The sequence below is a fragment of the Mirounga leonina genome, unplaced genomic scaffold (assembly GCF_011800145.1).
Source record: "Mirounga leonina isolate KUSES-001 unplaced genomic scaffold, KU_Mleo_1.0 Mir_154, whole genome shotgun sequence".
In the NCBI taxonomy this organism is placed as follows: Eukaryota; Metazoa; Chordata; class Mammalia; order Carnivora; family Phocidae; genus Mirounga; species Mirounga leonina.
The window spans coordinates 27,705,120-27,775,128 of NW_023270389.1; the positions used below are offsets into that span (position 1 = coordinate 27,705,120).

Consider the following 70,009-nt stretch of genomic DNA (forward strand, 5'->3'; position numbering starts at 1 on the left):
GGAAAACACCTGCTTACTCATATGACTTCGTGATGGGAGGAGAGTGCTGGCCTAGTCCTTGCTTCCTTCATATCATCAATGTCTGGCACACAGCAGATTCTTCAATGAATCATCATTTTTAATGGAGGCATAATATTCTAGACTGTAAATAGATGAGTCATACTTTAGTTACCTTATCCCAAATATTAGATGTGTTGTTTTCCCTTTTTTGAGTTACTAATGTTTATTTTTCAAAATGGAAAAAGCATTTGTCTACTTTTTTATTTTAAGAGCACTGCAGGCTTATTGTAAAAGAAAATTCAAAAACAAACAAACAAAATTCAGGCAGTACAGAAAGGCATGAAAACAAAAGGAAAAATCATACCTAATCTAACCATCCAAAGATGGCCTTTGTTATTCAAGCTGATGTACATCTTTCCAAGCTGCTTTCTATGCATGCAGACCCTATAGTTATCTCTACATTTAAAAACCAAAATTGAGACATACTGTCCATACTATTTTATAACCAAACTTCTTTTTTTTTAAAGATTTTATTCATTTATTTGACAGAGAGAGAGAGAGAGCACAAGCATGGGGAGCAGCCGAGAGAGGGGGTGAGGGAGAAGCAGGCTCCCCCGCTGAGCAGGGAACCCAATGCAGGACTTGATCCCAGGACCCTGGGACCATGACCTGAGCCAAAGGCAGATGCTTAACCGACTGAGCCAACCAGGCGCCCCTACAACCAACCTTCTTTACTTAACAGTAGAACATGAACAAAAAGAACAAAAGTCAATGTTGATAAATAGTCATATATCATTTTTCATGACTGCATAGTGTTTCATTATATGCATATGACAATTTATTTAACAAATTCCCTTTCTTTGGACATTTTGATTGTTATCAAGATGCTGTGAACCTCCTTGTAGAAACATCTTTGTAGGGCGCCTGGGTGGCTCAGTTGGTTAAGCGACTGCCTTCAGCTCAGGTCATGATCTCGGAGTCCTGGGATCAAGTCCTGCATTGGGCTCCCTGCTCAGCGGGGAGTCTGCTTCTCCCTTTGGCCCTACCCCCATCTTGTGCTCTCTCTCTCAAATAAAATAAAATCTTAAAAAAAAAAATCTTTGTACACTTATCTGATGATTTGCTTAAAATATATTCCTTGAAGTTAAATTGTTGGGTTGGAGGGTTGCACATTTTTGATGCTTTGTCCCAACTGTTCTCCAGGAGGATTGTACAACGTTGTATTTCAACATACAGCTGTAATGTATGGTAGCTCCAGTCTTGCATACCCTGACCAATAGTGCAGATTACCATAAATTTTCTCTTTGTTACCCTGGGATGAAGGGAGAAATGTTTATGTATCTATTCTCTTTGAGAGAATATTACTCAGCTTTGAAGCCAGGAACTCCCCCAGATAATTACATTGTAGGTGTTTAATAAGTACTTTAAGAATGAAGGAATGGGTGAGTGAAGACAGATGCATGGAGATAACACCACACAAGATAAGCTCTGGACTTGGGTCCAACACACACAGTGTTCCAACACACTGGGTTCGAATCCTGGTTCTGTTACCTAATGTCTGTACAATCACAGACTAGTTACTTAACTTTATTAAATCTTGGTTTACTCAATTGTGAATTGGAAATCCTAATTCCTATTTCATATGACTATTGTAAGGTTAATAAGATATCGTGCTTTAAGACAATGCTAAAGGGTGCCTGGCTGGCTCAGTCGGAAGAAATGTGACTCTTGATCTCCGGGTCATGAGTTCAAGCTCCATGTTGGGTGTAGAGATTACTAAAAACAAAATAAACAAACAAAAACAATGCTAAAAGCATTTTAAAAGGAATACTTGTGGGGCGCCTGGGTGGCTCAGTTGGTTAAGCGACTGCCTTCGGCTCAGGTCATGATCCTGGAGTCCCGGGATCGAGTCCCACATCGGGCTCCCTGCTCAGCAAGGAGTCTGCTTCTCCCTCTGACCCTCCTTTCTCTCATGCTCTCTGTCTCTCATTCTCTCTCTCTCAAATAAATAAAATCTTAAAAAAAAAATTTTTTTTTGAAAAAAAAAAAAAGGAATACTTGTGGGGCGCCTGGGTGGTTCAGTTGGTTAAGCAACTGACTGCCTTCGGCTCAGGTCATGATCCTGGAGTCCCGGGATCGAGTCCCACATCGGGCTCCCTGCTCAGCAAGGAGCCTGCTTCTCCCTCTAACCCTCCCCCCTCTCATGTACTCTCTCTCTCTCATTCTCGCTCTCTCAAATAAATAAATAAATCTTTAAAAAAAAATAAAAAAATAAAAGGAATACTTGTATACAGTAAAGTATTCAAATAGTGCTCAATAATATTCAAAAGTATTCAATACTATTCAATTTTATTTAAAACTTATAAAAAGTCTCCTTCTCATCCACACTGACTCCCATTCCTATTCCGGAAGTAACACAAGTTACCAGTTCATTTTGTGTCCTTCCAGAGATTCTTTCTCTCTCTCTCATTCTTTCTTTCTTGCCCCTGTGCACACACATGCCCACATGTGTGATAACAAATTATACACATTGCTATTATCTGCTTTTTCCAGTTAATCTGTTTTGGAGGTTGGTCCACATAAATTTATGCATTCTTTTTAATTCCATTTAATTTATGTAATCAGTACTCTATTACCAGACATTTGGACATGCTTTTGTTGTTGTTGTTGTTACATTTGGACATGCTTAAGAGAATAAGCTCCAGAATCAAATTGCTTGGGTTTGAGTACTAGTTTCAAACTGGCTGTGACACCTTGTAATGGGCCTTTGTGCTCTGCACCTTAGCTTTCTCATCAGTAAAATGGGGGATGATATAGACCCACCTCAAAAGGTGCTCGTAGGCGCCTGGGTGGCTCAGTTGGTGAAGCATCTGCCTTCGGCTCAGATCATGATCCCAGGGTCCTGGGATTGAACCCCATATCGGGCTCCCTGCCCAGCGTGGACCCTGCTTCTCCCTCTATCTCTACCCCTTCCCACTGCTCATGTGCTCTCTCTCTCTCACTGTCTCTCAAATAAATAAAATCTTTAAAAAAAAAAAAAGGTGGTCATGAAGATTTAGAGTTTGCACATGTAAAGCACTAACAACATCTGACACATAATAACCACTCAGTAAAGTGACTTATATTTTCTTTCCAGTATTTTGTTATTTTCCCAGAAAGTCTGCACTGATTATCCTTGTACCAACATGAAAGTTTATCTGGAGGATGAGTCATTAGAAATGAAATAAAGATGCTCTTGGGCCCAGAGGAAGATTCACTGGTAGGCAAAATTACATGCATGTGTGCATTTGGGGGTGGTGTCAGGAGGATTTTTATTTTTCTTAAGGCTATCGAAGAAGTCTAGAACCCCCCTCAAAGAGCCAATATGCCCAGCATATGATAGAAGGACACCTCAATGTGGATAAAGACTGAGGGGAGGGGGCGCCTGGGTGTCTCAATCCTTAAGCGTCTGCCTTTGGCTCAGATCATGATCCCAGAGTCCTGGAAGCCCCGTGTTGGGCTCCCTGCTCAGCGGGAAGCCTGCTTCTCCTTCTCACATTCCCCCTGCTTGTGTTCCCTCTCTCGCTTTGTCAAATAAATAAATAAAATCTTAAAAAAAAAAAAAAAAAGAATGAGTGGAAGTTAAGTTTCCACTCAGGATGTAGCAAGCTGAAAAGGGCGTTGCTCCCACCCTAATGATAAACAGTCAGAGAAACTACAAAATCAGAACTTTCCTTGAACCTATCAGAGAGCTGGGGGCACAGGGTAACCAAGTAACATAGAAGAGAGGCCCCTCCAGGGAGAGATGGGATGCAGGAACAGGCTGGCCTGGGGCAAAGCAAGTGGGGAGCACTCATCAGGCCATACCAGTGGGTAAGGGCTTTGCTGATATTTTTAACAAATTGCTGAAGGCTGAGTGAGGGCTGGCATGACAGAATAGAGTCCCTGGGAGCTGCACATTCACAGGTGGACTCTTCACAGACCTCCTCAGGGGCTCAGGGGCAAGAGTGGGGGCAGGCAGGAGACTGCAGAGAGCCTCCCTCAGTGGTGGGAGGAAGCCTGTTAAAGCAGCCATTCTGGGGTTGGGGAATTTTGCCTCCCAGGGGACATTTGGCTACATCTAGAGACAGTTTTGGTTGTCACAGCTCGGGGGAAGGGATGTGCTATGGGTATTTGGTAGGTAGAGGTCAGAGATGCTGCTGAATGTCTTTCAATGCCCAAGACTGGCCCCAACAACAAAGAATTATCCACCTTGCAATGTCTGATAGTGTTAGCTTTAAGTGGGGGTTACAGGTGAGGGTTACAGGTCTCCCACAGTTGAAGGAGAGGCAAGAAACTCTTCTCCATACAAGATCCTGCCATAGACACAGGCGGTTTGGTTGCCACAGGAAGGAGAGACAGGATCATTAAAAATAACCACCTTCAAGACCCAGACACACAGGGCCTGCCTAAAATGGAGACTGGACCAGAATAACAGAACCCTCCTGACCCCTCACCCCTGTGCCACTAGGCTAACAAGCCTGAAGTAACCAGCAGTAGCAGTCCACTCCTGGAGGTGGTAGGAGAGCATGGAGAGAACCCTCCTGGGCACAGGTGCACAGGGAAGGCCAAAAGCTGAGGGTGGGGCAGGAACAGTGAGAAAGCCCAACATGAAGCCCAAGGTAATGCTGGAGGAACACAAAGCCAGTGGTACACTGAAGACAAGCACCCACAGCAACAGGGAAGCTCAGGGTAAAGTAAGGTCCTGACCAGATTAGCTCAATGCCCCTAGGCAGACAGACAGACAGACACACACACCCCAAAGACCTACCAGAGGAGGCATACCCATTTCCAGCCATATGTACTATTTATCTCAATCTCTACTCTTCTACATAGATGTCCAGCATTTAAAAAAAAAATTATGAGACAGGGGTGCCTGGGTGGCTCAGTCGGTTGGGTATCCAACTCTTGATTTTGGCTCTGGTCGTGATCTCAGGGTTGTTGGATCAGGCCCCAAGTCGGGCTCCGTGCTCAGCATGGAGTCTGCTTGTCCTTTTGCCTCCCCCTGCCTGTGCTCTCTCTCTCTCTCTCTCCTTTTCAAATAAATAAATAAATAATCTTTAAAAAATAAATAAATAAAAATTATGAGACATACAAAAATATCAAAGAAAAAAAATCCCACTGCCAAGAAACAATGTAACCAGTAGAACGAGATTCATAGATGAACCAAATGTTAAAGGCTCTAGTAGAAAAGGTGGATGACATGCAGGAACAGATAGGGAATTTCATCAGAGATAGGAAAATTTTAAGAGTCAAAGAGGAACGCTAGAAATTAAAAAATGGACATGGAGATGAAGAATGGTTTCAGCGGGCTCATCAGAAGACAATACAGCTGAGGACAGAAAGAATCAATAAAAGAACGCCATAACTGCCTATGAATCTTTGGACAAAGCCTTAATCTCTCAGAGCCAAAGGTTTCTCATGAAATTGAATGGACTCGTTCTTGCCTCTGAGTGAGTGAAAGGAAGAAACATCCTGGAGACATTTTATTGGATTTTATTTTATTTATTTGAGAGAGAGAGAGAGAGAGAGAGAGCATGAGTAGGGGAAGGGGCGGAGGCAGAGGGAGAAGCAGACTACCTGCTGAGCAAGGAGCCCGACCAACCAACTGTGGGGCTAAATCCCAGGACCCCAGCATCATGACCTGGGCAAGCGCTTAACTGACTGAGCCACCCAGGCGCCCCCCGGAGACATTTTTTTTTTAAGGGCTAGAGCAACGTAAATAACAGCCCTTGAAAGCTTTTTCCAATCCCTTTGATACCTAAATTTCTTTTTTAAAAGGAGAAATGGTTTGATTTCCTTCATAGCAATATATACATAATCTAACTTTTTTCAGAAAATATAAAGTGATTTTTCATCATGCCACCCAGAGATAGCCATAACATTTTACAAAGGTGAGATCATTCTACACACGACGAATGCAAACCTACCTTTTCCCGCCACTTCATGACATATCCTGGACAAGTCTATATGTCAATAAATACAGCTCTGAAGCATCACTTTAATGGCCGCCTAGCATTTGAATAAATATCTCTCCTGGTGTTAATTTCACCAGTCCTCTTCTGATTGACACTTAGGTCGCTGTTGTCTGTCTGCAATTATAACACCACCGTAATGAGAGTCCTTGTACATATATATATCTTTGTGAATCTATCCAATTATTTTCTTTGGAAAAATTCTCAGGCATGAAATTGCTGTGTAAAGTGGTATGCATGATTTTTTAAGGACTTTTAGACAATTTATCAAACTGTTCTTCAGAAAGTGTCTCCTAATTCACACCTAGATCAACAGTTTATGGCATGCTTGAGTTTATCTTTACATCCTCAACAGCTCTAGACATCAGGGATGTTCTTATTATTCTTTTGCCAGTTTGATATGTGAAAGGTAGTATCTCCCATGGTCTTAAGCTTCTCTCATATCAAACCATGATAGAGAAGAATAAATGCTTCTGTCTGCCTTCTCCATAGAGATTCTAGTTTTCTGAACCCCAGTATTGGCCCTGCCTGGAGCATTTTATCTTGGCTAGAAATCAGCCAAGGACCCAAGCTTGTGCTATAAGGACTCTAAATCCCAGCATGCCTTGCAAACACCTGGGGTAGGCGAGGGATGGACCAAGGGATGCTGGGACTTTCCCCTCAGTGTTGCGGCCTGGGTCACTGAGACTGGTGCAGGTGTGGAGGTGAGCAGGTGAGGCTGAGTCATGCAGGACACTGGGCATGGTTTCCTGGATCAGCTCCAGAGTTGACACAAAGGTTCCAGTAACGGGCAGCTGAGCGGGGCTAATTGCTGTTGCTGTTGGCCCAGCCCAGCCCTGCATATAGCAGGAGGAGCAGGGGGAGGAGGAGGAGGGGCACAAGAATGACTATGCAACCCTCCCAAGAGATGGCCCCATGAGGATCTCAAAAACTGAAAACTCACTCTCCATCCTTCCCACAGGATCAAGAAGTCCCTGAAAAGCATCTCTAATTGAATCCATCCCCCCTCCCGGGCGGGTTTGTAGATCAGTAGAGCACTTCTCAAAGTGTGCATCTAATGGTGGGATTTCAGGTGCTCGTAAGCAGTGAGACATCGGCATTGCTCGGCGCCTCTCAAAACAGTCAGTTGTGGGGTTGAGAGAAGGTCAGGCAGCCAGGGTTCAAATCCTGATTTCTTCAACTTACTACCTCTGAAAACTTGAGCTGTTTCTTTATCTCTCTAAAGCCTCAGTTTCTCATCTGTGAAATGAGGGGCTCATCCTACCTTGCAGACTTGTTGGGAGGCTCATGTACATGACTTTGGAATTTCTTAGGCTCTAGCCCAGGCTCTCTACAATCCCTGGGTGACCTCTTCCCAGCCAGGTCCCCTGCACCCAGCATAGAGCCAGGCACTCAGCAGACACTCAGTGAATGCTCACTGAGAGAATAAATGAATATAGCACATTGAGCACTAACTTGACACATTACTTGGCACCTAGTAGGTGCCTAATAAGGGGCCAGCTGTCAACATTAATCTCAGGTTCTGTACTGGCACGCTGTGTGACTTTGAGCAAGTCACCTTCCTTCTCTGAGCCTCAGCTTCTTCACCTATAAAATGGGGCTGTTCATTTGGATCTTGTGCTCTATTCTATAAATCACTGGTAGATGATTATGGTGTAGGAACTAACTTAGGACACTGCTCTTCCTGAAAAGAGATGGGTTAAGGGAAGAAATACTATATGAAGAGCTGTTGCACAGATGAATGAGGTTATGCCAATTCTCCTTCTCCCTCAGCAAGGAGAGAGCTACCTGGATGGGCCAAGGTTGCTGGGCGGGACTGGTGTCTTTGGGCACTCTGCGTTAAGCAGCCATGCCCAGCACAGAAGGTCTGCGCTGATACTCAGTGCGCATGAGTGCCCATTATATGCCATGCACTGAACTGGACTGAAAATGTTCTTGGAGGTGAGAAAATGTGATATTTCCTAGTGAGTATCAGAGGGCTCTGATCCCCATCCCAGGCCCTTATTGTAGAAGGAGTTGGCTGGGTTTCTATACTAGTTTTTGTTTTTAAAGATTTTATTTAGGGGTGCCTGGGTGGCTAAGTCGTTAAGTATCTGCCTTCAGCTCAGGTCATGATCCCGGGATCCTGGGATCCAGCCCAGCATTGGACTCCCTGCTCAGCGGGGGGGCCTGCTTCTCCCTCTCCCACTCCCCTTGCTTGTGTTCCCTCTCTGTCTCTCTCTGCCAAATAAGTAAATAAAATCTTTTATAAATAAATAAATAAATAAATAAATAAATAAATATTTTGAGAGATAGAGAGCATGAGAGGGTGGGGGAGGGGCAGCGGCAGAAGGAGAGAGAGAATCTCAAGCAGACTCCATGCTGAGTGTCGAGCCCTCGACTCTGAGATCTTGACCTGAGCCGAAATCAAGAGTCAGATGCTTAACCTACTGAGCCACCCAGGTGCCCCGGGTTTCCATAGTTGTGAGCATGACTACTCCCCACACCTCCCTGCCCCCCGGCATTATGCATTTACTTACTGATATCCTCAACAAACCATCATTTTGCCAAGTAGAGGGAGTACAGAATGAGCTCCTAGTCTGGGAGCAGTAGGTAGGGCGCTAGGCATAGATATTTTCAACCAGGGGTTGAAGACTTCCTGCCTCTGGGGCTACATAGATTTTTTTGTGGTGGCCAGAGGGGTGAACTTGAGAATATATAGGGGACAGCATGATCTTGCTTCTGCATCTAGTGGTCCAGTGCGCGAGCTGGCTCAGTTCTGCCAGACCTGACCTTCTGATTTCTTTTTTTTTTTTTTTAAGATTTTATTTATTTACGTGAGAGAGAAAGAGCTCCTGTGCGCACATGGGGAGAGGGAGGGGCAAGCAGACTCCCTGCTGAGCAAGGAGCCTATGCGGGGCTCCACTCTAGGACTCCAGGATCATGACCTGAGCCAAAGGCAGACGCTTCACTGACTGAGCCACCCAGCGCCCCAACAAGGGCCCAAGTTTTCATTTTGCACTGGGCCCTGCAAATTATGCAACTGGTCCCAACTGGAGGGAAGGTCTGAGCCCACCTGGTGGGGGGAGAGGGCAGAAGGGATGGCAGGAAATGAATCAGAAAGGGGGTCAGTTGGGGCATCTGGGTGGCTCAGTTGGTTAAGCATCCGACTCTTGATTTCAGCTCAGGTCATGAGATTGAGCCCCAAGTTATGCTTGGCACTGGGTGTAGGGCCTGCTTAAGATTCTCTCTCCCCCTCCCCTGCGAGCTCTCTCTCTCCCTCTCTAAAGAAAAGGGGGGGGCTCAGTTGTACCTGAGGGAAGAGATGAGCAATGTAACCACAGGGCTCAGGCGGGGCGAGCCTGGGGTTTCATCCACTGGGGGGAGGTTGAGGCTGTGTGTGTGAGTGTGACTGACATGTCAGTGTGCGTGTGACTGTGATGTGTGAGTGTGATACGTGTGGCAGAGTGTGAGTGGACTGACGTGTGTGAGTGTGACTAATATATGAGTGTGACGTGTGAGTGTGACGTGTGAGGGAGCGTGTGACTGACGTGTCAGTGGGACGTGGGTACGCGCACGTATGGGAGTGGTGTGGCCGTGTAAGACCGCGGAGTGTGTGAGAATGTGTGCGGGCCGGGGGTGTGCAGGTGTGCATGAGCGTGTGTGGGCACCTGTGTGGGATCTGTGACAGTGTGTGCAGAGGGGGAGGTGGTGGCCGGGGCAGGGAGAGGCAGGGAGAGTCACCGGGCGGTTTAACAAATATTTATTGAGCACGTTGCGTGTGCCAGGTGCTGTGCAAGGTGCTGAGATGAGTGCGCGGCGGCCCCTGCCCGGAGGCCCTCACAGCCCGCGGGCGGAGAGAGAACTGGAGGGCAAGCGCGGACTGCAGTAAACCCTTCACGAAACCACAGCCTTACCCACTTCACCCGGGGGGGCAGGGAAAGGTAGCCTTCCCCAGAACTGGTGTTGGGGGGGCAGAATCCGGGCGCTCTCTCGGGGAGGCCCGGGGCCAAAGCCCGCCCCGCAGGCACACCCAAACACGGGAGGGGTGACCTCCCTCCGACCTGCCCCGCAGCATACCCACCCGCTCCCACAGAAGCAGATAAGAGGTGACCGGCAGCCAGGGGCACAACCTAAACAGCCCAGCCCCACCCAGGGAGCCGCACAGCCCTGGGCGGAGGCAGGGCCCATCTCTGGGGGGTCGGCTCAGGGGCTCCAGAGCTGGTGAGAGCTGGGGGGACCGAGAAAGGCCAGCCTTGGGCTCTGCAGCATCCTGAGGGGGAAGAGGGTGGAGAGCAGTGTTGGGGCGAAAGACAACTTGAGTAAGAAACATGTCTGTCGCTCGCCGGGGCCAGAGGAGCCCTCCCTGCCTCCCCAGCGCCAGGGCTGCCCAGGCGCCCTCCTGGGTTCCCCTCCCAGAGCTGCAGCATGGGGGTACTGCCGCCCGGGCTCCCGCAGGGGCAGGAGCCCTCGTATCTGGCCCCCCACTCACCTGGCGGGGGTGACCTTGGGCCAGCCACTAGCCTCATCAGGGACCTGGGGACGCCCAGTCTCCTCAAAGGGCTATGGTGTGGATGAAATGAGATAATGGGATGAGGAAAGCACCTCATAAACAGAAAATGGCGGGACAAAGGTCAGAGTGTAGTGCTGGGCCCAGAGCCGCCTCCCAGCCCTTCGGCAGAGGACAAAGGGGCTCAGCCCCAGGGTCCCAGCTCCCCTCCCCCACTCAGACCGACGGGTGGGCACCCAAGGCCAGTGGCTCCGTCTTAGAACTGAAGACGCTGGGGAGCAGGGCAATGTGCTTCGAGTTCCTAAGGTTCATCCCGCACTCCTGGCTGGGCAACTCCGGCGACAAGGGTCACCTCTCTTTAGGGTATGAAGACCCCCCGAGATAACATGGGCCGAAAAATCAGCGGTGCCTAGCACCTCTTCATTTCTAAGACATGAGGTCATTCTTAGGCTAAGTTGCCAAAGGCTCCCCAGCCGAGAGGTGGCCTGACCCGCACAGAGACCAGGGCTGTTCGAGGCTAACCCTTCCCCTTACTCACGTCGACTAACCTGCTTGTGCAGTCACAGGAATACTTGGTCCAAAATGGCTCCAGAAGATTCTAGCTTCCTTCATGACCCCACTAGCCTCCCCAACCAACTTCCCCACTTCCCTTTTTACTATTCCTTATTTCTCCAGAGCAAGGCCCACTTCCACACGTCTGGTTTTCTAAGCTCCCTTCCTTACCCACAGCCTTCAGTGAATAATCTGCTATTTCCAAGACAACTAAACAGCATTTTAAACTTACAAAGTGCCTTTTTAATGTGCTCTATGGAGTCTGAAGCCTCAAACTTAAGGAGCTTTCCACTGGAAGATACTCTTCATGAGGAACCATACGCACGCCTCCTCTTAGTAAAATCCTCTCCTAGAACCTGGCTGCAATATCACTGGGGAGACATAGCAACATACTTCTGGAATGTACTGAGGATTAAGTCAGAAGAGCCCTAACCCTGGGGACACCCCCAGGGTAAAAGCTACTGAGCACCAAGGTGCTGCCCTAGAGGCCTTGGCTGAGTTGCTGGCCCTATTGAACCTCACTTTCTGCATCTGTAAAATGGGAGGGATAAATCTCCCTCTCTCTTTTTGGGAGAGGATCAGGTGGGCCGAGGGGCTGTCTGACACAGTGCCTCGCGTACACGAGGCTGGCAAACGTTTATTCCTTCCCCCCTTCTTTCTTATCAAGTACTCATCTCCATTTTGTTTTCTCTCTTTGGGGCCAACACGGCTGGAGTCTGAAGGGTCTATCCCATAAGGCTCGATACGTAATTCTAGACTTCTTAGAGAGCGTTGGATCCAAACCCCAGCCTTTCAGCAAGGAAGCAGGCCCAGAGGGCTGACTTGGCCAAGGTCACCGCGCAAATGTGTCGTGGCAGCCGGGCTGGCCCAGTGTCTGGCTGGCCGAGCTCATGCCCTTGCTTGCACGGAGCCTGGGAAGCTTTCTCAGTCTCACCTTGTTTCCTTTGCTTGCCCTCCAGCACCCCCAGGGCAGCTTGTCTGTAAACCGAGCCCTCCTGCTCTCGGACACCTGTCCCTACCCTGCAGGCCTGCCTCTGCCTTCACCCCCAGCCCGGTAAAGCTCCTGCCCCGCCCCTCCTCCAACCCCACGGCCTCATCCAATCCAGAGGCCCACATTTCAGTATGCAGGTAGCTAAGACAAAGGTTAGAAAAAGCGCAGAAGACACTTTATTGGAGGTCTCTGCTTCCATTCACAGGAGAAAGGAGCCAGGAGCCCCAATCTGAGGGTCCCGGCATCTCCCCGCCCCTCACTGGCCCAGCCAAGGGCCTAGAACAGTCAGTCTGACCACGAACACGTGGAGGGAGAGGAGCGGGGAGGGGAATGTCTTAGAAAAAATAGATCTCTATGTACATCTGACGTATTTATAGCACATAAATTAGGGAGTGCTCTGACCCCTGCCTGCGGGGTCCAAGCACTGAGGTGGAGGCCGGTCCGGAAAGCAGGAGGCAGGAGGACCCCGTCTTGCCCCCTCTCTCGCAGCACCCCTGCTGCTTTTTCCTGGCCTCCTTGGCTCAGTCCAGGCATCTGGAGGCGGAAGGCATCATCTGTAGCTGCTGTCTGTGTTGGGTCTGGGAGGCACCAGGTAAGAGGAACGATGCTGGGAGCTGTGGTCAGCTGACCGGTCCCCTCAAACCCCAGGGCTCGTAATTCCAAGAGGAGGGCGGAGAGGAGAGGCCGCAAGCCCCAGATCCCAGGATGGCGGCTGAACAAGGAACCCGAACCTCAGCTTCTCTCCACGGCATGGCCCCAGCCTGCCCGAATGGTGGGGGCCTGGTGGTCCTCCCAGGAGGGGCTGCAGGCCTCAAGTCTGTGCGTTTGGTCCTGGGTCCTGTTCGGACCCTCAGTTCCGACTCCCGGCAACCTCTTCCTCCTTCCAGCCGCTGGAGTTCTTGCCGAACTTGTAGACCAGCCGCCGGCCATCCACCCGCTCCAGGATCTCCCGTTTGTAGTAGTACCTGGGTGCGGACAAGGGTGGTCAGACGGGCCCGGGTAGGGAGCAGCCCGGACTGCTGATGCCCTCCCCCCACCGCCCCCGATATCCTCACGGGGCCTGGCCCACTGGGTTCCAGCTTATCGTGAAACCACGTGATTTTAGGGCTGGAAGGGACCTTAGTGATCGTTCAGGGGGAGACTGAGGTCCAGACAAGCAATCTAATTGATTCAATAGGGGGAAAGCCAGGTCTTGGTGGAGGCCTTGGCTCAAGCTCTTTTCACCACTAAGAACTTTTCTCAGGACAAGCCTTGCAGATAATGCAAAGAAACGTTGCCAGAGAGAGTTCGCTGTGTTTGCTATGCCGACCTACTGCTTTCTCCATGTCATCCTTTAATCCCAGAAGTGGGCAGACACTATTATCCTCACTCTACAGGACTCAAACCTGTCAGGAGGGTGGTGGTCAGAGAGCCATGGGAGCGGGGACAAGCTGTCCCCGGCAGCATCTGCTCACCTCATGGCTCTGCTCAGCTTCTCGTAGGTCATGCTGCTATTCTTCTTCTTTTGGCCCCAAAGCTGGGCCACAGCCTCTGACCGCAGGAACTTGAAGACACCCTCTTGCCGGTTCTCCCACTTCATGAGGCCTTCATTGAGTTCCGGGTGGATGAGGATGTCCCGGATAAACTCCCACAGGTGGGTGCCTCTGGGGGCTGCAAGGCCAGAGGCTTCGGTCAGAGGCCAGGGTAGCCCCTCTCCTCCGAGACCGGTGGGCCCCGCCTGGCCCAGCACGCCGCCCCCGGATGGCTGCGCCGTGTCACGGCTGCTCCCTCCCGCCTCCCACACCAGAGGGGGCCTGCCTCTCACACAGCACAGATGTCTTATGCGCTCCAATACTGATCCTGTGTCTGGCTGGGATTTGAGTGACTGAGACCCACTACCGCCTGAAGGGGCCCATGGTTCGGTGGGTGCCACCGGGAAAACGCAAACACACCAACAGGTGGTGAGAGCTTGGCGAGTACAGGACCAGGGAGCTGGCCCTGGCCTGGGGGATGAGGGGACAGCTTCCTGGAAAAAACAGCCCCCTGAAGACAAGAAGCAAGCCAGGCGAGGCGCAGCGTGTGGCGGGAGGGAGGCTGCCCGCACGAAACGGAGGCAAGGAGCTGGGGGCCGTCACCCAGCGGTTCCCAGCGGCCGGCTGGCGCACACCAGGGCCTGAGGCCTGCAGCAGGGTCACGGTCCTCTGCCTGAGCCCCCTGCGGCCCCGCGGGCCCTCCCAGCACCCACCAGCTGCCCCCTCACACCACCGAGGGTGTCCCAGCAGGCAGGACAGAGCAAGTGCAGAGAGACTGGAGTGGGTGGGCCGCGAACCTGGGCTCTAGTCCCACGGGCCTTCTTCCAGGGGCCTCAGTTTCCCCTCCTCTCCAGGACCACTGACCTAGGCTCTGCAAGGAGGTGGTGACCAGTGCCACACAGCCTCGGGCCCCGTGCACAGCCAGGACGGCGGCAGGGAGGAGCGGGGTGGACAGCCGGCGAACACGGGAGAAAGCAGCCCCAGTGGCGCCACAGTGAACCTGCCGCCCGCCCCACCCCCCAGGCCTCAGAGCAAAGGGGGGGACCCCAGGAGCTCACCATGCTTGCTCTTCTTGCCCTCCAGACACTCCCGAGACTCTTTGCTCAGCTTTCGAGGCCGACCCCGTTTCCGCTTCCCGTGCTTAGGATCCCCCTTCTTATAGTCGGGAAAGCCGTCTAAGACAGGGGAGGTGCAAGGTCAGGAGGGGAAGGAAGGGGGGGCTCGAGGGGGCAGCTCCTGCAGGGAGACCCTGCAGGCGAGCAGGGATGAGGGGAAGGACCAGCCCCAAGGGCACTGCCCACTGGGACCCCCACTCACCCCTAGAGAAGAGCTTGCTGTCACTGGGATCCAGGTCCACGTCACTTGCACCGGAGTCTGAGGAGTGGGGACTCTGGGAAGTACCAGTTCCTGGGGGGGGGTGGGGGCACAGTGAGTCCATACCTTCTGCGGGGGGATCGCTGCCCAGCCCACTCCTGTTCCTCGCAGAAAGCCTGGGCTCTAGTGCAGGAACCAAGGGCTGCGGGACGTTTGGGAGAAAGGGAGGCTGTGGCCCGGACGAGGGTGCTCACCTGCGGTGGAGACATCGGAGCTGCCGGGGGAGGGGGCTCCTGGGCCGTAGCTGCTAGGGAAGTAGGGGCCGGCCTGCCGGCACTCCTCCAGCATCTCTTGGTTGAAGGGGCTCTCCTGGTCTGTGAAGAGGAGTTAGGGGTTCAGACAGGGTTCTGAGGAACAGGCAGGGACACTAGGCCACCTAGAGGTCCAACGAGCTGCTGTTTTTCTAGCTGGGGGAGACAGAAGTCTGGCGACCAAGGGTCAGCTCTAGTGCTTCAGGGAGAGGCTGAGATGGGATAGGACAAGCTGGGGGATGATTGAGAAAATGAATTCTCACCAAAGGGGCCCAGGGTCTCCTGGAAGGCCATGCTGTCCTTCTCCAGCAGCTCAATGATCCAGCTGAGTTCGTCAGGAAAGCTGGAAGCTGATTGGGAAGGGAGGAGGGGTCAGAGCCCAGGCAGGCGTCCCACTCCCCTCTTCCCTCAGGGCTTCCTTTGCGGTCTGTGCCCACTGGCCTGGGGCTGCAGGTCCTTCCCACAGCCCTGCTGGCCTCAGCTCGGGGTGTGGGCCGTTCCCTAGGCCAGCCTCCCCAGCTGAGAGGGAGGCCTCCCCCTCCAGCCCTGGGCTCCCGGGGGCACCTGCGGCCCGGACTCACTGAGGTCCCACAGCTGGGAATAGAGTTGGTCCCCCAGAGGCCCGAAGACCAGGCGCAGCTCCTCAGGGGCACAGTTGCAGAGTGTGGCCCCGTCCATGTCACACCGCGAGAAGTCGATGGAACTCGCGTCGTATTTGTTCTTCTCCACTTGGTAGCTGATCCAGTCCAGAACCTGGGCCTTTGACCAGAACTGGGGCTGCTTCCCCGACCAGCTGGCCTTCTCTACAAGGGACCGGGCACAGCATCAGGTCAGCTTGAGGCACCCGGACCCTCACCGCCCATTTCTGGCGCCCACTGGGCTTCTGTGTGCATCACCCCCCCAACCCCTCCACCCCCACGTCTCAGAGACCCTGCCGGGAGGAGGGGCAGGGGGTGGCATTCACACCTTCGCCCAGCACCTCACTTAGTCGGTCGCTGCCCCTCAACCCCAATACCTCAGCCTCTTACAAGTCCCCCCAGCCCCTAGTGCTAGAATTTGCTGGGGGGACCCTCCTCCCTGCCTGACTTCCCCATTTATCTAACAGACTCTTAGAGGAATGTCTCTCCCTCCCCCAAACACCCCATCCCACCTGCTGAGACCCACCTGTGCCCTCCAGTGGCATCTGGGGGTTACTCAGGGTCAGCACCAGGTCATCAGCCCCAAAGGTGGCAGCAGGGGGGACGGAAGTCAGAGCGGGCTCTTCTGAGCTGTACATAGTACTGAAGTAGTTGCTAAAGACGTTGCTAATCTCGCAGGTTGCAGCCATGAGGCTACCTGGGGAGAGAGAGGCCAAGGCTGGTGAGGGCCAGGGTCCTTCCCTTACCCTCTGGCTCTTCTGTTCCAGCCAAGCCTGGGGCAGGAGGAGCCCCAAGAGGGGGCGGTGAAGATCAATATCTCTTTGGACACCCTCTCCTCATGGAAGGCTCCAAGATCTCAGCGCCTGCTGCGGGCACTAGGCCTCCCATGGGCCCCCTCCTCAGCCCCCCTGGGCCCTTGGGTGGGACTGGCAGAGTTAGGGCCACTCTGTCCCTCCCAGAGACAGTGCCTCTGCGACCTTCAGGGCGCTCCCACTGCCCGACACTCCTGCTCAGGGGCCCTACAGTGCGCAGCTGCAGTGGGTGGGTATAGAAACTACACATCCCCTCGACCCCTCTCCGTTTCCCAGGGCCCAGGCGGGGCAATATGACAGGTGGGGGGGTCCTACCTGACTGGCGGAGTGTGGGTGTGGCAGGCAGGCAGGATTAAGGGACAGTAGGCAGGCGAGAAATCCAGGAGGCAAAAAGCTGCGCCAGGTAGCTCTGAGGCGTCTGGCCCGCGCTCCCCCACCCGCCCTAAATAGAGGCGTGTGGGAGCTCCTCCCTGAGCCCAGGGCTTTATAGTGCGCCCGGCGGTAACCTGAGCTGGTGGCTCATTGGACGGAGGGGATTTCCTGGCCTTTAGACTGGGCTTCTGGCCCCAGGTGATTTGCATATTTTGTGCCACTTGGCCCGGATCCTGGCAGGCGGTGCTGGGAAATCAGGCCCGGCTGGTTTAATGATTGTCAGAGTCTGTCATCCCGCACCCTCTGGGGTTGGGCACAGGGCACTGGCCTGGGCGGGTGGCAGGAGAGTCGCTGGGGTGGGCATCTGTACTTTCGGCCACCCACTGGTGTAGGAAATTCCTCAGGGGGGCCAGGCCGGGGATGGGCTGGCAGGGGGAAGAGAACAGGGTAGGACTGGGGAGAGCTGCTAGTCCCCAAACGGGTAGAGATGTGAGGGCAAGGGGGCCTCGTGGGGAGAGCAGATAGTGGGGTCGAGGGCATTTTCCGACAATGCCCAGGATTCCTGCTGGAAGGCTCTTCAGACACTAGGCAATATTCATGGGCTTGTCCAGCCTAGCCTCAGGGCCCCAGCGTCCCCCGTGTCCCCAGTAGTCTGCTCGCTGGCATCTACTTCGGTGGTAGTCTTGACACGCTTTGCCCACCCGGACCCCCTGCAAGCCGCAGTCACTTCTGGAGAGGTCCGGCTCTCCCTCAGCCCCAGCCGGAGCCCTCGGACCCTGCAGGTGCTGGAATCCGCGTGGCCGTGTTTATCCCGCGCCGTCAGGTCTCCCTTCTAGTCTCCCCGCCCTCGGCCCAGTTGACCGGTCGGTACCTGTCTGCTACCCTCTAGTGGCCGGAAGCCTGCCTCCCTGGGTCCCAGCATTCCACGAAGAAAATGGAACGCTCAGTATTTACCATTTACCAGGCACTTGTAACGTAGTCTCCACTTAAAACTCACAAAAACACTAAGGAATGTAGGGTTGTCTCCATTTTAAAGCTGAGAGCATCTTAGCTCAGAGGGGTTTTGTGACTTGCCCAGGCCACACGGAGCTGGTTACGTGGTGCGGCTGGTGCTCTCTCCCCATAGCAGGCGCCACCTGGCTTCAGGGTCCTCTGCTCAGTGGCTCGGAGGCTCGGCCAGCCCCTCACGCTCCCCATGGGCACGGTGAGTCCTTTGTGTCTGTGGTCCCATCTAAGAACGCAGAGCCCACTGGAGACCCTGAGCACTGGCAGCAGAGGATGGGGGGTGAGGAGGCAGGAGACCTGTGCTCAGGTGACTCCCCAGCTACGTGATTGTTTGTTTCCCCATGGGTAAAAACAAGGTTGTTTGGACTTAATAATCCCTAAGATCTCTTCCAGATCTAGTTTTTTATGCATTGAAGATGTAGGATCTGAGTGTCTCTTTCCGCACCTCCTTTGTTAATGCCACAACCCTGGGTGGCTCATGGCCAAGCTTAGCCTCAGTGGGCGAAATGGCTCCTCATACAGTGACGCCCCCTCCAGAGCTGCCCCCTTCTCTCTAGAGCCAGATGACTAAGAAGGCCATCTCCCGGAATCTTCTCTTTGTCCCTGAAACTGCTGCGCCCTAGGAGAGGGGCTTAGGGTCCAGGGCCCCCTCCACTGGGGTGGCAGGAGAGCCTGGGGCTCTGGCGGTAGGATTTTCCCCAGCCCTTCAGGGGGCCTCCCCCAAGGAGCCTGAGGCGGGCACACCCTCCACCCAGTCACTCACCCTGGAATGTGGGAGAACCGGCTTCTAGCCCCAGGACGGCTCACATGCTCCCCTGCCCTGGGGGACACCTGGCTGAGGCTCCAGAGGGTGGGATGAGAAGGATGTTTGCCTTCCCAGGGCTTCACAAAAGAAATGGGGCTGAGATAAGGAATCCCTATAGGCTAGCACCTTATCTCCCAAGTATTAATGCTTTCAATAATAGCCCAATAGTGGGTGATGTTATGGAGGGTAAGCGGAAAGACTTCAGTCTGAGGTCAGTGCCTTGGAGGTGAAGTGGGGAGAGGTTCTAGGATAGTGGTCAGAGGAGCTGTGGAGTAGGCGGCCTTCCCAATACCCTGCCGGGCAGGAAGAGCCCCTTGGCCCTCCCCATAAAGCTTGCCCAGACAACGGCACAGCCTCATCTTCAGGATACGGGATGGCAAAAGCACTGCCTCCCAGCCCTATAAAAGGATAGGCACATCCAGCAGGACTGTTGGGTGGCAAAGGGGTGAGCAGGGCAGGCAACACAACTCAGGATACCCATGCTGTGCACTGTGAGGATGCTCAAAGTTAGTGGGGTCAAAGAGCGGCTGTCAGAGGAAGGGCTTCTCCAGCGACCCTACTATTCTGCCATAGGTATTCGTGCAAACAAGGCAAGACAGCCATGGCTGTCAGAGCTGCTAAGCCAGCCGCCAAGTTGGGGAGCAGGCGAGGCATCTGGATAGCCCTAAAATCATCCTTGCCTATAGCATATCAACAGGGACAGCCCTGAAAGAGCTATGGAGACAGTCTGCCATCAGAATGCCAGGGCCCGGAGGAGATCCTACAGTCCTGTGCCTCCAAATCCCTCTCCTCAGACCCAGAGTTCCCTCTCTGCTGGCGAAGCTCCGGGCGCGCCAGGGGATGGAGGCCCTCACCAGCCTGCACCTGCTCACCGCCATTCCCTAACTCTTGCTAGGAGCGAGAACACATCTGTTGAAGTGGCTACTCTGCGTTCTCTTTCCCAACCCAGTGCGGGGACAGCAGGAGGCCTGAATGGATAACCTCAAAGCCAAGGACATGGCCACACATGGAGACTTGGTCAGGAGTGCCCTGTATTGAAGAAAGGCAACTTAGGGGACCCTGGGTGGCTCGGTCGGTTAAGCGTCTGCCTTCGGCTTGGGTCATGATCTCAGGGTCCTGGGATGGAGCCCCACATCAGGCTCCTTGCTCTGCGGGGAGCCCACTTCTCCCTCTGCCTCTGCCTGCTTCTCCCTCTGCTTGTGCTCTCTCTGTCAAATAAATAAATAAAATCTTAAAAAAAAAAAAAGGCAACTTAAATATATTTAAATATTGGGTTTTTCTTCGAGACCCTCCCTCAGCTGAGATTCCTGTGTTGAAACCAGGAAATCGGAACTTAGTGCCAAGTTCTGAACCGACTCTATTTCTTACCACACCATTAAAATACTTACCCAGGAAAAAAAAAACAACCATCCAGGAGCAAAAGCAGGTGAGGCCCAGGGAAGGATGGTGAGAAGGCCAGAGAAAAAACACTAAAATACACATTTTTTAAGCAATGGAACAGATGAACAGGAATGGCCCTGCAGGTAGGGAATTTAGCTGCCTTCACAGAGAACTGGAATGAGGTTTGTTCGCTACAGGCGTGCAATGGGCATACTGCCCTGTATTCTTCCATCTGCAGGTGTGAGACCCCTACCTCCTAGGCCCAGAGTTTCCTGCGGACAGGGAAGTGCTGTCAGCCTCTGGGGCAGCTCCCCCCACCCCCCACCCCCGTGACCTTCTTAGAACATCTGCCCCCACAGAGGGCACGTGTGGAAGCAGAATTTTCACAGCCACTCAGGTCATAACTCTAACTTAAATACTTTTCATTTAAAAATATTTATTAAAATAAAGATTAAACCTGAAAAAATGAATTACCAGAATGCAGCCCTTTGCATAGTACTTCAAGAATCAGAAAAGAAGAAAAGAAAAGAAAAGGGGAGGGAAAAGAGAGGGGAAGGGAGGCATAAGAAAATCTCTGATCTTCCCAGACAGCAGGGAGGAGGGAGAAGACTGCCCGCCCTCACCAAAGCCAGCAGAGAGCTGTGGAAGGTTCTCTGGTCTTAGGACTTGCTGGTCCAGAGAAGTTTCCACCAGAGCAGAGGCCCAAGAGTCACAGACACCAAGCCCAGAGACCAGATTTCCCCAAGGGTGTGTAAACTTCAGGAATTTGACTGGAGAACTGGAATTTAGGAACAGTATTCTGAAAGCCTGCAAAGTCTGAAGAGGCAGAAGCCAGGCCCAGAGCCTCTAACTGCCCTTGGGCGCCACGATCTGCTGGACGTAGTTGACTACATTGCTGTGGAGCTGGGGGGCAGTGGCCTCGAAGGTCTCCTTGGCAAGGGTCTGGGCCACCTCGCTGCCAGCCATCATTGCGTGGTACAGCGGAAGAGTGTACTTCTGCTTCCCCTGCAAGAAACACACACACACCCGTGGCCTGAGCAGCCTGCTCAGTGAGTCGGCACAGCCCCCGGTCCCGGGGCCGCTCCAACAGCAGGCCTCAGCAGGTGCCAAAGGGGATGTGGGTAGCAGCGCTAGAATAAGGAGGCTCCCAGACAGGCGTGCTCTTATTCTGGCATCTTCTTGGGGCCAAAGATCCCTGCAGGTAGATCTTCGTATTCACTCCAATCCATGCTAGCACAGGGGTGTCTACACTCATTTTTTTTTTTTTAAGTAGGCTCCCCAGCGTGGAGCCCAACACGAGGCCTGAACTCACGACCTAGATCAAAACTGAGCTGATAGCAAAGGCTGCCGCCCATAAAACTGAGGGCCGCGTGAGGCCCAACTGCAGGCAAGCACAAGAAAACCCACAAGTCAAATTCACACCCACGTGAGAAAGCTACATCACAAAGCTCCTCAACTCCAGAGGCTTGGAGAAGCCTGCAGAGGGCTCACAACACCTCCAGACAGAAGCGCAGCTCCCACCGCAAACGGATGAGGGCATCCGAGCGCTGCTTTGGACCCAGCCCCATCCTGCCCTGGGCTCTGAGGCGCTCCGCCCCTTCCCCAGCAGAGCCGCTCTCACGGGGCCCTCCCAGGTCCCGGGCTTCCCCAGGAAGCAGGAACCTATGATCTTACCCTTCACTCACCTCTCTTGTCCTTGGGCCCCTCTCCCCAAGACCAGCCCTCGAGTCCCGCTTTACCCTTCTTCCCAGTTTGGGGTTAGCTCTGACCAGCTTGGACCCTTCAGGCCTTACCTGGTGATCTGCAAAAAGCTCCCCAACCCCGGAGGCTTCTTCCCGCCATGGGAACACCTCCCCCAGCCACACTCAGGAACCAGACCACTGCGCTGGGTCCTCTCCCTTCCCCTCCCTCCTCTGCTCCACAGAAGAGCACACGGGGAGGCTCGACCCACGGGACTATGGAGAGTAGGGCGAGGCGGCCCACCGTGTGGGGGTCACCCACCTGGCTCTGCAGGAATGCCTTCACTTTCCAGAAATCCTCCTGGTGGTCATTCTTAAGGACAATCTGGCCCCATCGGAGCCGGAGCTCCGCGTTCTGGGAGTCTGAGATCTTTGGGTATGTCTCTCTGAGGGTCTCCACGTTCCCTGAAGAAAGAAAACGGGTTTTTAATGGCTGTGTCATCAGAGACACGAGTGTGTCTGCCCACAGGCCTTCCTGAAAGCCCCCAGGATGACGTCATGGAGGTTCCCAACCACCCCCTTTACACTCATCCTGCTCATCTTATTCTCTGGAAGGGCGCTGTCCGATCCTTAAGTTTACCTTCATTTCTAAGGCTCTTCCACCAAACTTCCCTTACTGTAATTACAGACTTTCTGCCATCATCCTACTTACCTTCCAGGTTAAAAGCCCAGGTATCCCCCTAAAACATGCTGCGCACCCCCCCCCCTTTTCTCCCACCACCACTAAGCTGCTGAAAGTTCTCCTGCCTTTCACGGGTTCTCTTCCCAGCACCTCCGGGTGAATGTTATTTCTGGCTGAGCAGCCACGCAGCAAGAGTGGGGGCTATTTGTGCACAAGCTCATCCTCCATTCCCTGGGGGTCACAATCACGGCCCCCAGGCACGGAGCGGTCAAGAGGACTCAAAGGAAGACTTCGATGTGAAGAGCTGAGAAGAATCACCTGCAGAACTCGAGGGCACAGCAAGCGCTAGGCTTTAGGATTCTCTTCCTAACCTGTGTGCAGGACTCACAGCAGCTGTTGACGTGTTCACCTTGAGGGGCTTGCATCCACTTGCCAACCCCTGGCAGCTGCCGAGGGGTGAGCCCTGCCCCTGATATCAAGCTCTGTACACAAGGGACCTTGATATGATGCGTTGATTTACCCCACTTTTTCTTACCGGGAGGGAGAGGGGATTTCTGGAGGATCTTATCGAGGAAATACACCAGCTGGTAGGTCTTCCAGGCAGAAATGGCCACAGCTTCAATGGCCTTCATGTCCAGCTCCTTGGCCACCCATAGCTGGGCCAGCTCTTCAGCGGGCTTCATAAGTGAGTCCCCAGGGGAGAGGTCAGGGAGGTAGGGGGGCCAGCCCGGGGTATTCAACCACCGATCAAACTCAAAACCTGTTTGGTGGAAGGAGAGGGGGCTGTCAGAATTCTCTGGCAGCTTCAAGGTCAACTTGGCTCCAGCAACACCTAGATCGCAAGCTCCTGTCTGCGTCTCTCGATCCCAAACTGCTTCTCTAATTTTAACATCACTTTCTCACAGAACTACCTGCTCCGGTCGGGTCTCACTAATACTGAGACCCAGAGATTGTTATTGTCAGACTGGATGGCCCCTTTTTCTACTGTGACAGTCGTTTTGATTAACACTGGGCTGCCAGAACCAAGTGGATGGAGGCTTTCCTAGCTTTAGTCAAGTTCACGTTCTCCTTCAGATGAGAACAGCATGGTGTTGAAGCTCCTGGGCCCGGGGGCCAGGCTGCCTGGGCTCCTATCCCAGCCCTGCCATGAACTAACTGGGAGGCCACGGGCATGTTACTTCGCCTCTCTGCGCCTCCGTTTTATCTGTAAAATGATAAAAGGCAAGAGGCCCTGCATGTGTTGGTAGTGGTGAGGATTAAATAAGCAAATACACAGTACGAGTCTAGCATGCTGCCTGGTGCGTAGTGAGCACTCAGTAATTATTAACTTTCATTAGCCAGGGAGTCTCGTGACCTTCAAGTGCAGACCTCCAAGCACAGGGTAGGTGCCCCAGGCCTGACCAGTCCCAGCTGTCAGGGGACGTGAGTTTACCAGACCAACGATGGCCTGACTCAGAGTACCCAGCAGAAGTGGGGTGTCTCCAGGGGCAGCCTCATCCACGACAGGCCACCGTCTCCTCTCTCTTAGGGCCTCCCAAGCCGAAATCAGGGCGGCCACCGGGATTTGGCTTCATTCAGAAGGCCGTATGGGGCAACTCCATGCTTGCAAGGCGGGGCGGCTGCCGGTACCGCGGGCCTGGGTCATAGCTGGGGCGGCGGCAGCTCTCTGGGCAGAGTCGGGGGTCTGGTTGTGTGTGTGTACGTGTGAGGAAAATGGGGACACAGAGGAGACACTGAGGGGAAAAAGTGGAGAAAACGAGGCCAGGAGGAGCGGAGAGAAATCATTCCTGTGGAACAAGGCCTGGGACCCTGGATGTGCGCCCCTAGGTGCCACTTACTGGAGGACTTGGATTTCGTATTTTCCCGCCCCACTTTCAGTCTTCCTGGATATAAATCAGACATAATTCTCTATCATCTCCCAGGAGCCTTAAGCCAGCTCCTCTGCTCACCTGGAATGGACTCCACATTCTTTTTCTTCAGCTCAGGGAAGTATTCCAAGTAGAATTCTAGAAAGTCCTCAGCTAAGATACTTTGGAATTTGAATTCATTAACATAGGCCTGCAGGGAGGGAGGTACTTTTCAGTCATGCTGGATCCTGTGGGGAGTACAGTCCCTCCGTGCCTCAGGTCCTCCTCCAACCCCTGTCCCTTCGGCCCCCGTCTCTACCCCTGAACTCTGGCCCGGCTGGCTTCTCGGCGCCTCCTTCTCCCATCTCTGAGTCGACTATACCTTGAGAAAATTGTCAAATTGATCCTGATCACCCACCAAGTGGGCCAGGTATGAGACAAAGCAGAAGCCTTTCTCGTAGGGAGTCTCGTTGTAGGTATCATCTGGGTCCACACCTAGCAGAGAAAGCAGACACTTGTAACCTGTCACTTTGTTGTCCTTCTCCAGCTCCAGATTCTACAAGTAATTATGGATGAGATCAGAATTCAGCTTCCTCGGATTTAGCAAGGCCAAGAAAGTTTCCAGATCCACCTTGGCCTCTCTCAAGCCACTTCAAAGTTGATCTTAAAGGGTCATTAACTACGGATCTAACAAGAAGACAAAGAACCAGCCTTCCTGGGGAATTGGCAAGTTTCCTTATTCCTGGGATTGCTTTGCTCCAGTGGGTTCCATGGACTCTTAGGACTGAGCACAGGGCTTGGTGCCTTTTCCAGCCCAACTGGTCACCACCTCCACTCAACCTCCCCTCCCAGAACAAGTGGTTGTTTCTACAAATGTTCTAGACCAAAATAAACGAATGACCAGTCTACAAGAAGTTCATTTTCATGGTCACTGGCATCAAGGAACGTGAGCTTAAATCACACACAAAGGTTTTAGATTAGTCATACATGGAACTAAAGAAAGATGTCAGAAAATAAAAACACATGACCTTGGACAAGTCATTTGACTTATTGGGCGCTCACTCACGTCCTCTGTAAAATAAGCGGTCAATCTACAAGACCACAGGTCTGACTTGATAGAAAAAGAATGGCAAAGAGCCCTGGAAAATGATAGGGGCCCGTACAAATGCAGAGCAACAGTAAAGTCACTAAGAACTGCACAAAACTGGAAAGAACTCCCATTGGGCTGGAATGGCTTCCACTGAGTCTGCCTAGAGGCCAGGGAATGGCTAAAAAGAGCTCTGGAGGGCTCCTCCTTCCCAAGGAGAGTATTCAAGGTGTGCACTGATCAACATGAAGCTCAAATAACTTGGGGTTCCAAGCTCAATGTCGGGGAGGGGGTAGTCAGACAGAGGAGCCTTCCGGACCTGGTTCGATCTTCACGCGGAGCTTGTTGAGCGGGTGTTCCTCGCCAGTGATGTCCATGTGCTGCCGAAGCAGAGCCCGGCCAGTTGCAGCTTCCAAGCAGGTGTAAGCAGAGCCTGGGGCAAAAAGAATCCTTAGGCCTCAAACCACGTCCGAGTATAATTTCCGGACAAGAAGGTGTGCTGCCTCCTTGTGGCCACAAGAACAATGACAGATAACTGAAGATTCATATTGTGACCCTCTGGGGACCCCAGGGCCAGAAGGGTCAGTGACAGAGAACCTGACTCAGCCCCCAGCTCCTTGTTGCTCTGGACTACAAATGACTCGGTTAGCTCAGGCTGTCAGTCTCGCCCAGACATGAGGATGAGGGAATCTCACACCTTTTCCTGTGACTGTTACCTTTCCTCATCAATATGCTTTTATTTTTAGACACAGTAATTTGATCTTCAATAAAAGCAGACTATTTTCATTTGACTGTTCCTGTCAGACAACAGAAACTGTCACCCAACATTTTTCCAGGTGTCTCTACATTTCCTTCTGGCTCTAAAAATGGAGGGGAAGGGGACCAGGTTTCGAACCAGCCTCCTCTGCCACTCACAAGGTGTTCAGACTCTGGGAGAGGTACTCAATCTCTCTTAGCCTCAACTTCTTCATCTGCACAGTGGGCTGACAACATGTGCTTGCAGGATTCTTAGTGGCTTAGTAAGATATTCACAAACAGGCTCTTGTTCCATATACTCTGGATGAAAGTAAATTTGCACAAACTTTCTGGGAGGCAATGGACAATATGTGCTAAAAAGTCTTTAAAATGTTTGGATCCAGAAACTACAGTTCTAGGAATTTAACTCCATTGAGATGGTCTGGGATATGTTACGAACATTTATATGTAGAAGTATTTGTCCAAATATTCTTTCATTAGAAAACTGAAAGTAACAGGGGCGCCTGGGTGGTTCAGTCAGTTAAACATCTGACTCTTGATTTGGGCTCAGGTCATGATCTCAGGGTCATGAGATGGAGCCCCCTGTTGAGCTCCACACTCAGCGTGGTGTCTGCTTGAGATTCTCTCTCCCTCTCCCTCAGCCCCTTCCCCTGCTCACACACACTCTCTAAAAAGAAAAGAAAAACTGAAAATAACCTAACAACTGGAAACTGAGTATGTTAAGAAACGTCCATACAATGCAGCTATAGAAGAAAATTTAATGACTTGGGAAAATGTTTAACTTTATGAAGGCAGTTGGAAGGTCTGATGATTCACCCACACACAGGAAAATGTCTGAAAGGATATACATCAATTATCTCTGAACAGTGAGATTATGGATCAATCTATTGTGCGTGCTTTCCCATATAGATCAAAATAGATTTTGATGAGAGAAATAATAAAAATAATACATGTTATGTATTTTTTCTTTTAGGATTTTTTTTTATTTATTTATTCATTTGAGACACAGAGAGAGAGAGAGAGCATGAGCAGGGGGAGAAGCAGACTCCCCGCTGAGCAGGGAGCCCGAAGTAGGGCTAGATCCCAGGCCCTGGGATCATGACCTGAGCCGAAGGCAGATGCTTAACGACTGAGCCACCCAGGCACCCCATACATGTTATATTTTTAAAGCACCTGATATGTAGCAGGTTTTCAATAATGAGACAATGTTGAGAAAGTTATTTTAAAAGCACACCTGGGCTCAATGTGGGGTTCTGCCCCCACCTGCCAAGTGGCTTAGACACATTTCTTATACTTTTTGAGTCACAGTGAGCTCATATATAAAATGGAAATCATATCTGTTTCATAGAGCTATTGTGAAATTGTTAAATGACGTATTTTTAATAAAGTGCCTGTACCAAGCTGGTAGGTAGGTGTTCAATAGGAGGTAATGATTATAATGATCTTATGATTCATTTGTAAGATTAACTAGCTATGTGGGTGAATGACCCTGGGCAACTCTCCCCGAGGGGTTGCCTGGCTGTTGGGAGAACAGAGCTTTGAGTGTGGTTTCAGCTTAGCTGTGGGGTCCTTTCACTGTCGGGCCCCATTGGTTCACTCAGCCAACATGCAGTTTCTGAGACCCCCTCTCCCCACCGTGCCTACTGCCATGTGACACAATGGGGCTCATCCACTTAGAAGGGACTTTTGTCTAGAGCCGGCCCTTGCTGGCCTCTCGCCGGAGCTTTCTGCACCACTGCCCCTCCCTTCATGCCCGCTTGTGTCCCGAAACCCCGAAGGAGATCACACTGGCCTCGCAGGTGAAAGAATGGGGTGTGGGGTCCCTAGGAGAGCTGGCTTACCGAAGAGGACCGTGGAGATCCTCCTCTGCGCATACATGGTGAAACCTTCATTGAGCCAGAATTCACCCCAGTTGGCATTAGTGACCAGGTTCCCGAACCAACTGTGGGAGATCTCGTGGATGATGACGTCGGCCAAAGAGCGGTCCCCTGCCAGCAGGCAGGGGGTGACAAAGGTCAGACAAGGGTTCTCCATTCCTCCAAACGGAAAGGATGGTGGCATGAAGAGCAGGTCATACCTGCCGAGAAAGCAGGAGGTCACAGACAGGTCTTGGCTCCCCAGGGCAGAGACCCTGCCTCACTTCCCCAGGCGGGACCCTCAGCCTAGACAGATGCAGCCACTGAAGAGGCAGCACGCAACCCCAAGCCCAGTGCTGAAATGACACTCAGATTCCTCCGTCCCCAAGTCGCTGGGAGCTCCCTTTCCCCAGGTTTTGCCCTCTTGGAGGCGGCTCTCTGAAACCTGCTCCCTGTTCTCCTTCCAAGCAGGGTATGGTCCTATCATCAGCTCTGTCACAGTCAGCTTGCTGATGGCTCGCTTGGGGTCACACAGATCTAACAGAGCCTTTGATCTGAGGTGGCTAAAGTCTGGAGATGTCAAAGGAAAAAATGGGAGTGTGTGGCTGCTGCTAGTCACCAGGAAAGGTAAGTCACAAAGGTCCCCAAGATCCCCTGACAGTGTTTCCCCATCTCCACACTCAGCAGCCGGAAGGCCCATTTTTACTACTTCAATAACCCTCTCTCTCCGGGTCCCTCCTCAGCACAGTGAAGTAGGCCTGGCTTCTCCCTTCCTCTTTCTCTTCCTCCTCTCCTTTACTTCCGGGATTGGGGACCTTGGCTCTAGGAGAGAGAGGAGAAGCAGCACCAGAAGGAAGAGAGGGGGAAACCAGGGACTCAGTTTAGCTAAAGACATTAGAGTCAATGTGATACCACACCTTCCCCAAACGTAGGGTCCAAAAAGTTTCTCTCCTGTAGCCAGAAATTCTTCTATCACCCCGTTGTACTCCTCCTTGGCAGCCTCGATCAGGCAGGGCTCAGCCCACACCCGGCTCCTAAAGACAAGAGCACAGAAAAAAGCAGGCTGGTGTTTGGAGACCCATCGTGGAGGCCCGATCTCAAAAGCACCTGGAGAAACCTGGCAGTCTCATATCTGAGCCGAATGCATGCGACAGTGTGGCCAGCCACAGAGACAGGAGGTGCAAGGTCAGATCGCCTACATGGGTCCAAGACTGCTCGCTACACCTGATAAATAAGACCCCAACACAGCGTCCTGGAGGAGCTGCCCCCGTGTGCAACAGGCTCGAACTCACAGTGCCATCATGTTCCGTCTCCAGCACTGAAGGGGACCTTACAGTCACTGACCTCCCTGAGCCTCAGTGCGTCTATCTGTAAAGTGAGCGGGGAAGATGAAAGAAGACAGCACGTAAGATAGCAAAGTGGATGGGCTCCAGGTCAGGAGGAGGGAAGGTTTCCCTTCTGTCCCTGTGGAAGCTCAGGAACTGCTCTAGCAGAAGGAGAAGGAGCAGGGGCTTCCCCAGGAGCAGAAGCAAGGGCCTAGGAGAGGAAACTGTACATGCAGGTGAGGAACCACCGAGAGTCTGGGATACTGGAGCACTTACCATCAGATCAGGGCTGGGGGAGGGGACGGGAAGAGCGGGTAAAGAGGCCCTCGAGGCTCCAGTCACAAAGGGCCCGATATGCCACGTGACACAGCTGGACCTTCAGAGCCATGAGAGCATTTTAAACCAATAAGTGGTGGGCGCCTGGGTGGTTAAGCGGTCTGCCTTTGGCTCAGGTCATGATCCCAGGGTCCTGGGATCGAGTCCCATCTCGGGCTCCCTGCTCAGCGGGGAGTCTGCTTCTCCCTCTCCCTGTGCCCCTCCACCCTGCTCATATTCTCTCTCAAATAAATAATAAAATCTTAAAAAAAATAAACCAATAAGTGGTATTAATCAGATTGAATCCTGAGAGATCACTCTAGCTGCAGTATCCAGAAGATACCTTTAAATTACAAAAGCGAGTGCGTATCCCCAAGAAAAGCATGGAGGAAAGGCGAATGGGTCCAAAACAGAGTCCTGGGCAACACCAGCACACAGTGGGGCTAGGCAGAGAAGAGTCCACAAAGGAGACCAGAAAGGAAGAGCCAGGAGGTCCTGGAACCAGGACGGAATTGCGTCATGGAAGCCAGAGGAGGGTCAAGAGGCAGAAGAAAAGTGCAGAACACCAAGACAAGGACTGAGGAGGAGCCAATGTGCTACATATGCTGAGGCCAGTGGCCTCTCTTACTATAGGAGTTTCTGTGGCACGATGGGGAGAGGTGCTGGATTCCCATGGGTCCAAGCAGTACGTGGGTGGTGGGCGAGCAGAAACGCTACTCTTCTAAGAAACTCGGCTAAGTAGGGAAGCACAAGGTAGTGTGCTAAGAGGGAACATGGAGTCAATGAGTTTGTTTTTTGCTTTTTTCAAGCTACAAGAAACAGGAACATGGTTAGGGTTGGAAGGAAAGAGCCAGTTGGGGGGAAGGCTGCACATTTGAAAAGTGAGGGCTAAACAATGAGGCAAAGCCCCACTGGATTTGGGGAGGGACTGAACCAACAACAATGGCTCAAATGCAGAGATGTGGCTTTAAACAGAAGGATGGACACCTCTTCAGAGTCCGGAGGGAAAATGGGAAGGACGAAAGCCTATGAAGATGACTTTTTACGTGGAAAACAGGAAGCTGACATAACCATATCTGACAAATTAAATATTCTCAATAAAGTAGGAGACAAGATCATCTGCTTGGAGGGAGGATCTGGTGTTTGAATAGGAAATTTGAAGACAAGAGTCATCCTTTAAGGAGAGTGAGCTAGGAAGATAAATAGAAGGACTGGTGAGCAATAATTGAAAGCATCTATCTGTAGTTGAAGACGACATTTGTTCTATTTTTCTTGAAAACCACATAAATGTCAACTTTTTAAAAAGATTTTATTTATCTGAGAGAGAGAGAGAGAAAGAGCATGAGAGGGGTGAAGGGCAGAGGGAGTAGCAGGCTCCCCGATGAGCAGGGAGCCCAAAGCAGGGCTCGATCTCAGGACCCTGGGAGCATGACCTGAGCCAAAGGCAGACGCTTAACCAACTACGCCACCAGGCATCCCTATTTCAACTTTCAATTCCAGCTTTTCACCAAGAAACCAGAAATGGATAGTACAGTCAGTATGCACAGCTGTATTCTCCTCTCAGACACCCAGGTACAGAAGTAGAGAAAGGGGACAGCAGGACCCGGCGCTGGAAGTTAGAGCAGCAGGAAAGCACGCAAGGCGGCCTGCTGTGTCGGGAAGAGAGGATCAACCCCACACCTGGGCCACAGAGAAAAGATGGGCCTGGCCACAAGAGGCTGGCTGCCCAGGAGGAAACGCACAGTTTGCAGGAAGAAAGGCCTCGGTTAGCTTAAGAAGCAGATATAGCACGAGTGAGGTCACCAGGGGGCTGGCAGGTTAGGGGCATGGGGTCAGAGAATGAATGAGGCAAAGGTGTTTAAAATTTCTGCTACAGCACAGCTCATGCGAATGCCCACAGCTAGGCCCTAGATTGTAGAGTGTGTGCCCCTGAGTGTGGGGGGCTGGATCAGGTGGAGAGGGTCCCTGAGTAGAGGAGGTTGAGGAACCCTGAAGCCACCCTCATCCCTGGCATGGGGACAGGTAATCCAGATGGAGAAAAGAGTCACCAAAAATGATTTGACAGAGCTGAGAAAAGACCATGACATAGGCGTCAAAGTCTTCAAGGAATTGCTTTGTGATCAGCTTGGATATCACAACTAGCAAAGTCCTTCAACCCAGGATACTTCAGCTTGCTACAACGAGAAGATGAAGGCCAGGCTAGACAGGGGGCATCCGAGATACCTCCTCCAGTACAGAGATTTCTGTCTAAAGAAACTGGAATGTTCTCGGTCAGGCTGGATTTTTATTGCCAGTAGTCTAGCTCAGCAAGCACTGGCTCTGCACAGAAATGCCTGGATTGGAATTCCAGTTCTGCCAACGATGTGACTTTGCACAAGTAATCCCACCAGAAGCCTCAGTTAGCTTTATCCACAACAGGGAGACAACAGTAACCCCCTCAGTGAGGTTACGTAAGGATTAGAAGAGATTATATATAAAACATGACTAGGACATACCCACTATCTCTTCTGCCCAGGATTTTCCTCCTGTGGTAACAGGGACTGGGACTGGGGGCAAAGTTTGCCAGAAGGCCCTCTCAACTAACATACCTTCACAAGACCCTAAGATGTTCCCCCGCAAGGCAAGGACCTGGCTCAGCTGGTTAAGCATCTGCCTTCAGCTCAGGTCATGATCCTGGGGTCCTGCGATCGAGTCCTGCATCAGGCTCCCTGCTCGATGGGAAGCCTGCTTCTCTCTCTGCCCCTCCCCCGGCTCGTGATCTCTCTCTCAAATAAATAGTCTTTAAAAAAATAAATAGGGGTGCCTGGGTGGCTCAGTCGTTAAGCGTCTGCCTTCGGCTCAGGTCATGATCCCGGGATCCTGGGATCGAGCCCCGCATGGGGCTCCCTGCTCCGCGGGAAGCCTGCTTCTCCCTCTCCTGCTCCCCCTGCTTGTGTTCCCTCTCTCGCTGTGTCTCTCAGTCGAATAAATAAATAAAATCTTTAAAAAAATAAAAATAAAAATAAATAAATAAAAAATAAAATAGGGGCGCCTGGGTGGCTCAGTTGGTTAAGCAACTGCCTTCGGCTCAGGTCATGATCCTGGAGTCCCGGGATCGAGTCCCGCATCGGGCTCCCTGCTCGGCAGGGAGTCTGCTTCTCCCTCTGACCCTCCTCCCTCTCATGCTCTCTGTCTCTCATTCTCTCTCTCACAAATAAATAAAATCTTAAAAAAAATAAATAAAATAAATAAATAAATAAATAAATAAATAAATAGTTCATACTCTTACTAACAGAACCTTAATTAGTAAGACTCAATTCTCTAAAATAACATTCCTTTACTTATTTACTTTCCGGTCAACTGCAACGCTGACGCTCCTTTGGTTACGTACGACCCACTCTGTCAGAAAGACTGCCCTTCGTGGCAGGAGAGCACCTGGTCTTTCAAAGCTGGTACTGTGTTCAGTGTGTGTGCTGGAAGCGGATGCCAATGGCCTCCCATCTCTCCTTCTCTCTGAAGCCCAGGAACTAAGATTCATGATCTTAGCAGTGCTACTGAGCCCGGCTATGAGGTCCGATGCTGTAACCAATGCGGTCAAGGTCACCGCCGCCTCCAGGACCTGAGAGAAGGGCTGTAGCAGCAGAGCCGGGAAAAGCGCCACAGCTCACTGTCCAGCCTTTGATCATTTTACCGCAGGCTTATGCTGTACTGGCAGATAATACGAGAGCCAGGAAAAACCGACACTCCTGGTCAAGTTTCTTTTAGCAGGAAACCTTACAAAATCCTTATTCATCTCCGTTAAACCCATCTAGTTTCACAGCGGTATCTCTGCCACCATGGGTTCAGGTGTATGTATCTGGAGCAGACAAAGAAGGATCTCCCACTTTCCTCTCTGCAGAGGGGAACAATGAGATCAAAGTTGTATATTTCCGGGAATTACGTGCTGGAGAAAATGGGGAGATTTGGTACAAAGATTAAAAAGCAAATATAACAGCTAGAAGGGAATTCAGAACTAAAAGATAGTGATAAAGATGAGTCTTCTAAAACTTCTGCCAACCGCACTCCACAAGGTGGCCCAGGACAGCAGCTACTGCTGTTAGCAGGACTGATGACCTCATTTCAGACAGCAGGATGAGAAGCAGAGGGGGAGCGGGGCGGGGAGAGCCCTTCCTCCCGCTGTACTCACGCCACACGCTTCGCTTCCGGGCCGCAGAGAGGCTGTCCATTGAGAGCAGATGCAAGACTGTCCCAAGAACCATCCCAGCTGGGCCACTGAGCAGAGGCCTCCTTGCCTCAAGGTCAGTCCAACCTTGCCTGTGGGGGTCTTTGTCTCCTACCTGGGTCCAACTTCAGCCGAAACCAGATCTCCGATGGCCAAAGCTATCAGATAGGCGGGGATGGGATGACACATCTGGAAGAAGAACTTATTTGGACCTCTCTTCTCCCAGGTGTTAGCACTCATCACAGCTGTGAAGCCATCTGGGACCTGACAAGAGAGAAAGCTTAGGAGATTTTACCCAGAGTCTCCTTTTGATTCGCACTAAGAACAGCGTGGTGGGTAACCTACATGGTGACAGCCATGACCGGGAGCCTGTCTTGGAGAACACAAAGGTTTCAAGAAACTAAACTTGTGCTAAGCTGATGGAATTTAGCACAAATAAAATTTCTGTACATGGAGGAATTTTGCAGAGGTACCAATTGACGGATGTAACAATTTACCAGTTGAAATGTGACTAGATAGATCTGAAATCTTCAATCCCAAGGGCAGGTCTTAACCTTAATCCTCTTACCTCAATAAGTGCTGAATATTTGCATTTCACTGCAGGAGTGTCGAAGCAAGGGAAGAAGGCCCGGTTCAGGACAGCCTGACCCTGGGTATAGACAAAAGGCTTCTTCTTTCCTGCTGTCTGCTCAGGAGCCAACCAGCAAACCTAAGAGAATAGAAGAACATTTCCAAACTGACACCCCCTACATGAGCTCAGTCCAGCCAGAGAAAAGGAGTTGGCTGGCAGGGGAGAATTTTAGGTAATCCTTACAATCCTGCCAGCAGTTTGGTCCTGACTGGGAAGTTCTCTCCTACTGTGTATTTAATCCACCCTGGAATCCATGCCAAGGTATTGACGTCCACCTCACATGGTAGAAACTCCACAAAGGGTCTATTCCCCGCTGTATCCCACTAGGTATCTCAAGAATTCCAGACATGGCCTCTGACCCTGGCATCCTGTCTTCCTCCTGAGTCCTGCACACTGTAGTAGTTTCTCATTAAAAAACAAACAAAAACCAATTGAGAGGCAGCTGTATTTGAACTTGGTGTAAAAGGCACAGAAAAGCAGAAGGAAGTGGGAGAAGTCTGTGATTAATATGTGTTCTCCATTCCTGAAACTTACCCTTTCAGAATAAATGTATTTTACATTATAGGTACTGGCTATATATAATTTTTTAAATTTCTTTTTTAAAGATTTTATTCTTAAGTAATCTCTACTGCCAACGTGGGGCTCAAACTTACAACCCCAAGATCAAGAGTTGCATGCTCTACCTCACTTACAACATAGATATAACTGTGAGGGGGAGGAGGGTATGTCAGCACCAAGTGCCACTTAGAATTTATAAAAGAATTAGATAACTCTGGCAAGGTTTCATAGCGGAAACAAAACTTTCTGGTTTAAAGGTGAGTAGGACTGAGATGGCTGGAAAGGAAAGAAGACATTTTCAAAGAGGTAGATAGCAGCGTGAAGAAAGGCATGGCGATCTCTGGGAATTGGAGGTAGGTTTCAGATACAGAGGTGGGAGGCATGCCTCGGCAGGTGGACTGAAAGGCTTTGAACACGGGTATTTGAGACACACTTTTAAGAGGCATAAAGATGGCACATGGAGATGTTGGCTTTTTCTTTGCTTGAGTTTCTTTTGTGTGTGTGTGAAAATTTTAATAAGCCTCCTTCCAAAGAGTATAGTACAGATGGAAAGGAGGAGAAAGAAATACCACAGTGGAAAAACCAGCACTACTTCGGCCAGATGAGTGAGGTCAACTTCAAACAGTCACAAATCATGCTGATACTGTGTATTCGCAATATGATGTGAAGACAGAACTTTGCCTTTGTGACATTCCACTGAATTTTGTTGTGAACCTAAAACTGCTGTAAAAAATAAACTTTTAAAAAATTTTTTAATAACCCCCAGTCTGATCATGCAAAAAACAGACAAATTCCAATAGAGAGGCATCCTACAATATTATCAGACCAATACTCCTCAAAACTGTCAAGGTTGGGGTGCCTGGGTGGCTCAGTCGGTTAAGCCACTGCCTTCGGCTCAGGTCATGATCCCAGGGTTCTGGGATCAAGTCCCCGCATCGGGCTCCTTGCTCAGCGGGGAGCCTGCTTCTCCCTCTCCCTCTGCCTGCTACTCTGCCTGCTTGTGCGCTCTCTCTCTCTCTGTGTGTCAAATAAATAAATAAAATCCTTAAAAAAAAAAAAGAAAAACTGTCAAGGTCATCAAAAACAAGTAAAGTCTGAGAAACTGTCATAGCCAAGGGGAGCCTAAGGATACATGAAAGCTAAATATACTGTGGTATTCCGGATGGGACCTTGGAACAGAAAAAGATATTAAGTAAAGCCTATGAAAAGCCTATGAAAATCTGAAAAAACTATGAACTTTAGGGGCACCTGGGTGGCTCAGTCGATTAAGTGTCTGCCTTCGGCTCAGGCCATGACCCCGGCGTCCTGGGATCAAGCCCCGCATCAGGCTCTCTGCTCAGTGGGGAGCCTGCTTCTCCCTCTGCTGCAGCTCTCTCTTTTTCTCTGTCAAATAAATAAATAAAATCCTTAAAAAAAAAAAACTATGAATTTTAGTTAATAATACTGTATCAATATTGGTTCATTGTTAACAGATGTATCATACTTGCAAAATGCTAATAGAGCAATCTGTATGTGGAAGGGTATATGGAAACTCTGTACTATCTACTCACTTTTCTTGTTAATCTAAATTTTCAATCCTTTGGTGGGGGAGGGGCAGAGGGAGAGGGTGATAAAGAATCTCAAGCAGGCTCCACGCCCAGCACGGAGCCCAATTCGGGGCAGGGCTCAATCTTACAACTCTGAGATCACGACCTAAGCTGAAATCAAGAGTCAACCGACTAAGCCACCCAGCACCCCTAAACTGTCTTTAATCCTATTACTGAAAGAAATTTAATGAGTTAACAATAAGACTAACACACAGTATTCACTAGGTACCAGGCACTATACTAGACACTTCCGTAAAGACAACTCATTTAACTTTTGTCAAGCACATAGACTAGTACCTGGCACATTTTAATAAATACTGGTCATCCCTCCACCATACCTTAATTCCTTTTTTTGTTTATAATGACATAGAGGAGAAAATGAAGGAGCCTGGTAGTACAAGTATTTCTGCTCTATAAGAAAGAGTCTTAAGTCAGGGTGAGGCTGTTACCTACGGTGATTAAGGTGAGAATCCTCACTTGGGATGGTGGCAATGAGAAGAAGGAATAAATACAGGTGACTTTAATGTTGACCTTCACAGTGCAAAGTGTGGGTGTCTGCTCTTAGTCTCTAATGAAAGCTGTTTAGTATTGGCGTTTAATTTGAGGTGCCATTTTCAGTAGGCAATTTCAGAGAGGGCTTAATTTTTCCAGGTATCCTGTTTAATTCCTAGTTCCTGCCCCAAACCAGAAGCTAGCATGTAACAGGGCACAAACACATTTACAGTGTTTGAGGGCACTGGGTTTTTTCCTTTGCCTTAGAGGTTTGGACTTTCCATTTTTTAAACAAGTTCTATCACAGGTTCATTTATTCCCTGAATAAAGATGGAAACAGAACTGTCTTTTGGGCCAGCTCTAAGAGTGAAAGGAACTGCTAGCTAGATAAGTGAACTTTGATTGCAGGCAAGCAGCCTACGGGTGAAACGTATAACCCACCCTACCTGAGAAATGGCTAGCAATCACAGCCTCAGGACTCTTTATGGAGGAGTTCCAAACTCCTATAAATGTAAGCCACATAACCATCCATCCTTTTATTTCCAATATTTGTCCCCCACCCCAAAATGTAATATTTAAGAGTTAATCAATATTTAAGAGTCAATCAAGAGTAGTAACAGGGCCAACTTATTACAAAGCCTAGAACACCCTGATTCTAGTTCTCATTTTTACTCAAATTCTTCCATTAAACAAATCTGGGACTTCGCGGAAGAAAGCCAAAATAACTCTCTGGGGTTCAGGGTTATTCCAGCCTGTGGCACCGCAAGAGCACACGGACAAAGGGCTGAGTCAGCACCCAGGGCAAATTAACCGGCAGCGTCCAGGGCTGCCGTAAAGGGAAAACTAAGTAGCTCCTTATCAGGGACCTAGGGCCCCAAAGCCCAGCGAAACGTTAAATTCGATTTACAAATAGCCGGTTATCCCGAAAGCCGCACAGGACAGGGCTTCCTCGGCAGGCAGAAATGGCAACCAGACAGGGCGCTGTGCGAGAAGGAAAGAACGTGGAGATGCCACCAGAACCGCTGGGCGGGGAGAGGCAGGAAGGGTGGAAAGGACGAAGGGTGCACAGCTCGGAGGCTGGCCGGAAGCCACAAGAGGGAAAGCGGGGCAGCCGGGGAGGAAGAGAGGGCGCTGAGGGTGGGAGGGCGAGAGGCGTGCACCGGGAGGCTCCGGGCCCCTCCGGGCCCCTCCGGGCCAAGGCGGAAGCATCTTCTCTCTCTTTGAGGGTGGGGATGAGTGCAGGTCCGGGCACCAGCTCCGAGGTAGGAAGGGCGGGCAGGAAGCGGCCGGGAGAGGCCGCGGCGGGGCTGGGCCCCGGAGTCGAACTCACCCCGGGTCCCTCCCCGACGCGGTAGGTGAGCAGAAGCCGGAAGCGCTCGCCGGCCGGGCAGGGCTGCGGGAGGGCCACGCACAGGGCCTGGCCGTAGTGCGAGAAGGGCTGCGTGTGGAAGGGCACGGGCTCCGAGGGCGGCTCCTCCAGGCCGGGCCGCGGCCGCCGCAGCGCCGCCGCCGTCACCTCGAGGCACGGGTGCGAGTCGAGCCGCAGCTCGGTGGCGCCCTCGGGCACCAGGCAACGCAGCTCCAGGACTGCCGTGCCGCTCAAACCCCGGCTCCCGGGGCCCGGCCCCGGAGGCCCGAACTCGACCCGCAGATCCAGGTGCAAGTGCAGCATCTGGAAAGCCCGGAAACTGGAGGCCGAGGCCACGTCGACGGCCTGCGCTGAGTGCAGCGGCCGCGGAGGCGCGCTCGGAGACCCGTCGCTCGCCATCGTCCCGCAGAGCCGTTGAGGAACTGCGGGAAAAGCCCCCCGGCTCCGCCGACTGCTGCGGGGAAGCCACGCCCCAAGCGCGCCGGGCCGCCGCAGGCCCCGCCACGCCCGCCACGCCCCCAGAGCGGCCTGGGCTGGGTCACGCCCCTCTCCAAAAACCTGAGACCTAACCACACACCTCTCCCTTGCCCTCCGAGTGCCCGCTCTTCCAGCTTTATTCGAAATACCTCAGGACCTTGGACAAAAAGGTACGGTGGGATAATTTGGTCCACATTTGTCCGAACTCATCCTACTGCGATGTTACAGTAGTCCGAGTGTGCACCTTTCTCTGCTGACGTTTCGTATCCCAATCTCCCAGGAAGGTAGTGGGATGTAGATTGAGCCCTAAATTGGAAGAGTCGGAGTTCGAGATCTCACACTCTGCGCTGGACCAATCATTAGGACTGTGTGTGTCACCTTGGGCAAATCACCCTCAACAAAGGTGAATCTCTTCAAACCCCTTTCTGCACCTGTAAGATAGTAGTATCATCTCAGGAGTTGTGAGAACTCAATCGGGCAGTTTGTCTAAATACCCTTGGTAAACAGTACAGAATTCCACACCAGATCAAGGTTCATCCATCCCCACGGGTTCCAAGCACACTTATCTTTCCGTTCTTCTGCCAAGGAATAGTCAACACCATACAGTGTAACGCTTGGCTATCCATCATGTGCGTTTTATTTCCCATAAAGCCTATTGAGCTAGGGACACCTCTACTTTATACTTTCTTTTCTGTATGAATAGGGTTGCAATAGTCCTTCTGTGAATAAGGAGCCAGTCAATGATATTTTCACTGATCAGGTGGGAAATGAGATTTTTATTTATTTTTTTATTTTATTTTTTAAAGATTTTATTTATTTATTTGACAGAGACACAGCGAGAGAGGGAACACAAGCAGGGGGAGTGGGAGAGGGAGAAGCAGGCTTCCTGCCAAGCAGGGAGCCTGATGCGGGGCTCGATCCCAGGACCCCTTGATCATGACCTGAGCCAAAGGCAGACTATTAACCGACTGAGCCACCCAGGTGCCCCGGGAAATGAGATTTTTAAAAGAATGTAGGAAGTTTTTCATAAAAGGAAATAGTATCTTATCATGTGTCACCTTTTACAGTGTTAAAATTTTATTTTATGAAATGCTTACAGTTTCGTTTTGTTTTTAAGATTTTATTTATTCAGGCGCCTGGGTGGCTCAGTCATTAAGCGCCTGCCTTCGGCTCAGGTCATGATCCCAGGGTCCTGGGATCGAGTCCCACATCGGGCTCCCTCCTCGGCGGGAAGCCTGCTCTCCCTCTCCCACTCCCACTCCCGCTGCTTCGTGTTCCTGCTCTCGCTAACTCTGGCTCTGTCAAATAAATAAAATCTTAAAAAAAAAAAAAAAGATTTTATTCATTTGAGACAGAGAGCATGAGCAGGGAGAAAGGCAGAAGCAGACATCCCACCCCCACTGGGGGCCCCCATCCCAGGACCCAGAGATCATGACCCCAGCCAGAGGCAGACGTTTAACCATCTGAGCCACCTAGGCACCCTGCTTACGGTAGTTTTATTATTTTTTAAAAAGATTTTATTTATTTTGAGAGAGAAAGTGAGAGAGCACAAGAGGAGGGTAGGGTCAGAGGGAGAAGCAGACTCCCCACTGAGGGTGGGGGGAGCCCGATGTGGGACTCAATCCCGGGACTCCGGGATCATGACCTAAGCTGAAGGCAGTCACTCAACCAACTGAGCCACCCAGAGGCCCTTACGGTAGTTTTAAAAACTTCCATATAAGATCAATGTTTTAACTTGTTAGTGAAATCCAAAAACTTTGGAAAAGCACTTTTCTGTGGCACTGAGCACAGAAAAGGTAACTTAGATATTCAATACATCTGCCTCCAAATTATTCATTCTCTGATGCAATGCATTTTGTTTAAGGTTTTATTTATTTGACAGAGAAAGAGACAGCGAGAGTGGGAACACAAGCAGGGGGAGCAGGAGGAGAGGGAGAAGCAGGCTTCCCACCGAGCAGGGAGCCCGATGTGGGGCTTGATCCCAGGACCCTGGGATCATGACCTGAGCCAAAGGCAGACACTTAACCACTGAGCCACCCAGGCACCTCTGATGCAGTGCATTTTTGTTGAGCATCTACTACACACCAGCCATTAGTCTGGGTGCTAGGGATACGATTTTAACAAACCTGGCACAGTCCCTGTGGTGTTCACAGTCTAGCTCACATCTTAACTTAAAGACAAAAACAAAACAAAAAAACCAGGCCATGACAATTCCACGTGCTGTGCTATTCTCTGGGAAGAACACTATGCTATGGCAGTACAAGGGAGACACACACAGCCTGATCTTTCCAGTTAAATATAGCTGGAGTGAGAGGATCTATTGGCTGTTGGAGAAAACATTCATGGAGTAAGGTTTCTCCTTTTAGCCTTAACTTCTTCCTGGGAATATTCCCATCGTTCCCATTTCTGCTTCCCTGCATGCCTCCCAGTGTCTGGTTTACCTCTAGATGGTATTTGTAACAACTCACAGCAGATTCAGGAAGGCCTTCTACTCTGTAGAAAGACACTGCAGACACAACCCACCTCTCCCCACCAAACTGCTGTCATGATTTATTTACTTACTTTTTTAATGTTTAGAATGCAACACAGCTTGCATATTTCAAAATAATAGCTTAAAATCCTCTCAAATTGATGAAAAATGTGGTTTTATAGGTTTAAAGGTCACAACAAGGCCCCCAATCTACATACAAATGTGTTTTAGTAAAGTTGAGTAAATCCAAGACATAAAGGAGATCTTAAGAACAGCCAAAGAGGGCACCTGGGTGGCTCAGTCGTTGTCTGCCTTTGGCTCGGGTCATGATCCCAGGGTTCTGGGATCGAGTCCCGCATCGGGCTCCCTGCTCAGCAGGAGGCTCGCTTCTCCCTCTCCCATTCCCCCCTGCTTGTGTTCCCTCTCTCACTGTGTCTCTGTCAAATAAATAAATAAAATCTTAAAAAAAAGAATAGCCAAAGAAAAAAGACCAATTACTTATAAAAGAATGATGATTGGAAACTGGACCAATAGCAGGGCTCTCATTAGCAACAATGGAAGCCAGAGCTATTATCTTCAAAATACTGAGAAAAAAAATCAACTGTCAACGGAGAATTGTTGACTAAAGGAATTACTTGGAAGGAAAATGATCACACAAGGAAGGAATGAGATGCAGAATCACTGGCAAAAAAAAAAAAAGTGGGTGAATTTAAACAAACACTGTATAAAACAATAATATATCAATAGTGTTTGCATGAGGGAATCAACAAAACAAAAATATTAGCTGAAAAGAACATAAGAAGAGGAGCCGTGGCTGGAGTTAAAGCATTCCAAGCTGCTTGTATTATTGAGAGGAGAGATTTTTAAAAATTATTTATTTATTTATTTTTTAAAAGATTTTATTTATTTGACAGAGAGTTAGCGAAAGCAGGAACACAAGCAGGAGGAGTGGGAGAGAGAGAAGCAGACCCCCCGCCGAGCAGGGAGCCCGATGTGGGGCTCGATGCCAGGACCCTGGGATCATGACCTGAGCCGAAGGCAGACGCTTAATGGCTGAGCCGCCCAGGTGCCCCGAGATTTTTTTTTTTTTTAATATTTATTTATTTGACAGAGAGACACAAGCAGAGGGAGAGGGAGAAATAGGCTCCCCACTGAGCACAGAGCCTGACGTTGATGATGATGATGACAACTCGGGGCTCAATCCCAGGACCCTGGGATCATGACCTGAGCTGAAGGCAGATGCTTAACTGACTGAGCCACCCAGGCGCCCCAGGAGTCGATTTAGGGATAAATATGGGATTTTAAGTATGTGTATTAAGATTTTATTTATTTATTTATTATTTTAAATTTTTTTTGGAAACAACAAATTTTATAGGAAACTGAAAAGGACCAGTGAGAATTATGAAAAATAAAAAGAACATACACAATTGTACCTTCAAGAATTTCCATGGAACATTATGACCCATCAAATTAAGGTATCCACATTCTCTAACAAAAATGAACTGATCTGAGTAAGGGCAGCATGAAAATATTCTAATGCAGTGCTGCCCAACAGAACTTTCTGTGATGATGGAAATGTTCCATTATCTCTGTTGTTGAATACAGAAGCTATTAGCCACATGAATACTCACAATGTGGCTAATGCAATTGACGAACTGAGTTTTTAATTTATACAGCCACCTGTGGCTAGTGATTACCAACTGAACAGCACAGTTCTAATGCCTCATGGGTCAAAATCAGTGGTTTCTTCGGGGGATTTCTCTGATCACTGCTGAGGGGTGTAGATGGTTGGGGGTGGAAAGAGAGGAAGCTCTTAGCAGCTCTATTTAACTACTTAAACAAGTTCTGAAACTCTCCACAGCTTTCAGAGGCAAGGGCTGAGGAAAGGACTCTAGGGGAGACCTGAGTATGCCCTTGAACTCCTGGCTAATGCCAACGGGAGTAAAAGGCCTAGGATTTGGCTCACGCAGATGGGAAGAGGCCTATGGTGCCACTCACAGAATCTGAGGCTTGGGCCATCTGTGCATGGAAATCGTTGCTGTAGGGCTGGTGGGGAGGTAGGGGTGCTCATTTCTGGACAGGGTTTCCAGGGCTAGAAGAGGATTTAGAGGTGGAGGGAGGACCCGGGGGCCCTTTCTGGCCAGCTGCAGGCTGGACTGGCCCTTTCTTTTGGGGGATTAAGGTCTTGTTCTTGCTCTTGAACACTCTGCTGGGATCCAGCTTGTTCACGAAGCAGTTGGTCTCTTCTGCAAGTAGGTCTGTGTTGTAGGTGATGGGTTTATACATGTTGAACCACTGCTTGGCCTGTGGGCTGATGCCGTAGCTGGTGAAGGCGTACTGCCACTGCGGCAGGCCCAGGTGCGTGATGAGCAGGCGACAGTAAGCAGTGAAGGAATCGGTGAGGAAATGCCAGTATAACGCTCTGTCCAGGAACCAGATCTCGGCGTCTTGCGCTAACGCTGGTTTCCCTCTTTTGTAGACAACGCAAACCTTCCCATTCCCATTGTAAGGATCCAGCTCAAATATCACACTGCGAGAATCAAAGTGAGGCTTCTCTGGCTGGTTCTCACTGGCCTCAAGTGCATCATCCTCCAGGTCTGCCAGCGTTGGTGCATTTGGGAGTGAATACACGGAAGACTGGTTGAGTTGAGTCAGTTTTGCGATGCTGTTAATCGCCATGCTGCCCAATGGAATGGTGTGCTCATCCAGCTTCACACTCCATGTCATGTGGAAGCCACTGGTCATCAGGTAAAAATTCTTCACATCCTCAGGTAGCATGCAGTTATTTTTTTGTTCCCATGAAGAAATCATATGATGTTCAGCAGGTGGTTTCTCTATGATAGTCACCTCTGTCACACCTGGGGAAGATTCTAGGATGCGGGTGATCCCCAGGGTCAGCTTCTCCAGGTGTGGCTTGCTGCAGCCTGGGGGCAGCATCTTCTCCATGGCTCGTGTCCTGTGTATTAAGATTTTAAAGGAAACCACCTAAAGAATATAATTCGAATATAACTCACAAAGCAACAAATGGGGAAAATAGGGAATACAAAAAAATTTAAGGAAAAAATAAAAAGAGCAGGACAGGACCAGTAGCTACCCAAGTTGGGGGAGGCAGAAGCCCAAGATGGGAAAGAGCTCATAAATACCTAGAAGTAAATTACAGTGTTCTTGCTCTCAAATTGGAGGATGTACCTAATAATATAGCCTCAAAATATATAATACAAAATTAGCAATTACAAGGGAAAATGGACAAATTCGCCAACAGAAAGGCCTTATATACCTCTCTTAGTAATTAGCAGCTCAGACAAAAGTTATACAGACATAAAAGATCTGTATGGAAATGTCATGATCTGCTAATCAACACATACCAAACTCTGCACCTAACAGTTAGAGAAAATACACTGTCTTCACGCACATTTAAGACAATTACAAAAACCAACCACAGATGGGCCATGAACAAGTCTCATCAAAGAATCAATGGCATACACAGCATTCCTCTAACCACAATGCAATTAAGTTAAAACCAATGTTGGGAGACAATGGTCCATGGATAACATGCATTTCCACAAATCTTGCAAAAGGAGGCAATGACTGCTCTTTGTTCTAGACTATCTTTTAAAGATTGTAGAGCGAACTTTGCAAGATAATGACTCCCTTTGGAGACAAGGGTAAGTTTGCTTACCATAGTAGTTCTCAAATCGGGGCATTTTTGCCCACTGAAGATATTTGACAATGTCTAGAGACTTTAGTGGACACAACTGGGAGAAGAGGTACTACTGGCATGCAGTGGGCAAAGGCCAGGAATGCTACTAAACACCCTATAATGCCCAGGGCGGGTCCCCGCAACTAAGAAGTATCCAAACCCAAATGTCCACAGTGGCAACGCTGATCAACTCTGGCTTGTACATATAATGTCTTCCTGGGCGCCTGGGTGGCTCAGCTGTTAAGCGTCTGCCTTCGGCCCAGGTCATGATCCCAGTCCTGGGATCGAGCCCCGCATCGGGCTCCCTGCTCAGCGGGAAGCCCGCTTCTCCTTCTCCCACTCCCCCTGCTCGTGTTCCTGCTCTCGCTGTCTCTGTCAAATAAATAAATAAAATCTTAAAAAAAAAAAAAAAAAGATATAATGCCTTCCTTTGGAACCAAGGGAAGTCATGCATCTTTTCTATTATAATAAAGGCAATACCTCCCTTAAAGCAGGGTATGCTACTGCCCACTGTAACAGTTCCAGGTTTCCTAACCTCAGGTCCCTCTCCTATAATGCAACCCACTCCATATGCAGGCATCTACCTCAGTCCACCCATGGGACTTGGGGGCAAGGGGAAGCAGTACAAATGATGATCCTCTGGATATTGCTATTGCTGTAATAATCTGTCCTTTGTTTCTGAACTCCACAAATACGATGTTGAATGGAAAGCAAAACTGCGTAAGAACACATGCAGCATACCATTTATATTCTTTTATATATGGTTTAGTAATAGCTGCAAATATAGTAGAAATACAAAGACATCTGACTTCCACTAGGGGATGTAGGTAAGTATTTAAAAAAAAAATACATCTATTTTAGATGTAGATAAACTACAATCTACAATATTGCTAAACCAATCAGAGAACTGTAGTCCCAGGACAACCTACTGGCCAAGAATCTAAGGAGAGGTAGGCACCAGAAGGATAAGCAGAGTAGGGTCTCTTACCTGGGGTAGATGCAACAAGACACTTGTAATAGTTCAGTTAGGATGGTTAATGAGTTGGTGAAGGCCAGAGGTGGGCTAGTGAGCTACTAGAGGACCAAAGAAATTGGGAGTTTGTGCCCTCTTATAGGTTTTTCTCTGTAAACTCATAGAAGAGATCAGAAAGAGCCCCAAGAGAAGTGTTATGGTGCAGACCTGGGAGAGGGTACAACAACCAAAGTTGTACGGGCATGAATCCACTGGGATGCTTTCCCCTTAAAAAGCGTAATATTTAATCTGTAGGGGAAGGGAATGTGAAAAAGAAAATCTATGCCGGGGGGTGGGCAGGAATATTTGCTGGCTCCAGAACTACAAGGGAGAAGGAGCAGGAAAAATGAGAAGGCTACCCTCCTGAGATGCAGGGACATGACATCTGCCTAAACCTGAGGCCTAACCAGAACCAGGAACACTCTACCACCCACCTCCCAAGCTAACAAACTTCTAGAAACAAGTCAAAGTGGAGTATCGGTGGGAGAGGGACAGGAGCAGGAGGAAAAGAGCATGCAGAGACCTCCTCTTGGGTGCAATGCAGAGAGAAGTTCTAAAGCTGAAGGCAGACATTGCTTGGCAAACGAGCACCTGCTCTACACCCCAGGTAGGACTACAGAAGTTGATACCTGTGGTATCAACCAAACCAAGACCAAACCCCAACTAGATTAACTCATCCCTTACCTCCATTAAAGGCCTAGCAAGAGGAAAGGTATTTCCATTTCCAGATACAAATTTTATATACCTCAGTGTCTGCTATATCCTACACTAGGTTGGGTTTGAAAAAAAAATTGAAGTACGTGAAAACATCAGAACACACAAATGTGATCCAGATGTTGGGACAGGGAATTCAAAATAATTATGATTAATATGTTAAAGACTCTGATGGAAAAGATGAATAATATGCAAGATAAGTAATTTCTACAAAGAGATAGAAACTATTAAAAAAAAAAAATCAAGTGAGGGATGCCTGGGTGGCTCAGTTGGTTAAGCATCTGCCTTTGGCTCAGGTCATGATCCCAGGGTCCTGAGATGGAGTCCCACATTGGGCTCCCTGCTCAGCAGGGAACCTGCTTCTCTTTCTGCCTGCCACTCCCCCTGCTTGTGCTGACAGATAAATAAAATCTTTTAAAAAATCAAGTGAAAATGTCAGAAACGCAAAACACAATACCAGAGATGAGAAATGTCTTCACCTAGCTCATCAGTAGACTCAACACAGCCAAAGAAGAGAATTGGGTAAGTCAGTAGAAACTACCCAACTTAAATACAAAGGAAAAACAACAGGGGATGGGAAACAAAATAAGACATCCAAGAGCTGCTGGACAATATCAAATAATCTAACCCACCCATAATTAGAATCCCAGGAAGAGGAGCATGCAATAGGAAGAAATAATCCCAAAAATTTCCCAAAAGTAATGACTGACAGGAAACCACAGAGAAGCTCAGAGACCACCATGGATAAATGCCAGACAAATAAAGAACACCTTAGCATACCATATTTTTAAAAACACAAAGAGAAAATCTTAAAGACAGCCAGAGAATAAAAGACATACAGAGGAACAAAGATAATTAGTTAACTTCTAGTCAGAAATGATACAAACCAACATCAATGAAGTGCCTAAAGCACTAAAAGAAAAAAAAAAAACTGTTAACCCACAGAAAATATATTTTTTTAATGAAGAGGAAATAAAGACTTTTCTCAGAGAAAAACTGAGGGAATTAAGGGCTAGCAAACTTAGTCAATTAAAAAAAGCTGAAGGAAGTTCTTCAGACAGAAGGAATATGGTTATCAGACAGAAACTTGCGTTCACACAAAGAGTGCTAGAAATGGAATAAATGTAGGTAAAATAAAATTAATCTTTTTCTCATTTTAAGTTTTTTTTTATTTATTCATTCGAGATACAGAGATAGAGAGAGAATATGAGCAGGGGGAGAAGCAGAGGGAAGGGGAGAAGCAGGCCCCCTGCTGAGCAGGGAGCCCAATGTGGGGCTTGATCCCAGTACCCTGGGATCATGACCTGAGCCGAAGGCAGACGTTTAACCATCTGAGCCACCCAGGTGCCCTTCTTTTTCTCATTTTTAATTGCTCTAAAACAGAGGTTGGCAAAAAATCTTTTTCTATAAAAGGCAAATATTTTAGGCTTTGTGGGCCTTATGGTCTCTGTTGCAACCACTTAATTCTCCTTAAAGTATGAAAGCAGACATTGGCAAAACATAAAGAAATGATTGTAGGGGCGCCTGGGTGGCTCAGTTGGTTAAGCGTCTGCCTTCAGCTCAGGTCATGATCCTGGGGTCCTGGGATCGAGCCCCGCATCGGGCTCCCTGCTCAGTGGGGAGCCTGCTTCTCCCTCTCCCACTCCCCCTGCTTGTGTTCCCTCTCTCGCTGTGTCTCTCTGTCAAATAAATAAAATCTTTAAACAACAAAAAAAATGATTGTAGCTATATTCCAATAGAACTTTATGGGCATTGAAATTTGAGTTTCATGTAATTCTCACGTGTCATGAAATTTTTTTCTTTTGATTTTTTTCAACCATTAAAAAATTTAAAAACCATTCCTAATTTGCAGGCCATACAAAAAGAGGTGGCAGGGTGAATTTGGCCAATGGTTGCTTTGCTGACTTCTGCTCTGAAAGCCTACTGTCAAAGCAAAAGCAGCAGTGTGCTGTTTGTCTACAGGATGTACGAAAGTAAACTGTAGCACAACAATATCAAAAAGATGGGAAGGAGGAATTGAGAATATACTTTTGTAAAGTCCTCATCCTACATGTGAAATGATACCCTATTACTTTAAGGTGGACTCTTAATTACAGATGTATATTGTAAACCCTAGGTCAACTATGAAAAAAATTTTTTTTGGAAAAAATTTTAAATACATATAAATAGTAAGTTCATAGAAAAGATAAAATGGGATCATTAAAATGCTTGGGTAACACACAAGAGAGAGAAAAAGAAGAAAAAAGTAAACAGAAAAAATGAAAGAAAATAGTACACAAGATAGTATATTTTAATCCAACACGTCAATAATCACATTCAGTTTGAATATACCTTAGAAGAGGTTGTTAGATTGACTGACAGAGCAAGATACCAACTATATTGTTTAAAAGAAATTCACTTTAAATATAAAGATATAAATGTTATATCTTATATATTTTAACATATAAATATGTTAAAAGTGAAAGATAAAGAAAAGATAAAACTAAGCAAACACTAAGCAAAAGAAAGTGGGAGTAGCTATATTAATATCAAAGTAAACTTCAGAATAAGGAATATTATCAGCAATAAAGAGGAATTCTACATAATGATAAAGGGGTCAGTTCCCCAAAAAGTGCAATACTAAAGGTGTATTGAGCTTACAACAGAGCTTCAAAACACAAGGCAAAAACTGATAGACCTGAAAGGGGAAATAGACAAATCCACAACTACAACTGGAGATTTCAATACTCATCTCAGTAATTGATAGAACAAGTAAACAGAAAATCATTAAGGATATGTAAAATCTGAACAACACTATCAACCAACTAATTGGCATTCATAGAACAATATCAGAGTATACATCCTTTTCTAGAACACATGGAACACTCACCAAATAGACCCTAGTCTGGGCCATAAAGCAAACCTTAACATTTTAAAAAGAACAGAAATCATACAAAGTGTTTTCAAATAACAGTATTAAATTAGAAATCAGTTAACAGAAAGATAGCTGAAAAATGCCCATTTATTTGAAATTTGAAAAACACACTTTTACATAATCCATGGTTCAAAGTGGATGAATCAATGGAAATTTAAATATTCTGAACTAGGGGCACCTGGGTGGCTCAATCAGTTAAGTGTCTGACTCTTCATTTCAGCTCACGTCTTGCTCAGGGTCATGAGTTCATGCTAAAAATAGGGGCACCTGGGTGGCTCAGTTGTTAAGCGTCTGCCTTCAGCTCAGGTCATGATCCCAGGGTCCTGGGATCAAGCCCTACATCGGGCTCCCCACTCCTCGGGAAGCCTGCTTCTCCCTCTCCCACTCCCCCTGCTTGTGTTCCCTCTCTCGTTGTGTCTCTCTCTGTCAAATAAATAAAATCTTTAAAAAATAATAATAATAAAATAAAAATATTTTGAACTAAGTGAAAATATATAAAAATTTGTGGAATACACCACAGTGCTTACAGGGAAGTTTATAGCATTAAATGATTACGTTAGAAAAGAAAGTTCTCAAGTCAATCATCTAAGCTTCATTCTTAAGAAAGCAGATAAGAGTAAACTAAACTCAAAGCAAGCAGAATAATGAAGGCATAAATCAATGAAACTGAAAACAGAAAAACAATAGAGAAAATCATTGAAACCAAAGTTGTTCTTTGAAGAAAATCAATGAAATTGATAAACATCTACCTAAACTGACCAACAAAAAAGAGAAAAGATACAAACTATATCAGGAACAAAAGAAGGTATCAGTATGGATCTCCTTAACATTAAAAAAAAAAACAAAAAGAAATACTACAGACAACTCTATGTTCATAAATTTGACGACACAGATGAAATAGATCAAGTCTTCAAATGAAACAAACTACCAAGTCACCCAAGAAGGAATTTATAATCTAAAAAGTCCTGTATCTATTAAGAAATTGAATTTGTAGTTTAAAAACCTTCCACCAGGGGCGCCTAAGTGGCTCAGCAGGTTAAGCTTTGGACTCGATTTCTGCTCATGACCTCATGATCTCAGGGTCATGGGATGGAGCCTGGTATCGGGCTCTGCACTCAGCACAGAGTCTGCTGGGGATTCTTTCTCTCCTTCTAGCTCTGCCCCTCCCCCCACTCACGCGGGTCTCTCTTTCTCTCTCTGAACAGATAAATAAAATTAAAACAAAACCTCCCAACAAAGAAAACTCCAGGCCCAGATGGTTTCTATCAAATGTCTGAATTCTATCAAACATTTAAGGAAAAAAATAACACCAATTCTACACAATGTCATTCAGAAAACAGAAAAGGTAGAAACAATTCCCAACTCATTTTCAGACCCACATTACTCTAGTGCCAAAACCAGACAAAGGCATCATAAAAAAACAACAGACCAATATTCCTCATGAATATATAGATGCAAAAATCATCACCAAAACATTAGCAAATCAATCCAGAAATACATAAAAAAGGATAATACATCACAGCTTGTAAGGTTTATCTTTCACATTTGAAAAATAATCAATCTAATTTACTATAATAACAGACTAAAGAAAAGCCATGTGATCATCCCAATGGATGCAGAAAAAGCATTTGACAAAATCCATTCATGACCAAAACAGACAAGCAAACAGAAACTCTCAGCAAACCAGGAATAGAAGGGAACTTCCTTAACCTTATAAAGAGAATCTACAAAAATTCTACAGATAACATACTTAATGGTGAAGACTGAATGTTTCTCTTCCAAGATGGGGAACAAGGCAAGGATGTGCTCTCTTACTGCTACTATCCAATGCTACACTGGTGCAGTAAGGCAAAAAAAAAAAAAAAAGAGAGAGAGAGAGAGAGAGAAAAGCCACACAGATTGGAAATACAGAACTGTTTCTATTCCAGCCATGACTTTACAGAGAAAATCTCGAAGAATCTACAAAAAGGATCCTAGAACTAGTAACAGTTCACCACGTTTATAGGATACAAGGTCAATACATAAAAATCAGTTGTATTTCTATCTGCTGGTAATGAACAATGGAATTTGAAATTTTAAAAACAATACCATTTAAATAACATTCCCAAAATGAAATGGTTAGGTTTAAATCTAACAAAATATATGCACGATCTGTATGCTTACAACTACAGAACACTAATGAAACTCAATCCCAATAAACACTTCATCAGGCTTTTTTGTAGATATTAACAAGCTCACTGTAAAATTTATAGGGATAAGTAAAAAAACTAGAATAGTCAAAGCAGTTTTGAGAAAGATGAACAAAGTTGGGGGACTCACACTACCCAATTTCTAAACTTAATATAAAGTTGTAGTGTGATACCAGTGAAAGGTAGACATGTAGAAGAATGGAACAGAATAGAGAACCCAGAAACATCCACACAACTAATTTTTTTTTTTTTAGATTTTTTTTTTTTTTTTTTTTTTTTTAATTTGACAGAGAGAGAGAGAGCAGGAACACAAGCAGGGGGAGTGGGAGAGGGAGAAGGAGACTCCCTGCCGGGCAGGGAGCCCGATGTGGGACTCGATCCCAGGACCCCGGGATCATGACCTGGGCTGAAGGCAGACGCTTAACGACTGAGCCACCCAGGCGCCCCCACACAACTAATTTTTGACAAAGGTGCAAAAAATACAAATACAATGTCTGACAAAGGACTTGTATCCACAATAAAGAACCCTCAAAACCAAATAATAAGGAAAATAATAAGTGGAGATTTGAACCACTTTTCTAAAAATATATAAAGATGGCAAATAAATATATGAAAAGATGCCCAACACCATTAGTCATGAGAAAAATGCAAATTAAAACCACAAGATAGCACTATATACCTAGAATTGCTAAACTGAAAAAAACAAGAACAAAAACTGGTGCTAGCAAGTGCTGGCAAGGATGCAAAATGGCCAGAACTCTCATTATGTTCCTGGTGGAAGTACAAAATGGTAGTCAGTTTGGAAAACATTTTGGCAATTTCTTGTAAATTTAAATATATACCTACCTTATGACCCAGTAATCCTAGGTGTTTACCAAGAGAAATGAAAACACGTTCACACAAAAATCAGTAAGTGAATGTTTACAGCAGTTTTATTCATAATTGCCAAAAAATGGAAACAACCCAATGTCCTTCAGCTAGTAAATAAATGAACAATGGTACATCTGCACAATGGAATACTACTGATGATAAAAAGGAGCAAACTATTGATTCACCCATCATGGACGAATCTTCAATGCCCTTTGGTAAATGAAAGAAACCAGACCCGGGGCGCCTGGGTGGCTCAGTTGTTACGCGTCTGCCTTCGGCTCAGGTCATGATCCCAGGGTCCTGGGATCGAGCCACGCATTGGGCTCCCTGCTCGGCAGGAAGCCTGCTTCTCCCTCTCCCACTCCCTCTGCTTGTGTTCCCTCTCTCGCTGTGTCTCTGTCAAATAAATTAAAAAAAAAATCTTAAAAAAAAACAAAACCAAACCAGACCCAAGACTATATATTGTAGAATTTCCATTTATATGGAACTCTTGAAAAGAAAAACTCAGAGACAGAAAACATATCAGCAGTTGCCACAGGTTGGAGGGAATGGTTGACAACAAAAGGACAGCATGAAAAAATTTTGGGGGTGATGTAACTGTTGTGTGTCAAATTGTGGCAGTGGATACCTGTCAACATTTGTCAAAATCCACAGAACTGCACACCACAAAGCGTGAATTCTACTGAATGTAAATTTAAAACAAACAATCCACCAGCATGTGAAAGATGGAACACATACTACACAAATGAGTCTGACTGTATTACCAATGAATCACATAGCCACACTGAAGGGGGTGGGTATGAAAGAAGTGGACCTAAATAGCTTTGGAAGATGTCTTGAGTAAATACTGAACACTAAAAAGAACTGTGAACAAATATTGTACTCTAGTTGGCAAATTTGTTTCTCACAGAGGTATGGTTTAGCAATTCTGAAATCAACTTACATGGAACTAGGATTGAATAAGCAAGTTATTGTGGATAACAAGAGTCAGGTTTCTTGCTGTTAGAAACACAGAGAGATGGCTCGAATGAATTCTATGGTGCTGGACTGGAGTTGGAGAGACTTGTGGTTTTCGTTTTATGAATACAGAAATAAATACTGCATACATTTCCATACATTTATCCTCTGAAAGGGACTAACGGCAGTAACATCCAAGTAGCAACAAGCATACCTACGAACCAGAATTTTTGGTTTCTAAATACCATTGTCCAATGAAGGAAATTAGAGCTTCTTGGAAAAAAGGTTGATTCCAGGGCTTGGGCAAGGGAATAGAAGATGAACCTGGAGCGTCTTGTAGTGCTGGGAAGTAATTAAGGACTAAAAAACAAAAACAAAAAGCAACGTTGAAAGGGCCTAAGAGCCAACATGAAAGAGCTCCCAGTGGCCAAAGTTAGAACACCTGAGCAAATAAATAATAGTACTGGATTATAGCCTACAAATAAGACCCATGAATCTATACTAACATAAATAACTCAATAAATAAACAAATGAGAAAAGAGGCAGGTCTTATAGAATTCCAATTAATACATGTGGAAGGTATGAGAAAAACAAAATCACTGCCACATGGCAAAGTTATGCCATTTGCAAAACATGCCATTTGCAAAGTATGTCCCCCCCAGATATTTATTACAAAGGCAAAATGGTTAATTTTACAGTAGAGAAAGCCAGCAGATACCACCTTAATCAAGTGATCAAGGTCAACATCACCTACCCCAACAGGATGTCCTGAGAAGGGCAGATCTGTGTGTTGTCCTTTCCAATAATGCAGAACTTTGAGAAAACACTAGATAAACCTTCAAAATAACAGATTATTACTCCTCAAAAGTATCAAGGTCACAAACAAGGAAAGACTGAGATATTGTCACAAATTGGAAGAGATTAAGGAGACCTGACGACTAACAGAATTTGTGATCATGTATTAGATCCTGAAACAGAAAAAGGATATTACAGGAAAAACTCATGAGATTCAAATAAAAAGTCTATAGTTTAGTTAATATAACCTACGTGAATGTCTTAGTTTTGATAATTGTTTTATGGTTATGTAAGATGTTAACATAAAGGAAAGCTGTGTAAAAGGTATATGAAACAATTTTTGCAATTTTTCTGTAAATCTAAAATTAACTCAAATTAAAATGATCAATTAAAAATAAGGGGCACCTGGGTGGCTCAGTCATTAAGCATCTGCCTTCGGCTCAGGTCATGATCCCAGGGTCCTGGGATCGAGCCCCACATGGGGCTCCCTGCTCTGCGGAAAGCCTGCTGCTCCCTCTCCCACTCCCCCTGCTTGTGTTCCTTCTCTCACTGTGTCTCTGTCAAATAAATAAATAAAATCTTAAAAAAAAAGGGGAGGCGCCGGGGTGGCTCAATTGGTTAAGTGTCTGCCTTCAGCTCAGGTTATGATCCCAGGGTCCTGGAATAGAGCCCCACATAGGGCTTCCTGCTCAGTGGGGAGCCTTCTTCTCCTTCTCCCTTTGCCCCACCCCCCCAACCCCAGCTTGTGCTCTTATATAAAATCTTAAATACATACATACATACATGGCAATGCCAAGAATCAAATTCAGGATCACAGCTAATTCTTGTGCAGAGGTAGGTGAATGAAATCAGGGAGCTATGCTCAAGACACTTCAACTGCCTGAGGCAGTTTTCTTTCTTAGGCTATGTGGATGGTACATGGATTTTTTTTTTTTAAGATTTTATTTATTTGCGAGAGAGAGAATGAGAGACAGAGAGCATGAGAGGGAGGAGGGTCAGAGGGAGAAGCAGACTCCCTGCCGAGCAGGGAGCCTGATGTGGGACTCAATCCCGGGACTCCAGGATCATGACCTGAGCCAAAGGCAGTCGCTTAACCAACTGAGCCACCCAGGCGCCTGGTACATGCATATTTTTAAAATTATATTTATATGCCTGAAATAGCTCATAACTTCTTTGAAAAGTTTCAGACTTTTGAAATGGGTACAGACACATCTGCTTATAATTTATTCATTCACTCAACATTTAACAAGTACCTATTGTAAAATGTATTCCTGTCCTTAAGAAATCCAATTTCGGCATCTACTGAGACTCAGGCCTGCTTCTCCTGTGCCGGTCGTAAGCCAGTCTTTCTTTTTTTTTTAGACTTTTTATTTATTTATTTGACACAGAGAGAAAGACAGAGAGCACAAGCAGTGGGAGCGGCAGGCAGGCAGAGGGAGAGGGAGAAGCAGGCTCCCGCCGAACAGGGAACCCGATGCAGGGCTCGATCCCAGGATGCTGGGATCATGACCTGAGCCAAAGGCAGCCGCTTAACTGACTGAGCCACCCAGGCGCCCCAGGCCAGTCTTTCTTAACAACTACTCTAGTCTGCCACTGTAGCAAGAAAAGCAGCCACAGACAGCACAGACATGAAAGGATGTGGCTGTGTTCCAATGAGTTATTTACAAACACAGGCTACATGTAGCTTGCTGACCCATAATTAACAGATTGTAGAGAATTTAGACAGCTTTAACTAAAACTAACACACCATAGGGTGGAGCTATGACCATGCTTTCATACTTGGCAGACATTTCATATATGAAAACAAATGCACTTTCAGTAGTAGATGCAGCTGTACCCACACGTCTTACAAACTCTGACTCGGAAATGATTACATGCCAATTTCACACCAAGTGTCAGATACTCATCAAAAACAGGAGAAGCAGATGGGATCTTTAAGATGGGCATTTCAACCTTGAAACTGAGCAACTCACTCCATTATTCCACAAAAGACCTTGGGAAACCCCCCTCTCTGTCTGCTTGTTTCTCCAAGTATTTGATAATTAAAACAATTTGGTTATTTTAGCTTTTATTCTGGGCTCTACCTGAGTATACCAAAATTAATTTTAAAATATTTATTACAAACTTCAAGTCAGTATTTTAAGATGTTTATTAAAATCTAAACCACCTAGTTTTCTATTATTTGCTAAACTAGGGGAAAAAATCCTAGAAACTAGGTGGCAGGTGTACGGGTGTTTCCTGTAAAAGTCCCCGACAATCCCCTCCTACTGTGCTGTCCTGACAACAGATAGGAAAAGGAAACCTGGCTCAATCCAAGCACTTCCAGTCGCTACAGAGAAGGCACCCGAGATGGGTCTTTGAAGACTACCAGGAATGACCCAGCAAAGAGGGGGGCAGGCGGAGGAAACAACACAGAAGCTGCTGTTATAAAAGACCTGTGCCAGGAACACCACAGATGCTCTGTAGGGTTTCAAGCAGAAAAATAAATAAAGTTTGTTTTCCCCCTTTTACACCTTCTTTCTCTGGCTCCCATCTCTAGGTAAGTTTGAACCACTGCCCTCAAGCTAGGCTCTAGCATGAAAGGTAGAAAGCCTTTCCCCAAGAGCAAAGCCTCTCCTAACTGCAAGATGTAAAGAGTAAGAAGAATATCTACCAAGTAGGAGAGGCAGGAAGCCTGGGAAACATACTGGCAAGGTTTTACTCTATCCAGTGTCCTGCATATGGTGAAAATTTAAAATTCTCTTTGGGGCGCCTGGACAGCTTGGTCGGTTAAGTGTCTGATTCTTGATTTCTGCTCAGGTCATGATCTCAGGGTCATGAGATCAAGCCCCACATTGGGCTCTGTGCTGGGTGTGGAACCTGCTTAAGATTCTCCCTCTCCCTCTACCCCTCCCCGCTCTAAAAACAATTTTAAAAATTATTCAAAAAGAACTGGTTTTCCATCTTTTTCAAACTTTTCTCTTCTACTCCGCTCCTAATACCAGAAAATTCATCTGTAACCAAGGACTGCTTCAGATTTGCTGAGTTGAAGATACCAGAGTTAACCAATAAAATGGCAAAAACATACCAGCATCACATAATACACAATCTTCAAAGAATCTGAACTCATAAGAAAGGAACTCACTTCCCAAATTGATATACTATTTAAGAGAAGGAATTTACGAGATCTTGAGAACTGTATGCAATTCAACATGTTCTCAGCTTTGAATTTTCTTCCGATAGACATCTCCTTGTATTTGTGACTGAAAGTTATAGACTTAAAAACAAATCTCCAAAGACGATACACAAATGGCCAATAAGCACAGAATCATTTGTCATTAGGAGAGTGTAAATCAAACCCAGTAGATAACACTTCACACATACTAGGATGGCTATAATTTTTTTAAAAAGGAAAATAAATGTTGGCAAGGAAGGATGTGGAGAAACTGGAACCCTTGTACATTGCTGGGGGAACATAAAATGATGCAGCTGCTGTGGAAAAGTCTGGTGGTTCCTCACAAAGTTAAACATAGAACTACCACATGCCCCAGTAATCTACTCCTAGGTATATATCCTAAATAACTAACTGTAAGCAGGGACTAAGCCACGTTCGCAGCAGCATTATTCACAATCCTTAAAAGGTGGAAGCAACCCAAGTGTCCACCAATGGATGAATGGATAAATAAATGCGGTATATACATACATACAGCCATTAAAGAAATGAAATTTTGGTATATACTACAAAATAGATGGACCCTCGGGCACCTGGATGGTTCAGTCAGTTAAGCTTCTGCCTTCAGCTCAGGTCATGATCCCAGGTTCCTGGGATGGAGTCCTATGTCAGGCCCCCTGCTCTGCAGGGAGTCTGCTTCTCCCTCTACCCCTCCTCCCACTCGTTCTCTCAAATAAATCAAATCTTTAAAAGAAATAGATGGCCCTTTAAACACTATGCTAAATAAGCCAAAGGACAAACACTGCATGATTCCACTTATAAGAGGGACCTTGTAGGCATATTCAGAGACAGGAAGTAGAATTGTGGTTACCAGGGCGGGGGGGGGGGGGGGCGGGCGTGGAAAGGGCAGAATGGGAAGTTATTGTTCAATGGGTACAGAATTTATGTTGGTGATAATGAAAAAGTTTTGGATATACATAATTGTGATGATTATGCAACACTGGACTGTATTTAAATGCCAGTGAATTCTACACTTACAAATGGTTAAAATGATAAACAGTATTTTATATATATCTCACCAAACATAAAAAAGATGAAACCACAATTAGTAATTAAATGCTTACTATGTATATGGCATTGGGCCAAAAGATAACTGTGTGTTCACCAGAGCCACACAAATTTGTTCTCCATCTCGCACAGATGTAGGCAAATGGGTAAGAGCACCATGCCTTCTGTAAGGCCACATGTCATTTCCGATACAAACAGTAAAATGGCCTATTCTGAAATGCTAATCCATTTTCCAGGCCCAATCAGACCCCAAAATACAGCCTTTATGAAGATTAGCTTCAGGGGACTTGGAACACATTAAAATCAGCATACATTTTATTTTCAAGCACACAAGAAACACCAAACTTTTCCAGTGCTATTATACTGTGCATGAATTCTTCTCATATAGAATTGGAAGTTGCTTCTGGTGAGGTTGCTGATGATCAAAAATCAAGACACAGGAGGGGCACCTGGGTGGCTCAGTCAGTTGAGTATCTGACTCTTGATTTCAGCTTGGGCCATGATTTCAGGGTCCTGGGATCGAGCCCCGAGTCGGGCTCCATGCTCAGCGTGCAGTCGGCTTGGGATTCTCTCTCTCCTTCTGCCCCTTACCCATCCCCCCAGCTCTAAATAAGTAAAATCTTAAAAAAAAAAAAAAAATCAAGACACAGGAGCCTCAAAGATAAAGGAAGTTTAAGATAGGACATCTTCAAAACCAAGAAATAGCATATTTTCCTTTCAAAGTAAAGGATATTTTACCTCAGCCTTTAATTCATTAAGTATTTACTGTGAAATGATCCATGTTAACTCTCCATAATTCTTCTCATACATAATTTACTTCAAGTGAGATGAGAGCCCAACTATAAAACATGCAATTTTCAACATACTTTGCATTATTTGAAGTATTCGAGGATGCAAAGTAGAACTCTACAATTTATCTTAAAAGAAAGAGCAAGTTCCAGGGGTTTTTTATTGTTTGGCTGACAGAACACAAAACCAGGCAGAGAAGTCCCCAAGGAAATGATGGTCACGCTTCATTGTTTTTTGCCCTTTGGTCCTTCACCTTCTAAGCATTTATTATATTTTCTTTTAAAGATATTAGACATTTATTTTTATCACAAATGCAATCCAATTGTGAATAAATAAATGTATTACATTTAACATCTGCCCCCCCATGTTCCCTTAAATAGAAAAAAGAGCTAAGGTGTCTCTTTCAAAGCCTATTTGGCCATAGCTGTCCCACCTATGGTTTTAAAAACAGACTGTAACTTATCTTCTGAGATTCTTTCTTGAACTACAGCTCATTCTGTTAAAGAAATCCTGGGAAAGAAGTCCTATTGATATTGTCGATAGTCTCCAAAAGGTGAGGATGGTAACTGGGCTGAAGGCAACTGAGAAGGGTCTTCAGCAAACTGAGGACCTGCAATTAAGAAAGAAAGAATCTTAAAAACCACCTGAATATTACACAATTAACAGAACAAGACTTTGTAGAGAGTAAATCAATCAACTCAATAAAAATAACGTGCTACCTTAGAGCTGTCCTCTGAATTTCTACTGCCTAATTTTCATGAGTGCCTCCAAATTTGGTAAAACCTGACAGCCTGGCTTTCTTTATGCTCCAGAATGAACAGCTCTCAACTGTTATGCCAGGAAAGTCAGATGGATTAATTATAGCAAGAAGTGAATTCAAGTTTTTAAAGCAATTGCTGTAACAAGCTGCTATAAAGATGGGAATAATCTCACACCTCTTGACATATTTTTCAGTAGCTATTTAAAATTATTTTCACAAAGTTTAAGTACCTTAGTCATGTTTTAAGAGAAATCAGTAATCCAGTTTATACAACCAATTAAGAGAATGAGTTCTGAAATGGGAAGACATCCCCTAGCTTGCTGTAGAACAAAGTCTTATAATATTTAGTTTTCAAAGGATGGGAGGGCCTGTGAACTAAGAAAAAAATGTGTTTTTTGTTTTGTTTTGTTTTGTTTTAGATTTATTTGAGAGAGAGCACGAAAGGGAGAGGGTGTGAGTTGGGGAGGGGGGCAGAGGGAGAGGGAGACAGAAACTTAAGCAGACTCTGGGCTAAGCGTGTAGATGGACATGGGCTCGATATCACGATCCTGAAATCAAGACCTGAGCCAAAACCAAAGTCGGATGCTTAACCGAATGAGCCACCCAGGCATCCCAAAAAATATGGTTCTAAATTAAAAACAAAAAACAAAAAACTTTTATGCAAATAATCACAATTATTTTATTTTGGAAATAAAATAATTCAGGGAAACTAAAGCAGACTAAAACATTAACTGTAAAGAAGAAAGAGGCAGTGGTAAAATTCCCTGAAGCTTTCCAATGCTTCAAAATCCAATGATACATATTTTTTTCACTATAAAAGCACTACCTGTTCATTTCAGAAAACTAGAGAAGATACTGGGTAAAACAGGTAAACCAAAGATAACCATTATTACTTAGATACAATTTTACCTCATTTTTTCCATGGTTTTAAAAGCATTTTCATGTCAGTTAATTAGAAATACATGATTAACTATTCAAAGATTTCCCCCAACACAGCTTTTCAGAAACAGATCTCCTGTCTCAAATAAAATGCACTTCTTTTAAAGATTTCCTCTGAGGAAAAAAGGTTAAAGCAAAGTAACCTAGACTAATTTCTGTAAGACAATGTAACTTGGGGCTCCTGGCTGGCTCAGTCAGTAGAGCATAAGACTCTTGATCTTGGGGTCATGAGTTTGAGCCCCCAGGCAAAGAACCCACTGAAAGAAAGGAAAAAAAAAAAAAAAGAAAGAAATGAAAAGAAAGAAGGAAAGAAGGAACGAAAATGTAACTGATGTTTTTGTTGTTTCTGAATTTCTGAAAAAATAAAACTTTTCTGATGTTTTATGTGAAGCCTTTCACACTAAAGTGATAAAAACTAAAAAGCAAAGTTACAATGTGCCTATCATAACAGATTATTAACTCCAGAGTAATGATTAAAAAGCAGGAACAGAGGGATGCCTGGGTGGCTCAGATGGTTAAACATCTGCCTTCGGCTCAGGTCATGATCCCAGGGTCCTGGGATCGAGCCCCGCCTCAGGCTCTGTGCTCAGCGGGGAGCCTGCTTCTCCCTCTCCCTCTGCCTGCCTGTCTGCCTACTTGTGATCTCTCTCTCTCTCTCTGTCAAAATAAAATAAAATAAAATAATAAAAAAATAAAAAATAAAATAAAATAAAATAAAATAAAATAAAATAAAAAAGAAAGAAAGAAAGCAGGAACAGAAAGTGAGAGGATCCAGGAGGTCCCTAGATCATCCCTGGCATCTACTGTGCAGTGTTTGCCAACTGTGCCAAAGAGACACCGAATCTCTCGCTAGGTGCTTCAGGGAAATCAAATCAAACTGGGAGCTATGATCTATTCCTAACTCTATGCTGAATCTTTTCCAAGCTCCGAAAATAATTTTCAACATGTGTCACTATTCTGCCTATTTCCTTCCCCAAACGCCAGGTCAAATTTTTCCTACAAAATCCTCATGCTTATCTTTTTGCTTCCTTCCAATGTCAAGGAATATTGGCCCTTTACAGACAACTGAAGTTTTCTGCAGTTACCAGAAGGTGCATAATTTAACAGCTGAGCAGATATTATATGACCATGATCACTTAGCCCACAATTTAACTTTTCCCTATATATCAGATAAAAGGAACAATTAGCAACAAATTATTTTACTAACTTCTCAAAAAAATTTTCTCTGCCAACCATAAAGTGACCCTCCCAAACATAGCCACTTTCTACCACTCTATTTCATTCTCTTTGAAGCAAGCAACACAATCAAATCTCATTTATCTGTTAACATGTTAATCGGTCTTCTCCCACCAGAATTTAAGTCCTTGTTCACCACTATATCACAGCATCTAGAACAGTGCCTGGCACATACATGTAAGTAAGAGGTTGTTGATGGACTACCATTATTGTTACACATCTGCAAGGACCTTTCATCAAGCGCCTCTAAAATGACTGGCAATTTCTTAGAATAAGCACATGAGCGCTGACAAAACCTGAGAACTAAAAGAAAGATCAACAGCGGGCGCCTGGGTGGCTCAGTCGGTTAAGCGACTGCCTTCGGCTCAGGTCATGATCCTGGAGTCCCGGGATCGAGTCCCGCATCGGGCTCCCTGCTCAGCGGGGAGTCTGCTTCTCCCTCTGACCCTCCCCCCTCTCATGTGCTCTCTCTGTCCTCTCATCCTCTCTCTCAAATAAATAAAATCTTTAAAAAAAAAAGAAAGAAAGAAAGAAAGATCAACAGCAAACCATCTAACCAAAGCATTTTGGTTACTGTGGCTAAACACAATAATCAAATCCACATGTACCTTTTCAAATAGAACCAGGGGCTATTATCGTAATCCTCACGAGCCATGGCAAATGTAGAAATCACAAACTACCACATTTTAGCAGAAAGGATAGGTTCTCTCTAAATATCAAGAGGCCATTCCAGTGTTTGAGCTATGGTAGTAGTAAGCAGGAAGAAGACTCACCATTGGGAAATTGTGCAGAGGCGAATCTTGTCAACAAGATACCAGCTCCTTCAATTAAAGCTAGGAGAATGCCACCCATCGCGGCTGACCCAACCATGGCCACTGGTCCATCTGAACACATTAATAACAAAGAGATTACCTTAATAGAAAACTAGTTTAATAGAAAATTTGGTAAAGGAAAGAGCTGTCCATATGGCTCCATGCTACCCTCATTCCCAACCCTCCTTCTCACTGGCTAAAACCAGGTGTCAACAAACTAAGGCCCACAGCTCAAATCCAGCTCATTGCCTGTTTATGCAAAGTTTTATTAGCACAGTCATCCTCATTCATTTATATATAGTCTATGGCTGCTTTCATGTTACAATCATAGAGCTAAGTATTTGTTGACAAAGACCTCACAGCCCACAAAGTCTAAAATATTTACCATCTGGCCCTTTATAGAAAAAGTTTACTGATCCTTGGCCTAAACCACTAAACCTCCCAAAATTCTGGGTTGCTTTCTGTCCCAAAGATCTAGAAGATGGTTCTAAGCTCTTTATTCATAACACTGCTATGTGGCAGGTATGATTATTAACTCTAGAGTACCAATGAGGAAACTACGGCTGGCACAAAAAGTTTGGCAAAATGCCCAGTAACTTGAACTGCTCTTAACCACTGTATAGATCAGAACCCCATGCTCTCTCATTCTTAAACATTCCAAATAAAGAGATACTCTTATTTTCCCCCATATCACCACATACATTCATGCTATGCTAAATTAAGCAATGCTCAGTTTTATTTATTACAGATATCACTAAATTAAGACAGATAAGGTTTTCCAAAAAGTCTTGCTTTTACTAGTGTGTCTATAATGATTGCTTACTTCTTGCTGCCAGTATGGCTCCTGTTAAGGCACCACTTGTGATGGAGTTCCAGGGATCTTCTTTCCCTCTGACTTGAACCATACTGCAGTCAATCATGGAAAATAAACCTCCCCAAACTGCAAAGCTACCTATTTTATTTAAAAACAAAAGAAATTTCATTTTTTCATTTTACATTTAAAATATTATACTCAAAAATAACTTTAAATAACAACACTATATTCTTAAAACTCTCACACTTCAAACAAATACATGCAAACACAAGTTTGGATAAGCACTGAACAGTCGGAATACTTATCTTTTCAATAAAGCATGGGTTGTATTGTTATCAGCTTGAAAATTAGCAATGGCCCAAAGCCTAAAAGAAATAAGCCAGGTCTAGAAGAGTCAGGCTAAACACATTCAAATCTCCCTTTCAGAACCAAGTATCTCTTTTTAAAAAGCAGTAAACACAACAAAGCCACCCTGCTTCTTCCTTCCTTCTCCTTTTATAGCTCTACCTTACCTCTATTTTTTCTTTTCTTCATTAAGTGTCACTGAGCATATATATATATATATATATACTCTATAAAAATCACCAAGAGAGATACAAAAGAAATCCAGCTATCCAGGAATGTATTATATAGGTGTAGGCCAATACATGCTAAAGCAGCTGATGGATGATACAAACAGTCAGAATTATGGAACATCAAGGGGAGAGAAATTAGCTATCCTCCCTTTCTATCCTTTATTCCTCCAGCATGAAACTAAAAACCACACTAAATCAAATTACTTGGCACTTAAACTGTTCCTAAACACAGTAACAATTTTGTCAAATAAGAAACACCCACAAATACACTTATAGAAGTACACACAAAATTTTAGACAACACCAAGGTTTTAACTGTCAGCATCTCTGGATGATGTGACACGACTTAATTTCTTCATGCCTGCTTTATTATCCAAATCCTCTATCATGAGTGCACCCGACTTGCACCATATGAAGAGTTGTTACATTTATTATGATTAAAGAAGAAAAACTACCCAAAAGAGCCCTAGTCACTTTATTCTTTACCCTCTGAAATCTGAAAATAGTGGGGATATGTTAGTAAGGGCAATACCAAATGTCAGAACCAGATCATCACCAGAATCCTTTTCCAGTTTTCACATTATCCATTAAATCTATTAGATATAACCAGCTGAAGTATAGCATAAGCCCTCATATCTAGTCCAATACTAGATAGTACACACTACATAAAAATAAACTAGTAAACTAGTTCTTTCCTCTAACTCAGTAATTCTATGTCCTGAGAGAGATCTGATGCCTCGGTGTATTTAGAATGTATATTAGAATTACCTCACTAAATTCCTCAAGCAAGACTCTCCCAATACCTCACAAGAGTCTGAAACCTGCCCATCCTCCAAGAATAATTGCCAGAGTAAGCTATGGTTACTGATGAGAATGAGACTGCATCCAAGCAGGGTGAGGAGGCTGTCCACCGAAGGGTGGCCCAGTGTGAGGAGCCAGAGCCAAAGCAGGGTAAGGAAGAGTCCTCAGCCTGGCATGGAGTTGAGTGTATCCATGTGGAAGGACGGCCTGGTGTGGGGTGCCACAGCCCAAGCGGGACAAAGATGGAGGTATTCATATAAAAAGGGAGAAAGGAAGAATAAACCTTATGCGGCTGGATTGGAACTGAGGTCCTGGTGTGAACTCATGATTTTCAACATGTACATATAAATATGGATATAAATTTGGGTATATGTATTTGTTGTGGTTAGTGTGTGTTTACATATATACATATATACTCCCAAGCTCTATTACAAAGAAGGCCCGGGAACAGCAACACCCCAACAGCAACGATACACTTTGCACCCAGATTTTGGATTCTAAATACCATTCTCAACTAAAAGGAACCAGAGCTCTATGGAGAAATGGTTGACTCTATGGCTAGGCAGGGAAAATACAAGATGAGCCTGGAGTATCTTGTTCCAAAATGCAAAAGATGCCTGAAGAATAATGGGGATGTGTCAAAAGCCCCCATGAAATTTTCTCTATGAAAATATAAGGCTCTTCAGGACACAACTATGATTTTTCCATGTTGCCTGTCCCCTGGATTTTGACTAGAGAAGCTCAGTAAATGCTCACTGAATTAAATTGAAAATGTCATCCCAGTATTTTTATTATTTTTTTAATTATTTTTTTAAAGATTTTATTTATTTGACAGAGAGAGACACAGCGAGAGAGGGAATACAAGCAGGGAGAGTGGGAGAGGGAGAAGCAGGCTTCCCGCTGGGCAGGGAGCCCGATGCGGGGCTCGATCCCAGGACCCTGGGATCATGACCTGAGCCAAAGGCAGACGCTTAACCGACTGAGCCACCCAGGCGCCGCATCATCCCAGTATTTTTAAAAAGCAAGACACCATAAAGATTTCTCAATAGTTTCCTTAAAAAAGCCAGTCCCAAGGATCTGAAATAATCCCAATTCACTCATACCACAACTTAGTCTTCCTCTATTTCACCCTGTTTAATTTTAGAATAGTTTTAGAGTTACAGAAAAGTTGTGAAGATAGCTCAGAATTCCCATATATCCCACATCCAGTTTGCCCAATTTCTAACATCTTACATTTCCATGGTGCATTTGCACAATTAATGACCCAATATCAATACAGTATTAAGTAAAGTCCACACTTAACTCAGATTTCTTTAGTTTTTATGTCCTTCTGTTCCAGGATACCAAATTACATTTAGTGGTCATGTCTCCTTAAGCTCCTCTTGCCTGTGACACTACCTGATTGTTTTTTTATCCATTGAAAAAGTGTAATATGATAGAAGCAGCCTCTTAAAAGACATATAAAAACCTGTATGACTTCCGCATATATTAGGAGTGCAGGGTTTGGTGTGTGCTTTAATACTACTTATCATTCTTGAACAAAGGAAAATCAGTCACTATTTACTTTCCAGGGGTATATAATTATTACAGAGGAAAGAAAAGGAAAAAGATATACCATCACTTCAGCCCTCACAGCTTCGATTTCCTCGCCTGGAAAATGGGGATAATTATACTTACCTCTTGTGGTGTTGTGAGGATTAAAATAATGCTATAAAACCCTTAGGAGAGTGCTTAGCACATAGCAAACACCCAATAAATGGCAGCTCCTAGCTAGGCTTCCAAAGAAAAATATGCTAAAAACAAAGACAGGACTATTCTGTCACACAAAATTACTAAGGAATGACTAAAAGTATTTAGTCTTTTTCATGTGTTCTACATGGTCTCTCCAACCTGACTGTATCTTTGTAAATGAATATAGCCTCCAAGCTTTTATTTATTTATTTATTTGAGAGAGAGCGTGAGAGAGAGAGAGAGAAAGAGAGAGCATGAGATGGGGGAGGGTCAGAGGGAGAAGCAGACTCCCCACTCAGCAGGAGTCTAAAGCAGGGCTCGATCCTGGGACTCCGGGATCATGACCTGAGGTGAAGGCAAACGCTTAACAGACTGAGCCACCCAGGCGCCCCACCTCCAAGCTTTTTTATCATCTCTCTTCTCCCAACTTCTGAATAACCAAGTTTAAAAAGTATAATGAATCCTTTTCAAATTTTGCATTGACCTCTGCACAACATCCAAAACCTAACCTTGGAGAGGAGTCTGAGCAGCATCATCAGTTTCTCTCTCATGAAACCCCAATCCTTCAGATCACATTCTCTTCAGCTTTATATTACCCCAGAAGCTATCACTCCTGACTCTCACAAACCTAAGCTTTAAACACACTGTCTTCCTTTTGGATAACAGGAAAAAACAAAAACAAAATACCACTGAGCGTTTGGACAAAGACAAAATTTTCAAATGAATGGATGCAGCAATTCCAGTTAACTTTCTCAATAAACCGTAAATCCAGAAGAATTTACAGAGACAGTAATTTCTAACAAGCTCTTAGATTGAACTAAGCTTCATCTTCAAATGAACAAGAAAAGATATTCTGAAGTACAAATGGAAAAATTCTGCTTACCTCCCAACTGTGGAGCCCTGGTTTTAATAGCTGTCAGACTCCCTCGTAGTCTGTGGTTTACTCCCTATAAAGAAGCAATCAAAAATACAGTAGAAATACAATATATTTCCAGCTCACTGATAGGGCCACCAGTGATATTAGCAAATCCAGATTTCAAGTGATGATAAGACAAGACCATTCACCTACTTACCACTGGAGAATTGCGAAAACCTTTTATTGCTTGAAAGATACCACCACCTATGGTACCCATCGTAAAGGCCCCACCACAATCATCGACAATTCGCCAAGGGCTAAGAACAGGAAAAAAAAAAAAAAAAAAAGACTATTTCTCATTCATAAACCATAAAATTTTCTTTGCTAACACAGTAAGGGATGCAACAGATTCCAATGTAGGGTCTACTGCAACCAATAAAATAAACATTTAGACAAAAGGATTCTGAACATATCCGTATCTATTTAGCTCCAAGCCATAAGGAATGGAAATGGCTTTAACTCCCTACTGTTAACAGTACTTAATTTTCATTTAATAATTAGCACATCTATTAACAGTTGGGCACTGAGCAAAAGTGAATAAACAACTATGTAGGAAATTACATTATAATCAATGCTGATCCAATCTCCCAGGGATCAAAGTAAGCTCTCCAGCTGCAGCAAAATTTAAAGCTGAGACCCCCCCCAAATGAAGATTCAACGGGGCAGAGGGAGACCAATTTAAACAATTTTTAAAGTTTGAAATTCTTTCTGGGTTTATTGAGTCCCACTAGCACTTGGAACTTTAGTTTGTATTAGGTCCAACCATTTAACACGCTGGAATACTCTAATCTCCAATAATTAAAGGTTATATTTGTAAACCCAGTTTCCAAAAGTAGCAACCTAACTTATACAACACAATGAAATCTGAATAATGTGATCAGAACAGAACTACTATTCTAGGAATCTGGCTTATAAAAAAGTCTGTGAATGGTTAATTCATTTTTTAAAAAAGATTTTATTTATTTGTCAGAGAGAGAACAAGCAGGGGGAGCGGCAGGCAGAGGGAGAAGCAGGCTCCTTGCTGAGCAGGGAGCCTGATGTGGAACTTGATCCCAGGTGACCTGAGCCAAAGGCAGACACTTAACCAACTGAGCCACCCAGGTGCCCTGGTTAAATTAACTTTAGACCCACTATAAATAAAAGCAATTTCTTTGATCTAGTCTCAAGAGTCAAATGCTACATAATGAACCTATGGACAATCTACTTGTTCAAGTAAACTTGTGAATTCAGTGTAGTTGCTGCTGAAGAATTTGAATGAGTAATTTCTGACTTTGGTGGACAGGAATACAAAACCTTGCAGTGAAACATCATATTCTTTTTCAAGTATAATACAAATCAGGACCTTGTACAGAATGACTATCTCATGCAGCACATATTTCAACTGTCAGCAGGATGCTCTGGGGCCTTGCTAACCAAGGCTTGCTTTTGTGACCCTAAAAGCAAAATCAGCAACACCTGAGAGTTTATTAGAGCTGCAGACTTACAACACTTTACCCAGAACCTACTGAACGATCCCAGGTGACTTGATTTCACTTTAATAGTTTAAGAAGCAGTGCTTGATATTAAAAAGGATTAGGAAATTGCTTTAAAATGGTAGAAACAGGTGGCGCCTGGGTGGCTCGGTCGTTAAGCGTCTGCCTTCGGCTCAGGTCATGATCCCAGGGTCCTGGGATCAAGCCCCGCATCGGGCTCCCTGCTCGGGGGGAAGCCTGCTTCTCCCTCTTCCACTCCCCCTGCTTGTGGTTCCCTCTCTCGTTGTGTCT

General features: G+C 46.5%; 4 protein-coding genes and 1 long non-coding RNA gene across 6 annotated transcripts in view; all 5 read right to left on the bottom strand.

Moving 5' to 3' along the window:
• Positions 1–12,183: 12,183 nt before the first annotated feature.
• ELF3 (E74 like ETS transcription factor 3) lies at positions 12,184–19,873 on the bottom strand. The gene is made up of 9 exons (XM_035010330.1): positions 16,927–19,873; positions 16,326–16,496; positions 15,743–15,964; positions 15,425–15,511; positions 15,105–15,224; positions 14,854–14,943; positions 14,595–14,711; positions 13,480–13,675; positions 12,184–12,990 (listed from the first exon to the last, which is right to left on the bottom strand). Exons 2-9 carry the CDS (start codon positions 16,486–16,488, stop codon positions 12,876–12,878), a joined length of 1,110 nt encoding a protein of 369 aa, XP_034866221.1. The 5' UTR covers positions 16,489–16,496; positions 16,927–19,873; the 3' UTR covers positions 12,184–12,875.
• Positions 19,874–20,589: 716 nt separating this feature from the next.
• On the bottom strand, positions 20,590–39,042 carry RNPEP (arginyl aminopeptidase). 2 transcript variants are annotated; one of them, XM_035010331.1, is made up of 11 exons: positions 38,519–39,042; positions 34,490–34,630; positions 34,037–34,185; positions 28,998–29,114; positions 28,066–28,301; positions 25,788–25,901; positions 24,764–24,876; positions 24,484–24,592; positions 23,070–23,294; positions 22,175–22,317; positions 20,590–21,178 (listed from the first exon to the last, which is right to left on the bottom strand). In XM_035010331.1, the coding sequence occupies exons 1-11, from the start codon at positions 38,954–38,956 to the stop codon at positions 21,020–21,022; spliced, it is 1,944 nt and encodes a 647-aa protein (XP_034866222.1). In that variant the 5' UTR covers positions 38,957–39,042; the 3' UTR covers positions 20,590–21,019. The 2 variants fall into 2 exon arrangements, with proteins under 2 accessions (XP_034866222.1, XP_034866223.1); XM_035010332.1 differs by lacking the exon at positions 38,519–39,042 and adding an exon at positions 36,359–36,375.
• Positions 39,043–42,851: 3,809 nt separating this feature from the next.
• On the bottom strand, positions 42,852–45,510 carry LOC118014201 (tubulin polyglutamylase complex subunit 2-like). The gene has a single exon (XM_035010333.1). The coding sequence runs from the start codon at positions 44,448–44,450 to the stop codon at positions 43,572–43,574; it is 879 nt and encodes a 292-aa protein (XP_034866224.1). The 5' UTR covers positions 44,451–45,510; the 3' UTR covers positions 42,852–43,571.
• Positions 45,511–53,559: 8,049 nt separating this feature from the next.
• On the bottom strand, positions 53,560–55,064 carry LOC118014202. Its single transcript, XR_004680224.1, has 2 exons — positions 54,615–55,064; positions 53,560–54,220 (listed from the first exon to the last, which is right to left on the bottom strand). It is a non-coding gene; the product is annotated as an uncharacterized LOC118014202 (long non-coding RNA).
• Positions 55,065–59,606: 4,542 nt separating this feature from the next.
• The window catches only part of TIMM17A (translocase of inner mitochondrial membrane 17A), a 12,255-nt gene continuing 1,852 nt past the window's right edge, over positions 59,607–70,009 (bottom strand). The window contains exons 2-6 of the mRNA XM_035010334.1: positions 68,404–68,503; positions 68,214–68,277; positions 64,234–64,362; positions 63,372–63,482; positions 59,607–60,273 (exon numbers count right to left, since the gene is read on the bottom strand). Of these exons, the coding sequence (XP_034866225.1) occupies positions 60,188–60,273; positions 63,372–63,482; positions 64,234–64,362; positions 68,214–68,277; positions 68,404–68,503 (490 nt within the window). The 3' untranslated portion in view covers positions 59,607–60,187. The remainder of the gene's footprint in view (positions 60,274–63,371; positions 63,483–64,233; positions 64,363–68,213; positions 68,278–68,403; positions 68,504–70,009) is intronic.

Bases quoted from the DNA above. Each gene is read 5' to 3' on its own strand.
- LOC118014201 (XM_035010333.1), bottom strand. From the start codon at position 44,450: ATGGAGAAGATGCTGCCCCCAGGCTGCAGCAAGCCACACCTGGAGAAG.
- RNPEP (XM_035010331.1), bottom strand. From the start codon at position 38,956: ATGGCGAGCGACGGGTCTCCGAGCGCGCCTCCGCGGCCGCTGCACTCA. The intron at 34,631-38,518 runs GTGAGTTCGACT...CTATTCTCTTAG, and splicing joins GCGTCGGGGAGGGACCCGGG to GTTTGCTGGTTGGCTCCTGA. The intron at 22,318-23,069 runs GTAAGAAAAAGT...TTCTTTCTTCAG, and splicing joins GAAATCCCCTCTCCCTCCCG to GGAACGTGGAGACCCTCAGA.
- ELF3 (XM_035010330.1), bottom strand. From the start codon at position 16,488: ATGGCTGCAACCTGCGAGATTAGCAACGTCTTTAGCAACTACTTCAGT. The intron at 13,676-14,594 runs GTGAGCTCCTGG...CTGGCCTTGCAG, and splicing joins GGGCAAGAAGAGCAAGCATG to CCCCCAGAGGCACCCACCTG. The intron at 12,991-13,479 runs GTGAGCAGATGC...GTCCGCACCCAG, and splicing joins AAGCTGAGCAGAGCCATGAG to GTACTACTACAAACGGGAGA.